The sequence below is a fragment of the Lycium ferocissimum genome, chromosome 5 (assembly GCF_029784015.1).
Source record: "Lycium ferocissimum isolate CSIRO_LF1 chromosome 5, AGI_CSIRO_Lferr_CH_V1, whole genome shotgun sequence".
NCBI classification, from domain to species: domain Eukaryota; kingdom Viridiplantae; phylum Streptophyta; class Magnoliopsida; order Solanales; family Solanaceae; genus Lycium; species Lycium ferocissimum.
In genome coordinates, this window is record NC_081346.1 from 37,144,949 (window position 1) to 37,217,037 (window position 72,089).

The following is a 72,089-nucleotide window of genomic DNA, read 5'->3' on the forward strand; positions in this document are numbered from 1 at the left end:
GTTTTGTCCTTAACTTGTCATAATTAATCCGGATTGTTCCAATGTACAAAAATACAGGTTCTAACACGTTTGGCCTTCATCATCTCTCTCATCTGAGTCAGAGGGATATAAATAACCGGGCAACTCCTGGTTTACCGACGGCCAGGATACAGGGCTAGAGTAATCCGTAACACTCACCGGGGAGGCTGGTCTGACGTAGTGCTCTGCCATAGGAGCAGCTGGTGCGGCCTCGGGAATTTCCTCCTCCGGTGTCCCAGACGAATACTCGGACGGAACTGTGTCATAACTGTCGTCTGGGGGGCCTCCTCCTCGGGAGTCAAAAACTCGGAGGAATCGTGCCGCCGGTCATCCGAAGGATCAGTCTCAATAGAATAACTGAGGCTCCTTCTGCTCGGTCCTGGATCTGTTCGGGGAGCCTTCTTAGCACCCCCACTATCCGAGGCTGATCTCTTCATCTTTCATCAGTCTGCACTTATCTACAGGAAAAAGGATCAGAAGCGATCTTTCCTAGACTCTGGCTCTATCGCACGATCTAAGACAGAAGGAAAGGTCAATGATTCCTAAATGCCCTGCAGCCTCCCGTTTATAAGTGTGGCCGGCTTCACACCCATAAACAGGACTCTACCGGACACGGTCTGTAGATAATCCCTAGGACGAACTGCTCTGATACCACTTTGTCACGACCCAAATCGATGGGCCGTAACAAGTGCCCGACCACTACTGGCCAAACACTCATGTGCTTGCATTTACTTCTCACTGACTGTCCTGGGCCCATATACAATCTATAACTGAGCTATACTGTCTCTCGAACAATCAACACAAAAGACACCGAACCCGAAACTCACAGCCAATGCATACATAGAAACATAAACACTGAGAGTAACAGCACAAGCCGATTTGGCTGCTACCCATATATACTGTACAACAAAATAAACGCCGAAGAGGCTGCATAACATCACGACTACATATAACTGTCTACAGACCTTTATGGAGTACAAACTGCAGAAATGACAGGACAAGGCCCTGCCGTACCCATATGTACGCAACTGAATAGCATACCAAAAGGGATGTAGCTCTGGATCAATGAAGCGTACTGACTGCTGCTGAGAGGAGGTCCTACTGCGATGGATCATCCGACTGGCTACCTGATCCTGCGGGCATGAACGCAGCGTCCACAAGAAGGGACGTCAATACGAGTAATGTACCGAGTATGTAAGGTATGAATAATAACATAGTAAGGTATGTAAAGTATGAATAATAACATAATGGAAATATATAGCGTATCGTAAGATAAAAGAGTAACCTCTACATATGAGTGCCTCTTAGGGTGGATGCCATGCATGCTTAGCTTTATTTGAAAATATTTCTTGTTCATGTATACTTAAAATAGAACAAATCATGTTGCCGAGGCGTCGGCTCCGATCCATTTAACCACATATGTCCCGCGTCCGGCATCCAACGTCCGGGATGATATCATGTCATATTATACCAACTGATCAGGTGTGCCATGCGTCTATAGCGCCTCGCCCTTTTTCCCATATTCCCTATATATATATATATATATATATATATATATATATATATATATATATATATATATATAAAGTAGCATGCAGGAGAGCCCAAAGAAAGCTATAACTCTATCAGAGTGACGTAAGGTCAGTAACCTTCGATTATATTATGGAATAATCATCATCGCTTTGTCTCACCTTGAAGGAGCAATTATTATAAGGCGAGACCAACAACAATGAATAAAATTAAGAAAGGTCAAAAGATAGCTCAATATTCTCATATCGTCATTGAAATCATAAACTTGGAACCTTTAAACATAAAACCGTTCTCATCATAGTCATCATAATAATATTCTCATTTTTGACATCATCGTTGTCGTTGAAAAACATATCCATCGTTGTTATCATAAGAGCTCCCATAATCACAACCTTTGGTTTGGAAAATACGAGCATTTTGAAAAACATTTATGAATTATTAGGAAAAGAATTATGACTTGGAGTCATAAACATCTAACTTTTGAAAATAAAGAAGATATGGAAACATTTATGAAGTCATAACATAGGAATCATGCCTCTCAAAGAAAGGGACGAGCCTTAACATACTTGTTCGACCTCCTATTAGCTACGCTTATTCGTCCGAGCTCGCAAGTCTACATTTAAGAGTATTTACACTAACGTTAGCCTCTTTATCACACACTTGTTTCAAGTTTCAAATCAAACTATTTTATATCCTGCCGAAAATCGGACAGCATTTTCCCTGTTTATATGCCTAGCCCGAATTCTCAATTCAACAACCAACAACAACAATAACAATACCAACATCCATAACATCATTTCCAACACCAAAGTATTCCATAGAACAACCCACACGCTGTTTTCCAACTTCCATAACTAATCAACCCATTATACAATTATTTAGCGACTTTATCTCCGTAAATAAGCCTTAAATAATACCTAAAGAGAAAGATTCATACCTTTTTTCTTGTTAAGACAGCAATATCCTCAACATCCACACTAAAATCTACCACAAAATAATACTAGAATCACAACCATGCGTTACCCGGACCTAAACTACTACTCCGCTACTTGAAAATTGCTCACTTTTTGTTTCCCTCTCTCTCTCTCTTCAATTTCTGGAAATTTCTAGCAAAATCTGATGGAAAAAGGGGGTTATTACCCTTTATATAAGGGTCAAATTCGGGTCGGGTTCACTGTAGCATTTTATCGTAGCAAGATCGTAGCACGCGTTTTTTTACTTCCGTGTGAACTTTTAACGTCCATAATTCTCTACTCCGATCTCCTATCGACGAGCGGTTTGTTGCGTTGAAAACCAAACTCGACGAACTTCATTTTAGGCTTTTGTTTCACCTTAAAACACTTCATATGCTAAGAGATATTCGTCCCCCAAGTTGGACCAAAATTTTCACGCAAAACATTTCCCATCCTTTCTCCAAAGTCGTACTACTTCATTTCTTCCACTCATTTCCTTATAAAACCTTCCGGTATACCTTATATACATCCTTCATTCATTAAATATATTTAATAATGCTTGCTCCTTATATTTCAAAGTGGTTTTACTTAACCCTAACTCAACGTACTTATGTTTCAAATTTGATAAGTGCTCTTCGAAGATACGGGGTGTAACAAATATCATGAGAATATGAATGGATATGTGTACACCATCCAAAATGCATAATAACAAGTCAATGTCGAGTATATTTATATCTTTTTCATAGTTTAGACGAGATGTGAAGTGATGAATACAAATCAAGTCATTATTCGCAATTATTCAACCAATGGTGGCAATCATAGCCCAAATATAAAACAATCATACCAACCTAAATGGATTTACCCACCATTCCTCATGGCTTGAAGGATAAACACATAGTCTCCATCACAAGTCATATTAGTTGATGTTTTAGTTACCAATATAGAAACACCGGTACCCCCACAAGTGCTCGTCACCTCATGAGTACGGGACCCCCAATTACCTATTACGCCCCTTTATTACATTAACCAACATATACACAACATAAAGGGTCTAGTAAGTCTCAACTTTCCTAAATCCGAAGTCGAAGAGTCACTGTTCAGCCTTCCCCTTCCTCTGAGCTTCTGAACGAGCCCAAGCTGTTCAATTATGATATCTACATGAGAATACGAGGCTAACGATACCCATTAAGCCATATGAGAATTTCGGGTCCAAAAAGTCAACCTAAAACCCCGTCCTAAACCTCGAAGGTTAAAACGGTAATTCATTATAAAATTTGGTTCAATTTGGTAAAATTAGTAACCAACACGGTCATACGGATCCAATAACACCCATATTACTATATTTAAGAGAAACCCAAAATAGACCTAAAAAGGTAACCCCGGCCCCACAAGGGTAAAACTGGAATTTAAGGATAGAATCCTCTTTACCATAGTCTAGATAGTTCATATCCTAAAAATGATCAAGTTCTAATCCAATTGGACCTTCAATTTCCTATAATTCATCAAACCCATTGCCATGGAAAACCCTCAATTTATCATTAGAAATTAAGTGGAATCATGAACTAATGGAAGAAATCAATGGAAATCACTCAGATTAAGTTTTAGATCTTACACCGATAAAGAAACTTGAACTTTGCACTTGAAATCTCTTAATTTCGAGCTCTATAGCTTCTAAAATGGGTGAATGAAGAATGAAAGTCGAATTACAGTTTTTATTAACTGCCCAGGTCAATACCCGTGGCGAATGCGGCCCAAACACGTGAACGCAACCTCACCCGTCCCAGACGTATCGCGATGGCGACAGGCCTATCGCAAACATGATGGGCCAGCCAACTCGACCCAGACCAAAATCATTAAACGCGAACGCTAGCCCCACCTCGCGAACGTGATCCTTCTAGTCCCCACTGCCTCGCGGACGCGAGGCCTTCTTTGCGAACATGAAGAAGAAAACTAGATTAAGTTGAAACCAGAAAATCTGGTTTCTCCAATTTCCGATCCAACACCCGAAACTCACCCAGAATCTCCCAGACACAAACACTATATGCATTTCTATCATAAAACACGCTACGAACTCGCTTGCACCCTTGAAATTTTCAAAAGAGGTCGTCTTGACCCGGGGTTGACCAAGGTCAACTCTAAAACATCAAAAACTCAACTTCCCAACCAAAGACCCAAATCACACCCGAAAGCCTCGGGACCCGAACCAAAGGCTCTCGACTAAGTCAAAAATCACATTCCGGACCTAACAGAATCGACAAAACTTCAAAAAAAAAATATACTTACCCCCGATGTTGACTTTGGTCGAACCTCTTTATTTCATTAACTTAGAAAACTCTAATTCCATCAAAGACAAACCAAAACCTCCCCGATCACCTCGGGAATCGTACCACTCATCCCGCAAGTCACAAATACTGATATGAAACTAAGGGAAAGGTATATTGGGGGAAACAAAGCAAAAAACTCAAAACGACTAAGTGAGTCGTTACTTCAGATACCACTTAAAATAGTGTTCGTCCTCGAATGGTAGAAGATAGAAAGATACTTGGACCCTCAAATAGCTAGTTATATCTAGATAGCACATCAGACTCGGTCTCCCCAGTCGCCTCCTCGACTGGACGATGCCTCCTTTGTACTTTTAATGAAGCTATTGCTTTCGTTCTCAACTTCCGAACCTGTCTGTCCAAGATGATTATTTGCTCTTCCTCAAAAGTCAGATTCAGATCAAGAAACTTCGAATCCCACTGAATTACATGAGAACCATCTGTTTGGTACTTCCTTAGCTTCGAATCATGAAAAACTTAGTGAGTGCCCAAAAGACTCAGAGGCAAAGCCAACTCATATGCTACCTCTCCAATATGCTAAATAGTCTCAACTGAACTAATAAACCTTGAACTCAACTTTCTTTTCTTCCCAAATCTCATCACACCCTTCATGGGTGAAACCTTTAATAGGAATCATTCCCTAACCATGAACTCCAAATCACAAACCTTCCGGTCCGCAACCGTGAGAAGTCTATCATGAATTAACTTTTTACTTTAGCTAAGGATTCTCTCAACAAATCTGTACCCAAAGGTCTAACCTCAAAAGCATCAAACCAACTAATAGGAGAACGACACCTCCTACCATACAATGCCTCGAACAGTGCCATCTTAATCCTCGAATGGTAACTGCTGTTATAAGCAAACTCCATCAAAGGTAGAAACTGACCAATGACAACTAAAATCAATCACACATGCTTGCAACATATCCTCGAGAACCTGAATAGTCCGCCAGACTAATTGTCAGTCTGAGGGTGAAAAGTTATATTAAGCTCCACTTTAGTACCCAACTCCTTCTGCATAGACCTCAAGAAATGTGATGTAAACTGAGTACCTCAGTCCGAAATGATATAAATGAGCACCCCATGCAATCGAACTATCTCTCGAATATAGATCTTGGCCAAGCTGTCTGAATTATAAGTAGTCTGAACTGGAATGAAATGGGCAGACTTGGTCAATATGTCCACAATGACCCATATTGTATCAAACTTTCCCAAAGTACGTGGCAATTCTACCACAAAGCCCATAGCAACCAGCTCCCACTTCTATCTGATATGGGCATCCTCTGAATCACACCACCAGGCTTCTGGTGCTCATACTTCACTTGCTGACAATTCAAATACCGAGACACAAATTCCACTATGTCTCTCTTCATTCAACACCACCAATATTGTTGCTTCAAATCACGATACATCTTTATAGCTCCTGAATGAATAGAATATTTCGAACAATGAGCCTCTTCCATGATCAATCGAGTCAAATCTCCCACCGACCGTTAATCCTCAAAACACCTTTACCATCAAGAATTGCTTCCTTAGCCTCATCTTGTAACACTTTGTCCCGAATCTTGCACAACTTCACATCATCAAATTGTTGAGCCCGAATCTGCTCCAACAAGGAAGACCGTGCCTCCACAAAAGTTAGAACTCTACCAGGCTTTAAAATATCAAGTCTCGTTTAGCCAAGGACTGAACATGTATCACCAACAGACGCTCTCCCACACGCAACAAAGCCAAACTAACCATACTCACCGCTTTTCTACTCAAGGCATCTGCCACCACATTAGCCTTGCCCCGATGATAAAGAATGGTCATGGCATAATCCTTGAGCAACTCTAACCACCTACGTTATCTCAAATTGAGGTCCTTCTGATTGAAAATGTACTAAGGCTACGATGATCCGTGAATACCTCACAATGCACCCCATAAAGATAATGCCTCCAAATCTTCAAAACGAACACTACCGCTGCCAACTCCAAGTCATGAGTGGGGTAGTTCTTCTCATGCGTCTTTAACTTCATTGAAGCATAAGCTATCACCTTTCCTTTCTGCATCAACACACACCCCAGACCCACTCGACAAAAATCACAATAGATCGTAAAGCTCTCCCGCTCGATAGGTAAAGTCAAAATTAGAGCGGTTGTCAACAAAGTCTTGAGATTTTGAAAGCTCACCTCACGTACCAATGAATGTATGAAAACCGCTCAACAAAACGATAAGAATAACCCGCAATACCAATAAAACTTTGAACCTCGGTGACCGAAGTAGATCTGATCCAATCACGAACTGCCTCAATCTTCTTAGATCAACCATGATACCATCCTTAGTCACTACATGACCCAAGAATGCCACCGAATTGAGCCAAAACTCATACTTCCAAAACTTGGCATAAAGCTTCTTTTCTTTAAAAACCCCAAGCACAATCCTCAAATGCTACTCATGCTCCTCTCTACTACGGGAGTAAATTAAGATATCATCAATGAATACAATCACAAAGCAATCCAAGTAGGGTCTGAATACCCCATTCATCAAATTCATAAAGGCTGCGAGGACAGTAGTCAACCAAAATGAAATCACCAAAACTCATAATGCTCATAACGCGTCCAGAAAGCTGTCTTAGGGACATCCTCAGCCATAATCTTCGATTGGTGGTAACCGGATCTCAGATTAATCTTATAAAACACAGAAGCACTCTAAAGTTGGTCGAACAAATCATTAATGGGAGGAATCAGATATATGTTCTTGATGGTCACTTTGTTCAACTAACGATAGTCAATACACATATGCATGAATCCACCCTTCTTCTTCACAAACAACATGGGAGCAGCCCACGGTGAAACACTAGGCCGAATGAATCCTTTTCTCAAGAAGTCTTGCAATTACTCCTTCAACTACTTCAACTCAGTCGGTGCCATTCGATACAGCGGAATAGAAATGGGCTTAGTTCCCCGCTCCAAGTCAATACAGAAATCAATATCACGGTTAGGAGGAATGCCTGGAAGATCCGTTAGAAACACCTCTGGAAACTCTCTCACCACCGAAACTGACTCAAATTGAGGAGTCTCTGAACTTGTATCACGAATATATGAAAAATAGGAGAGACACCCTTTCTCCACCATCCTTTAAGCCTTAAGAAAAGATATGACCCTCTTCAGATACTGATTAAGAGCACTCTTCCACTCCAATCTAGGAACACTTGTCATGGCTAAATTAGTTGTCTTGGCATGAAAATCTAAGTTCGCATAGTACAAAGATAACCAATCCATCCCAAGAATAGCTTCAAAATCCATCATATCCAAGACTTTCAAATCTACCTGGGTATTGTACCCCATTAAAGTAACTACAGAATATCTATATACTCGATCTACCACTACGGAATCCCCAGCAGGTGTGGAAAAATACATAGGCAAATCTAGCGAATCGCACGTCAAATCCAAACTCAAAGCTAAGTATGCAAACACAAAAGAGTAGGTAGAGAATGGATCAAATAATACTGTAGGGGAACGATGGAAAACCAAAAGAATAGCTGTGATAACTGCATCGGAGGCCTCTGCCTTAGGTCTGTCTGGAAAAGCATAAAAGTGGGAACGATTACTCGAAGTCTGAGTACCACCACAACCACCACCTCGGCTGGTCTGAGTGCCACCCCTACCTACCTGAGAACCACCTCTACTGCCATGAGAACCACCTCTAGCCAACTGTACGTTATCCTAGGCACGAGAACCTAAGAACTCTAAGGCTGACCACCACGCCTAACTCTGGGACAATCCCTCTTTAAGCCAAGGTCACCATACTGAAAATAACCTCTAGGAACTGTGGCTCGTGGAGAAAAAGAACCCACACCCGAATGTCCACCATGACCAGATAGTCTATAAGTACTCGGAGTCAACTGCCCTGAGCCATAAGAAGTATACGATTATTGACCCCTCTCAGAAACTGGCATACTGCATAAACTAGCCTGTTGGACGGGCGGTAATGACCACTACCATGATGTTCTCTACCTCCAGATGAGGTGCCAACACTAGGGGAAAAGCCGAGCCTCTCGACCACCTGCTCCGTATAGCCCTCACGCCTAATAAACTCAGCCTCTCGAACTGCATCCATAATTTACTAAAAAAAGAACATGTGGTAGCCATCTGTACAATAATCAAACGAAGTGGACAAATCATTAGTTAACCTCCTCACCCTCTCAGCCTCGTCAAGAAGAATCATCAAAGCATGGCTAGATAAGACGTGAAACTGGGTCTCATACTCTGTCACAGACATACGCCCTGGCGTAACCCCTTGAACTGGGCCCTCCCCCTCTCTCTCATACTGCGAGGTATAAACTTCTCCAAGAAGACCTGACTGAAAGAATCCCAAATGAACGGAGGGGACCCTACTAATCTAGTCTCAACAAATGACCTCCACCACTTCTTGGCGGGACCAACCATCTGGAAAGTAGTGTTGTCCACACCACGAGACTTTACTAACCTGAGTTTATGAAACCTAGCATGACAATTGATCAGAAACTCATATGCGTGATCCTCGAGGTCTCCATCATACTTGGGAGGATCCATCTTCCTAAAACGCTCAAACTCCTACTCATCCATAGAAATCGTGGGCTGAGTGGCTGAAGGTGAAGCAAAGCCAAGCACTAGCATACCTATGAATCGGGGAGCCATAGCAGGTGCTAGCCTAGTACCTGGACTCTGAAATCTGGGAGCAGTCATAAGATCAAGACTCTATTCTCCAACCCTAGTCTGTGAGCCATTAAAAGTAGTCGGTAGAACACCCGCCTGAGCCATACTCTCTAGGAAACCCAACAAACGAACCAAAGTGTCCTGAAGCATAGGAGTAGCAATGAAACTCGAAGGTACCTGTCTTGGTCCAACCTCCTTAGCATGGACTGGCTCATCCTCCTCGATCACCTCTTGCTTAAGAGATGCTGCTCTAGAACGACCCTGAGGTGCCGCTGGTGTTTGGCCTCGAGTTAGTACGGCTACTCGAACCCTACTTCTGCCTCGCCCCCTACCCCTGCCCCAAACAGCAACCCTAGCAACAGGCTTAAGTACAGGTATGGGTTCCTGCTCTCTCATCGTCGTCGATCTAGTCCTCACTATCTGTGAGAAAGAGTGAAACAAGAAACTCAGTATTCAATAAAGTCAAGAGCGCACGATAAAAATGAAAGAAGTGAAATTTCCTAAAAGCCCTGTAACCTCTCGAAGATAAGTAAGGACGACATCATATTGATCCGCAAGACTTTAATAGACACTGCTCATGTACTTGTGAGACGATTGAACCTAGAGCTCTGATACCAAATTTGTCACGACCCAAAATATGGCTAAGTCGTGGCACAGAAATAAGTTGCGGAATTAAGAAAAGAAAATCATGATAAGTCTCATAATAAGTACACCTCCCCAAAACCTGGAAGTCATAGTATATGAGCAACTAATCTGAATACAAGTCTTGAAATACTACATAAACTCTCTGAAATGAAGAAAGATAAAAAATAAATAGAAGAGTGAAGTCCGGTGTTGTGGGACCCTCATCTGCTCACCCCAGACTCCAAGAACGCACTCCAATAAGATATACAAGCCTTCACTTGAACTAGTATCCGTACCTGCACACAAAAGGTGCAGCAAGTGTGGAGTGAGTATAGGAAGCACATGTACCCAGCAACATAGTTGACCGATCGTAAACTATAGTGATAACGAGGGTTGGTACTTTTGATACTCCTCTTCTAGCTTAGTTAGTTTCGAAATCATAGTTTATAAGCATACAATAAGTAGATAAGAGTCTCACATTACAATCGAATCATAAAGTTCATTCCTTTCGAGAATAATCATGAAGGTTTGACCTTTCCATTGTTTAAAGCAAGAGTAAGTGTAAAGATTCCATCTTTATACCAATTATATCAAGTATAAGCATAAAGATCCCATCTTTATATCCTTAAACACACATATAGAATAGAATCAAGTCAGACAAACATAAGTAGTCTGAGATGTAAAGAATTCGTGAAATGCGAGTGAATAATATGCAATGCAATGGCCATATGCACTAGTATACACACACTCTTGCAGTAGGTTTCACGTGACCTATGGGGGACTCATAAGGTTCATATACCCACCCGGAATACAAGATCTCCCAGATCTCATCATGTCTCAGCCCTTCAGCTACAATATCATCATTGTCACTCTCGAAGATAAGTAAGGACGTCATCATATTGATCCGCAAGACTTTAATAGACACCGCTCATGTACTTGTGAGACGATTGAACCTAGAGCTCTGATACCAAATTTGTCACGACCCAAAATATGGCTAAGTCGTGGCACAGAAATAAGTTGCGGAATTAAGAAAAGAAAATCATGATAAGTCTCATAATAAGTACACCTCCCCAAAACCTGAAAATCATAGTACATGAGCAATTAATCCAAATACAAGTCTTGAAATACGGCATAAACTCTCTGAAATGAAGGAAGATAAAAAATAAATAGAAGGTGAAGTCCGGTCTTTATGGGACCCTCATCTCGCTCACCCTAGACTCCAAGAACGCACTCCAATAAGATATACAAGCCTTCACTTGAACTAGTATCCGTACCCGCACACAAAAGGTGCAGCAAGTGTAGAGCGAGTACGGATAGCACATATACCCAACAGCATCGTTGACCGATCTTAAACTATAGTGGTGACGAGGGTTAGTACTTCCAATACTCATCTTCTTACTTATTTTCGAAATCATAGTTTATAAGCATACACTAAGTAAATAAGAGTCTCACATTACAATCGAATCATAAAGTTCATTCCTTTCGAGAATAATTATGGAGGTTCGACCTTTCCATCATTTAAAGCAAGAGTAAGTGTAAAGATCCCATCTTTATACCAATTATATCAAGTATGAGCATAATGATCCCATCTTTATATCCTTAAACATACATATAGCATGGAATCAAGTCAGACAAATATAAGTAGTATGAGATGTAAAGAATGCATGAAATACGAGTGAATACTATGCAATGCAATGGCCATATGCACTAGTATACACACACTCTTGCAGTAGGTTTCACGTGACCTATGGGGGACTCATAAGGTTCATATACCCACCCGGAATACAAGATCTCCCAGATCTCATCATGTCTCAGCCCTTCGGCTACAATATCATCATTGTCACTCCATCCATGTACCATATCCAATATCTAGCCTCCCACGCCCCAGTCTTGTATATTCATCAATGATATGCTAATAATATCATGAAAGTATGAATGGATATGCATACACCATACAAAATGCATAATAACAAGTCAATGTTGAGTATATTTATGTCATTTTCATAGGTTAGACGTGATGTTGAGTGAATCTATAGTCAAAGAGTCATTCATACCTATTATTCCCCTTTATTACATTAACCAACACATACATTACATAAAGGGTCTAGTAAGTCTCAAATTACTTGAATCTGAAGTCGGGGAGTCACTCTGCGACCTTCCCCTTCCTCTTAGCATCCGAACGAACCCAATTTGTTCAATTACAATATCTACATGAGAATATGAGTCTAACGATACTCATAGAGCTATATAAGAATTTCGGGTCCAAAAATTCAACCTAAAATCCCGTCATAAACCTCGAAGGTTGAAACAGTAATTTATCTCAAAATCAGGTTCAAGATAGTCAAATTAATAACCTACATGGTTATACAGATCCAACAACACCTATGTTGTTATATTTAAGTATGAAACCAAAACTAGACCTAACCGGGCACCACAAGGGTAAAATTGAAATTTAAGTATAGAATCCGCTTACCCATAGTCCAGGTAGTTCATATCCTAAAAATCATCAAGTTCTAATCCCAATTGAACCTTCAATTTCATAAAACTGATCAAACCCGTTTCCATGGAAAAGCCTCAATTTATAACTTAGAAATTAAGAATAGAATCATGAACAAATGGAAAAATCAGTGGAAATCACTTAGATTAAGGTTTAGATCATGCCCCAATGAAGAAACTTGAACTTCGCACTTGAAATCTCTTAATTTCGAGCTCTAGCTTCCAAAATGGGTGAATGAAGAATGAAAGTGGAATTGGGGTTTTTATTTACTGCCCAAGTCAATACCCTTCTCGAACGCGGCCCAGAACCGCGAACGCGACCTCACCAAACCCAGACGCATTGCTATCGCGGTAGGCCTATTACGAACGTGAAGGGCCACCCAACCAGGCCCTGACCTAAATAATTATACGCGAACGCGAGCCCCAACTAGCGAATGCAACCCCTCTAGTCCCCACTATCTCGTGAAAGGGAGGCTTTCTTCGTGAACGTGAAGGGCCAACCAACCAGGCCCTGACCCAAATAATTATATGCGAACGCGAGCCCCAACTAGCGAATGCAACCCCTCTAGTCCCCACTACCTTGTGAAAGGGAGGCTTTCTTCGTGAATGTGAAGAAGGAAACTAGATTCAGCTGAAACCAGAAAATCCGATTTCTCCAATTCCAAATCCCAACACCTGGAACTCACCCGTAATCCCCTGGACACAAACCAAATATGCATTTCTATCATAAAACACGCTACGAACTCGTTCGCGTCCTCGAAATTTCCAAAAGAGGTCTTCATGACCCAGGGTTGACTAAAGTCAACTCCAAAACATCAAAAACTCAATTTCCCAACCAAAGACCCAAATCACACTCGAACGCCTCGGGGCCCAAACCAGGCTCAACTAAGTAAAAAATCGCATTCTGGAACTAACAGAATCGACGAAACTTCCAAAAAGATGCACTTACCCCCGATGTTGACTTTGGTCAAGCATCTCCATTTTATTAACCTAAAACTCTAATTCCATGAAAACCAAACAAAAACCTTCCCAGTCACCTCAGGAACAGTGCCTCCCATCCCCGCAAGTCACAAATACCGATATAAAACTAGGGAAAAGTATTTTGGGGAAACAAAGCAAAAAGGTCAAAACAACTAAACGAGTTGTTGCAACGGGTTCGTTGGTGCGCTTGATATTTTGAGGTTAGCAAAGAAAGGGACCATTTTGGACTGCTTATTGATTCTATGATATCCGCGACAATTGCTTTTGTGCAAGGATGATAGGTGATACTAGCATGGAATCTTTCAAAGGTTATGGTGTCATAAGTGGGATGAATTCATTAAATAGTCATGGAACGAGGCTACTCTATTCATGAAGTGAATGTTGTAGGAATACAAAATGGTCGGTATGTTTCACGATGTCGTAAGCTACTAGGAGAACAACGATCGACTAATGGAGATGACTCTAGCGATGGACAAGTGTGAAAATTTACTACATAAGGAGTTATTGGCGGTTGCATCTAATGTTGGTGAAGGGATGTGGGCATTGTACCTGTTGCTTAGGATTCAGTAAGTTTCTACAATTACTGGTGGTATGTCTCTGTGGAGTTAACAAAATGGGAAGGATAATTGCATCATTATTGGAGGCATTCAGGTTTGGTAAAACAACGAAATAGGTGGTTCTTCTTGGGCAAGCATCGTTTAAGGACCCTTGAGCAAGGTATCAATCAATAAGGACATTTAAAGTGGTAAATCAATGGTAGATATTAACTAACTCAAAGAAGTGCATTTCAAAAATTTAAGCGAGGATCAGTAATACCGTTAAAACCAAGAGAAGTGTATTCAATATGTACTTTTGGGTATTGATATTGGGTTGGTGGACTTGTAAGCCTAGACAAAAGAATGATTCTTCAGTTAAGGGATTTTTGGCAAGGATACTGGTATGATATCGTATGAGAATGTTAGTAATAGTGTGCGAACGGTAAGTAAGAATCAACCTACAGATTATTAACTAGTGCGGTAGTGGTTTGGAATATTACGTCGATGATAATAAAGTGACTTGGTTTGAATAGCAGAGGTTGGTTGGTACTTTCTGGTGGAAAGGCTTCATGAAGGATTGTGCATATGATGCGCTCGATTTAAAAAAGTATCAAGATTTGAGATTCGAGTGAGACTAGGAAACCTTTCAGTTGTTCGAGTTGTGGATTACTACTATCTCCAGGATTGGCTCAACTATTTTGCAAGATTTATGATATTTCGAAACACTCTTGAGTGAGTTTGACTGATTTTCGGTCAAGCGATAAATGTGATTGCAAATGGAGTATGGACACTAAAGAATTAACAGAAAGGCATGTGTGATCTCGAATTGGAAGGATTAAGGTACATCTTCAGAAAAGAAAAGGAGTTGGATTGGAAGCAACAGGATTACTTGAGTCAGGCATCGATTATGGTAGCGTTAGTTGTATCACTTATATGGGGAGTAATTGTTCAGTATGCTTGTAACAACCCGATCGGTCGTTTTGAGAACCGGTGCTCTAGTTTGCGTTTCATCCATTCCAGATGCTCCATTATAATTATTTTGACCTGCTATCCAAATTTGAAGTCAAACGAATATCATTTAGTTCACTTCGAGAGAAGGTTTCACTTTGAAAATTTTGGCATTTAATTATTTGGATAAATTATTACTTTGGGAAAACGTGCTCTGTTTGTCAATCTGAAGATTTCGTTAGATTTGAAATATTAGTTGTGATCTGTGGAAATTGACAAGGCTAATTTTAGAGTTCGTCTGGTTGGTTTTGACAATTAAGTCGGTGAATGTTTAATATGCCTATTTATGGTGAAAAGATGGTCACAGGAAGAAATTAGACCTGGGTTCGAGATTTGTTGTTTCTGTTAGCTTTGTTGTAATGTTTATGACTTGTGGGGATAGGTGACTCCATTCTCGAGGTGATCGGATGAGAATTGAAGAAGAAAATCTAAGTTTTGGAATTTTGAAGGCTTAAGTTGGAGAAGTTTGATCAAAAGTTGACTTTTGGGTAAATGTGCCCATAATCGAATTCCGACAGTTTCATTAGGTCCAGAATGTCATTTATGACTTACTCGAGTCGTTGGTTCGATTCCCGAGAGGTTCTGGTATGATATGGGTGGTTGGTTGAGAAACTAGCTTTTGGTATGATTTAGAGTTGACCACGGCCAACATCGGGTCAAGACGGTCCCGTTTAGATGTTTTGAAAGTTCGTGCAGGTTCGTATGATGATTTAGGACTTGTCCACAAATTTTGGTTAGATTCGGATGAGTTTCGAATGTGTTTGAGTTGTATGGTGTTTGTTTTTTGTTTCGACGCCGTTTTGAGCAAAAAGGGTACCATAATGAGCAAACGAGCTTCGATTTGTGTTTCAAGTGAACCGTTAGATCCGTATCGTAATTTCAAAACTATAGAAACAAGAATTGTCGCGTTTCGCCATCGTATGAGGGAGATATGGGCATTTTATTAAAATTTTGCTGTGTAGATTTTTTGGTGTGATTTTTGCTAAAAATTATGAAATTGCCACTGAGATCGTGTTTTAAATTTTTCGCTTCTTCCAAAAATTGAAGCCACCATATCTCACTCATTTTAAGGCCAAATGAGGTGATTCAAAAGCCTAACTTGAGTGAAATTTCGCAAAGAATCAATTTGAGATATTAAAAGTGAGCTTTAGGATCATTCTAGCACCATATATGGGTCGGACAGCTGGGCATTTTCGTTCTATTATTTGCTTGGGGCTTCTCACAATCTTAGAAACTCGATTTTGGGACACTTGAAGAGACTCTTTCAAGAATTATCATTTGGGTAAGATTCCAAACACCTTTTTATGATTATTCCATCGTTTAGTAGGATTTTTCATGATAAGATTCTTGAATTAAGGGAGGTAAATTGGGGATTTGACACCCTAGGCTTGAACTTGATTGTTCTTTAATTAAACATGAGTTACTGGATGGATTTCACTCATTTTTGGTATATAGGCTCCATAAGTAATGGATAAAATGATTTTGAACTAAATTTCTTATTTCGCCCTTCGTGGCTCGGATTCCTATTTTTGGAGACTTTTTGGGTTCAAATTTAAAGTATGTCAATATGGGTACCATTAGCTTCGTTGACTTCCTAGATTAATAATTTGACCTTATTGAACCCGATTTTCTTGTGAAATGACCATTTTGCAACTTGAGGTTGGGAATGGGTTTTTGAACTAACTTTTTTATCCGAAATTCTTCTAAGACTATTATGGGTATCCTTCAAATTCCCTCATTTTCCTCATTCTATGAGTTGGGGTTTGGGACTTGATTAGGAACATGGTTATTTGGGTATTTTCTTCTTGATTCGAATTGCATATTCTGATAGGATTAGACTTTCATTATCACGAAGAAAAAGGAAGGGCAAGACCAAGGTTTGACTGTTGGAGATTTGTTGTTCGACTTTTCAGGTAGGTTACGGTTTAGCCTATGGTGAGACTTCAATTAGCGAAGCATATCTTTAGACAATATTGTCAGATAATGCATGTAAACCTTCGGGTGTGAAGTTAGGTTGGATATTGCCTTAGGTTGGGCCTTGTTGTATGATTTGGAGCTAGCCACCCTGTTGTATTGTGACTTATCTTGTTCCATTTGTTGTTGGCTCGTTGCCACGTGGAGATAGTAGATATTGGTGACTAGTGATATAAATTTGATGATGATATTGTGGCACCTTACTTGTTGCTATTTTGAGACGAGGATTGTGAATCTATTGTGGCTTATTGTGTAGTCTTTTTATTGATATTGTTGGTGTGCCCATGTGTGGTACTGTTGAGATTGATTTGATTATTGATATTGAACTCATACATTGCACACATTCTCATCCTTCATGATATACTGTTGATACATTAACTCGATACTCGAAATTCTTATCCGACACACAACATATGACTTGCTTTCCTTAACAACTTTCTTTCCTTATCTTAAATGCCTTTGAAATGTTAGAACCCGTATTTTTGTACATTGGAATAATCCGGATTAATTATGGTAAGTTAAGGACAAAACTATTTCGGGATACAAAGTCGGGATTCTTGACCTTTGATTTTATTTTGAGATATAAGTTGTGCATGAATTTATTGGTATGGAACAATTAGGAAAATTTGGGACCAAAAGTGATAAAATTGGAAGTGGAAAATCATCCACTTTTTCCATGTGGCCGTGTATAGTGGAGTGTGGTGCCCACACAATTTTGTGTCATCTTTTAAGTGGAACAACTCATTAATGTGGGCCAAGGGATATTGTACACTCTTTATATTAGATAAAAGATGACTTCTAGTCATTATTTTTCATTCACCCACACTTAGAAAAAAAAAGAGCAAGCTGAAAACCTCCATTTGAAGGCTCTCGGCCAGCCATGGTGAAAACCAACCTCCATTTTTAGCTCTCCCAAAATTATTTCGTTGATGTAAACCCACTATATTGAGGTCCCTAAGTAGCGTGGAAGCATCGTTGGAGCGATCAATCCATTGTTTTTCATCTTTTGGAAACCCTAGGCTATTGGAAGTTGAAGAGAAAAAGGTAAGATTTGATCTTGTTTTTGTGTTATGAAGGTTGTATACATGTTGTAGTATGTTAATATGGTTGAACATCATGAAATATGAAATGTTGGAGGTGAGTTGTGTATGTGGAGCTTGAGCCGTGTAAATGGGTGTTGTTGTGTTGTGATTGAAATCATGAATTAATGCCTAGTTAGTTGATTATGATCATTGTAAGGTGAAGAACAATTGAGAATCATCCATATATGTATATGTGTAGTGTTGATCGAAATGGGTCACATTATATGACAATGAACGAATGAATATCGCTTAATGTTTTAATCGTCGTCGCTATGAATTTTATGTTGGAAATGAATGTTCATTGATTCAAATTGATGTTGTAAATGTTGCGGACTGATTTGGAGGCTATTGTATATTTAATGTAATTGGTATATGGATGAGATAGCATGGTTAGAATAAATTGTGGATACAAATCATGATTTGAAAATGAAGAAAAAAAAATTAATTAAAGGGGCGCTCTCGGTTTATTAAATGTTTTGTGAGAATTGAGAAAAATTTGGATTGTTGGAAATGCTGTATGAATTGCTTAGAATGTCTTGAAATGTTGTTGGTATGGGTTCGGGTTAGTATGTGAATATATGAGCGTCGATTTTGGCTTGAAGGTATGTCGTCGAATTGAATTTATGTAAGTTGTTGAATAATGGAAAAGAAAGCTATTATTGTTGTTTTGTCTTTCGGATTGGTTGTTGATGTTGTTAGGTTGGTTGTTGTTGTTGTTGATTGATATGGCCGATTTAAATTCTCGGGGTAGCCTATTTACAGGGGAAATGCTGCCCAAATTTCTGTAGAATTAAGGGTGAATTTGGAATTTAAGGCCTAAAAGTCATTAGCTAATGTTTGGCATTTTATGGCTTGTTTATAGATCGTGGGCAGCCCGAATCATAGGTGGGATTTAGCTTGAGTTTGGATCATTTTGGAGAGCGTTTGAGGTATGTAAAGTAACCTTTCTTTTTGGCATGCCTTAGCTAAAGTAGGCTATGATACGAGTCTCTAGGAAACTCTATTCTCGCAAATCCGAGCTTGTCTATGATTCGCATTTGTTTCCTTGATATTCTTGTGCTCATATGCCATAACATTGATCCTTATATCCTTGGAATTCATAATTTGTAAAGATGTCATGAAAGCTGATTTTTGGTTTTAAAAGCTTATTCTTTAGCGATTCCAAAAGTTCAAACGCCCATAACTTTCTCAGGAAAAGCTCGGATTGCTTTGAAACTTTCGTAGGAGTTTGTATGATATAGAATGAGTATGTTTTTCATAGGCGGGCTCGGCCGGGTCTATACTCGTCCGTGGTCCCGCGACGCCCTTTTATGTGAATTCAATAACTTTGAAACAAAAAGTAATAATTATTATTCCGATTTTGAATATGACTATTTTACTTATCTTTTGGATTTATGATAATGATTTTATGCATATGATTACTCACTACTCCGCTCGTGCCTACTATGATATCGTTGGTCGCCTGCCTCATGTGCCTACGTGTCGTCGCATTGCGCATTATGACATCTTGTTATGTCGTGTTTATGGTTCACCGAGTTCCTCTCTCGAGGGCCGGTTCCACTCATATTTGGTGTGATGTGTATGGCGATATCTTGTGTATGATATGTGACGAGATTCGGAGATTTGAAACTTTCGGTGTTATCTTTGTGTTATGGCGCCATCGACGGGCGGCGACCATATTTCTGTCTCTATGCATGATTTATATTTTGAAGTAACATTTTGATATTTTGGAAATGCATTTTACTTTAATTACCCCTATTTCGATTTGATCTCGCATTTTTATTATATTTCGCTTTATTACTCAAGACATATTTCGCATCGACCCCCCTCCTTTGGGGTCGCGTTTCTCATGCCCGTGTGTGCATTTTACGCTTTTGCAGGATCCACCCGTTTAGGATTACCCTCTTCTCGCTATTCGGGAGTGCTCCCCGTCCTTAGAGTTTATATTTTGTATATATATTCGTCTCTGTTGTATCAGTATATATTTGTCTAGCGGGGCGGGCCTCTGTCCCGTATCCGATTCTCTGTCATTCTTGTTTAGGAGGTCTGTGATGCTGGTCGTGCTTACTCCCGCATTTGGCCAGGTTTGTATTCGTTGTGTTCGGGCGATCCATTGCCACGCGCGCGCCCGTCCGTACACGTATATATGTCAGAGAAAGCCCTGCGTGGTCTTGCTCGGTATTTCCGTGCCAGGTTATTTTGGATAGTCCGTAAACAAAGGAAACTCACAAATTTTTCGAAATTATCTAAATTTGAAATATAGCCTAGCTTCCGCTTCTCGTTATATACTGACGTTGGATTGATAACCCGTGATAGCCGCTGATAGCGTGGCCTGGGTGCCTGTGTCTGGGGCACCAGCCACCGCCCACGGGTTGGGTCGTGACATGAAACCTCGTTTAGGGTCATCAAATGCTCATTCTTACTTATCAAAACACCGTATACGTAATGCCCTTCGTGGGCCTATTCACTATACGCTAACGGAATTTTCAAGGTGTAACATTCTTCCTTTGGGAACATCGTCTCTCAACGTTAAGTCATCGGGAATTCCTATAAATTTTTCGCAGTTTCCCCATAATACGGGTACTACCATCCTGTCACAACAACCCATAATAACATTGCCTCACAGGGCCACAACACAATAGCAATATAAATTGGCCACACACTACCCAAAAACATAAAAAGAAAACATATATACCTTGAAATCTTAACATCATCACGGATCTCTTCCAATCGAAATAAATTCGAGCATGTGGACTTCATCTTCTCTTCCGCCTCCCCAAGTCATCTATTTTCGATTGTTATTTCGCCAGACCTTAATCGAGGCCACTTCTTTGTTTCAAGTCTTCGTACTTTTCCCCGTTCAAGATGGCAATGGGTACTTCTTCATAAACTAGCTTTTTGTCACCTGAACGTCATCTATTGGCACAATCTTCGGTAGGATCTCCAACACACTTTGTTACAGCATCAGAGAGATGAAAACCGGATGGACTAATTCAAGTTCGGAAGGAAAGTCTAATTCATAAGCTACTTGACCCACTTTACGGATGATCTTATAGGGTCCAATGTGGCGGGGACTCAATTTTCCTTTCTTGCCAAATCTCATCACACCTTTCATTGGCGACACCTTTAAGAATATCCAATCTTTAACTTGAAATTCTAAGTCTCGCTGTTGTCCGCATAAGATTTCTCGGCGACTCTTTAGGGTCGTCAACAACCGATCTCGGATCACCTTGACCTTTTCTACTGCTTGTTGAATCAACTCAGGGCCTATTAGTTGTACTTGTCCTATTTCGAACCATCCAATTGGAGACCTGCAATTCCTTCTATATAAAGCTTCATACGGAGCCATTTGGATACTGGAATGGTAGCTATTGTTGTATGCAAACTCAATAAGGGGTAAGTGTTCATCCCAACTACCACCAAAATCTAGAACACATGCTCGTAGCATATCCTCTAAGGTCTAAATAGTACGGTCGGCCTGCCCATCAGTCTGCGGATGAAATGTCGTGCTAAATTTTACTTGAGTACCCAAACCTTTTTGGAAGGATTTCCAAAACTTAGCTGTAAATTGTGCTCCTCTGTCTGTAATAATAGATGTCGGAATACCATGGAGTCGAACAATCTCCTTAAGATACAATCTTGCATAATCTTCGCCGAGTACGTGGTTCGAACGGGAAGAAAATGAGCCGTTTTCGTGAGTTTGTCCACGATCAACCATATGTAATCATGCTTGCCTAGAACGAGGTAATCCCACAATAAAACCATATCGATCACTTCCCATTTCCATGTAGGAATTTCCATCGCTGCAATAATCCTCCCGGCTTTTTGATGTTTGATCTTTACTTGCGTCGGCACTGAGATTGAGCCGCAAATTTCGCTATGTCTCTTTTCATACCATCCCACCAATATATCATCTTGAGATCATGATACATCTTTGTTGCTCCCGGATGAATAATACCGAGAATAATGGCTTCTTCTAGAATCCGACGACGCAATTTTGCAACATTCGAACACATAGCTTCCGCCTAGATCTAAGAATTCCATTATAGAGGTTTCAAATAAAGACTTTTTTTTTTCATGAGAGGCGTCTCTATAATAGCTCAGCCGAGGATCTTCATGTTGTCGCTCTTTTACTTCCATGTTCAAGGACGAAACTGTGGGATTATGAACACTAATTCCTGCTCCACCTGAATCAATTAGACGTACTCCAAGATTAGCTAGTTAGTGGATTTCATGAATCATTTCTTTCTTCTCCGAAGGAACTTCACATAGACTGCCTATTGATCGCGGCGGAAGCGCATCGGCTACAAGATTTGCCTTTCCGGGTGGCATAAGATATTCACATCATAATCCTTCAATAATCCTAACCACCGCCTTGCAACAGCATTCAACTCCTTTGTTTGAAAATATATTGGATACTTGTGGTATGTATAGATATCAACATGCACACCATACAAGTAATGTCTCCACATTTTTAATGCATTTAACAATCTATTATCCAATTCAAGATCATGTGTTGGGTAGTTCTTTTCATGTTTCCGCAGTTGCCTCGAAGCATAAGCGATGACTTTACCATGCTGCATCAATACACATCCTAACCCAACACCCGAAGCATCACAGTACACAACATAACCATCTGGCCCTTCTGGGAGTGTTAAGACTGGGGCTGAGGTTAATCTGTCCTTCAACTCTTGGAAGCTACGCTCATAAGCATCATTCCACTGAAATTTAGCTGACGTCTGGGTTAGCTTCGTCAATGGGGATGAAATAGATGAAAATCCCTTTACGAATCTTCTATAATAACCTGCCAATCTTAGAAAACTACGAACTTCTGTAGGCGTCGTAGGCCTTGGCCAAGTCTTCACGGCAATTTTCCGAGTGTCAACTCGAATGCCATCATCCGAAATAACATGACCCAAGAATGTCACTTTCAACAAAACTCGCACTTCGAAAATTTTGCATACAATTCTCGAGTTCTAAGAATTCCAACTCTAAACGGTCTGCCATGTTCGATTCTCAGGCGAGAGTACACTGCATATCAAGAATACTATTACGAACAAGTCCGAGAGAGACCTGAACACATTATTCATCAGATTCATGAACACGGCCGGAGCATTAGTTAATCCAAATGACATTACCCGAAATTCATAATCGCCATATCTCATTCTGAAAGCTGTTTTAGGAATACCTTCTTCTCTAACTCTTACTTGATGATAACCCAACCTCAAGTCTATTTTGGAGAACCACTTGGCGCCTTGTAATTGATCAAATAAATCATCAATTTTTGGAAGAGGATATTTGTTCTTTATCGTCACATTATTCAACGTTCGTAATCGACGCACATTCGTGTGTTCCGTCTTTCTCTCTTACAAATAAAATCGGTGCTCCCCACAAGGATGAACCGGGTCTAATAAACCCCTTCTCGAGCAAATCTTTTCAATCGTGCTTTTAACTCTTTCAACTCTACCGAGCCATACGATAGGAGGAATAGAAATAGGCTTATCCCAAACACATCAATACCGAAATCAATTTCTTTCGGAGGAAGGCCTGGAAGTTTATCTGAAAATACATCCGGAATTCATTCACTACCTAACGGATTGGTAAATTGGTGACTTTGCTTCAAGTCATGAACTCGGACTAAGTGATAAATATAGCCTTAGCTATCATCTTTCTTGCCTTAAGGTAGGAAATAAACCTACCTTCTTGAGATGCTATACACCTTTCCATTCAAGCACGGGCTCTCCCGAAAATTGAAATCTAACTACTTTCATCCGGCAATCAACATTAGCATAGCATGAGGCCAACCAATCCATACCATAATCACATCAAAATCTAACATTTGCAGCTCAACTAAATCAGCTTTAGTTTGGTGGTCACATATCACAATTATACAATCTTTGTACACTTGTCTAGCTATCACTGATCACCAACCGAGAGAGACCTTAAAAGGTTTAATTGGCTCAGGTTTTACCCCAATACGATCAGCAACATATGGAGTAATATAAGATAATGTAGAATCCGAATCTATCAACGCATACACATCACGAGAAAATACGGACAATGTACCTGTAACCACATCTGGAGAAGACCCAAGATCCGTCGTCCCGGCTAAAACATACAAATGGGCCGAGTAGTACCGAAGTAGATGCTCCCCTAGGCCTCTACCTTAGCCTACCGGAACTGGGAAGTCCGCCCCATCGGACGCACCGAAGAAGAACCGCCCGCTCGATCCGTGGGCCGGACCCCAATCCCACCACTCACCGATGGCAATCTCGCATCATATGCCCAACCCGGCCATAGGTATAGCAAGCATCCGAACCCCGGTGACACCGTCCTAATGTAATCTACCGCACCGGCCGCATCGCGGCACCGGAGGTCTCTCCTCGCATAATCTCCCCCAAACTGTGAACTTGAGCCTCTCGAACCCTGATCCTGTCCTGAACGGAAGGAGCGATCAAATCTCCTACCTGCAAATTGGGGAGGTGCACTCGTCACCGACTGACTTGAGTGTCTAGAATATGCCTGCCTTGATCCCCCTCTATAATCACTGCATGTGCCTATAGATCTGGCCCTCTTGCTCTGCCCTCTATCAATATCACGATCACCCCTCTGCGGAGGTTGTTGTCCTTCTAAATTCTGGGCATGGGCTTGAATGCGGGAAATATCCATCCCATCTTACAACGAAGTCGTCAAACAGTCCTTGAACAATTATGGCCCTAAGCCACTCACAAATCTATGTACCCGATCTCCCATGTCGGCCACCATAGTCGGGACATATCTAGCCAAAGAGTTAAATTGAAGGCTATACTCCCGGGCACTCATATTTCCTTGCTTCAAATTTAAAAATCTATCCGCTCTAGCTCGGCAAACCTCGGGTAGCAAATAATGGCGAATGAAAGCATCTGCAAATTCTTGCCAAACGGGAGGAGGTGCATTCTCATTTCTCGATGCTATCCAATTATTATACCATAAGACCGCCATATCTCGAAGTCTATAAGATGCCAACTCCACCGATTCAGTTTCGGAGGCATGAATAATCTTTAATGTCCTCAACATCTCATCAATAAAGCCTTGCGGATCTTCATCCGCCTTGACCCGAAAAACTCCGAAGATTCAAACTCATAAAATCGTGGGCTCGGTACTAGCCGACCGATCACTTGGCCCCCGCATTCGCCGCCGTGCCCGGCGGCAACTAACCGCATCGCAGAGATGAATAGCTTCGGTCACTTGTTGACCCGAAGTTGCCGTGAGGAACCGGAGGCATGGAGCCGGAGTCGAAGCCCTTTCTTGCTTTTCGGCAAAGTGGAGCGGAAGAAGCATTAGATGGAGCCTCATTATGTGATTCACCCTCATCTACATTCATTGGCGGCACTCTTTCTGCCCACCTTTTCATCGTAGTCTTGCCCTTCTGGGCGGCTTTAGCTTTTCCCTTTGGCGACATTTCTGAAATCATAGCAAACTATTAAGGAGGATAAAATCTTATACACGGCTCTATCGCACGATCTCTTAAGATGAAAGATGGTCATTTTTCCTAAATGCCCTGTAGCCTCCTGTTTATTAGCGTAGCGTGCAACACACCATAAACAAGACTCTACTAGATACGGCTCGTAGACACTTCCTAGGACCGAATCGGCTCGATACCACTTTTGTCACGACCCGATTTGAAAATACGACGGCACCCGTGGCTAACCACCGAGCACCACTCATTCTATTAATCATCTGCTTTAATTCATATAGCTTATACTCATGATCATAGAAAAACTATTTCATTTGAACAAGTTCACTTTATAAACATAAGCCTTTTCGGTTGTCAAAATAATATATATATACATATACATTTACATATGATGAGAAACCGTAAGACCATACTACCCACAATCGCGCATCTACGAGCCTCTACTGTAGTACTAGACATACGGACGACAGACCCCGTCATGCCCAATATAATATATACATATGTATACCAAAAGAATAATCAATGGCACCTCCGAAAAAGTGGAGTGCTCTCAAATCGCTAATAGCTCCTACGAGTTCCGATCACCTCCCCGTTCACCGTGGGCACGAACAAATATTCAAAGAAAAACGGACGTCGCACGAATATTGTACCGAGTATGCGAGACATCAATAATAATAATATCAATGAAACGAGGAGGCATCAAACGAGAAGCAATCAGAATCGACTATGAATCATAAAAGAAATAATGCATGTCAAGCCATCGTCATAATCATCATCATATCATGTATGCATAAATATATGAGTCGCCCGACCATATAGGTACTGGGCGTGATAATCAATAGCATTAGCCTGCGTCTGTCCCTCGCGCGTCCCGGGTACCATCTCATGCCGCCCACTAGTGGTGTCCGCCACGCCTTCCGGCCATGGTGTATACGTTGCCCGCCTTAGCGGTGACTGCCCGGCCATAGGCGCGGTGTAATGTCATCATCATATGCTCATCATAATGTACTCATCATAATATAGTCATCATAATGTGCTCATCATAATATACTCATCATAATGCATGCATGGAAACTCAAAGACAACTATACTTTATCGGGGTGACATAAGGTCGTGAACCCTCGATTCCATTATGGAGCATTTACATGCATTCTGCCTCACCTTGAAGGAATTAGCATATAAGGTGAGTGTATATAATGATCAGCATCAATAGATTATAAATAGCATCGTTAGCTTTATAGGAACATCATATCATGGACTCTAGAATCTTTAGACTTAAGCTTATCATTATCATTATCGTACTCATTGTACATCTCTTATCTCATATGGCTATTCATGAACAAGGACTCTTAGTTTTCTTGAAGATAGAAGATTCATGAAGAAGGAGGAAATTCATGCCATAAGATTCATGCCTTGGAAAGAAAGTACTAGCCTCACATACCTTTGTCGTTTAACTAATCTATCGCTTGCTTGTTCTCCTTTAATGCACACGTTCTACTTTCAAGAGAATTCCTATCAACATTAGCTAAATAATTATAATAACGTGCTTACTAAAGCTAGAGAAAATTGGGCAGTATTTCCTTTGTTTATATGACTTCCTCCATATTCCATGGAAACTCCCAAACATTCGTAATAACAATCAAAATATCATAAACAACAATCATCACTTAATTGCATTATTCTCATCTCACAATTTCACTCCAAATTCTCCATAATCATGACCAAAGTTCACTATCGTGTTCTTTCTCATACAATACTTATCCCATGTTCTAAATGTCATTTATAACGTATTTATAATCTCAACATATCAATATCCACAACTCAAACCAAACTCCTACTCAACAATGACACTATTGCCATATCTATGACCCATTTCCTATTTCCTTCTATAATCCAAGTGTTTCAACTTTTCAATACTTCAAACAACATGAGAAGATCATGAAACTTACCTTGGATAGTGTAGAAACAAGCCTTGAGTGGAAGTATCCTTCTTGCACCAAAACCCTAGTTCACTTCTCTTGGGATTTCTTGGCTTGGATGACTTTAATGGGTTTTACACTCTTGATTCTTGTTGGTTTGATGAAGTTGATCATCAATTTCCTTTGAATTCTTGTGGATGAAGTGTGGAGAAGGTTCTAGAGAATTCTTGAGTTGTGGAGATGAAAAATGAAATGAATTAAAAAGAGAGAGAGGTCCCTTATATTAATTCAAAATCTATCCCGACCAGAACATACGGACCAACATACGGTCCGTATATTTTTTACTGACCGTATGTCTGGACCGTATGTTTGGTCCGTAGAAGTGTACCATTCTCGGATGAACCACGGCTGGACATACGGTCCGTGTATTTTATACGGCCGCATGTCCGGGCCGTATAATGCCCAGCTATCCGAGACTTGTTCTCGTCGACTCGTTTGATCTCCGATCCTTATGGAACCTTCTTAACACTTATTTAACACCTCAATACCAATCTAAGGGACGTCATAACTCTTTTCCAAAGCATCATTAGAATGTCATTAACTCGATACTCAAAATTCTTATCCGACACACAACATATGACTTGCTTTCCTTAACAACTTTCTTTCCTTATCTTAAATGCCTTTGAAATCTAGTTTAGGGTCATCAAATGCTATTTCTTACTTATCAAAGCACCGTATATGTATTGCCCTTCGTGGGCCTATTCACTGTACGCTAACGGGGAATTTCCAAGGTGTAACAATACCGAACATGAAAAATAACATAATGAAAAATATAGAGCATAACATGAGATAAGGGAATAACCTGTACATCTGATTGCCTCTTAAGGCGGATACCATGCTTGCTTAGCTTTTTATAAAATCTTTCTCATACATATGTATCATAATAGTATTGCGGAACGTGCAGCCCTATATATATATATATATATATATATAATGTTGTTGTGGAACATGCAGCCCGATCCATAAGTATATAATAGTGTCGAGGAACGAACGGCCCGATCCATTTAACCAATATCGCGCGTCTGGGACGATATCATAATATACCAACTGATAAGGTGGCTATGCGTATATAACGCCTCGCCCTTTTCCATAGCCCCATATATACATATATATACATAATAGTATAAGTAGCATGCAAGAGATCCCAAATAAAGCTATAACCCTATCGGAGTGACGTAAGGTCGGTAACCTCCGATTATATTATGGAATAATCATCATTGCTCCATCTCACCTTGAAGGAACAATTATTATAAGGTGAGATCAACAACAATGAAGAAAATCATGAAATAACTCAACATTCTCATAATAACATGGAAATCATAAAATTGGAGCCTTTAAACATAAAATCATCATTATCATTGTAATCATCCTCATCTTTAACATTACGAGAAGCTTTAAGAATCATGAAATTCTAGATTTTGAAAACAAGGAGGTTATGGAAACATTTATGGAATCATAACATAGGATTCATGCCTTTGAAAGAAAGGGGCGAGCCTTAACACACCTTTTTGGTCGCCTTAACTTTAACTACTCAACGCTTGTCCTCCCAAGCTTGTAAATCTATATTCAAGAAAACTTATACTATTGTTAGACTCACCTTTATACGCTTGTCTTAATCCTTCAAATAAATCTTTCTAGAGTCTACCGAAATTTCGGCAGCATCTCCCCTGTTTATATGCGTAGCCCGAATTCATAATTCAACAACCAACAACAACATCATCAATACCAACAATACTAACACCATTTCTAACACCAATATGTACCATGAAATATCCTACACGACGTTTTCCCAATTTCTCAACCAACCATAACAACATCCATAATACCAAAATCAAAGAATTATATTCAATTTATTCTCAAATTAATCCAAAATTCTCTTTCAAACTCACCTCATGGCCATCAACTTCAATTCAACTCTTTATGATTTTTCTCCTATGGTTCTTTCCTCTCTAAGAATTGCTAAACCTTTACATCATCTTAATCATGTAAATAATAGGAAGAACATACCTTATAGGAGAGGAACTTCACTTTATTCACTCCTTTCCAAGATCAAGTTCATTGCCACCTTGAAGAGAAACAAGAACAATTACCTTCCATGGATTTTCTTTGAAGTTTTGATGTTAATATTCTCTCTTGATGATATAGAAAGGTTACGGAAGATTATGGAAGGTTATGGAGGATTATGGAGGATTATGTAATATTATGGAAGATTATGGAGTATTATGGAAGATTAGGGAAAATTATAGAAAGTTATGGAGAGTTATGGAAAATTATAGAACTCTCAAGAGTTCTTCAAGAATTCTTTAGAAGTGTAGAGGATGTGAAAATGGTGAAAATTGATGAAAATTAATGGGTTAGAGGGGTATTTATAGGTGTGTGTTGGGTCGGGTACTGTAGCACCCGGTTACTGTAGCAGCTTTTTTTTTTTTTGCTCCATCCGTCTAACTTGTAACGTTCATAATTCTCTACTCCGATATCGTATCGACGAGCGGTTTGTTGCATTGGAAACTAGATTCGATGAGATTCATTTTAGGCTTTTGAAACACCTTAAAACTCCTATTATACTAGGAAATATACCCCTCCAAAGTTGACTTAAAAATCTGCCCAAAATTCTGCTAACTTTTTTTTCAAGTTTTCAACAAATTTATTTTCTTCGATTTGCTTGATCCCGGATCCTTTAGATACTTGCTTAACACTTGTTAAGAGTATTCATTAGCCTTATAAGGGTTCCATGACCTCTCCGAGCTTACGTTTTTTTACGTACAATGCAAACGGCACACAAAAAAATTCGAGGTGTAACAAAGATCTTCCCGGAGTTGCTCCTGACAGGGAGATTAACTTTGGAATTGATCTACCTCCCGACACTCGGTCGATATATATTTCGCCAAACATAATGGCTCCAAAGAGAGTTAAAAGCCCAGTTGAAAGCTATGCTTGATAAGGGATTTATTAGGCCCAGTGTTTCACTTTGGGGTGCGCCAGTTTTGTTTGTCCGAAAGAAGGATGGTTCCTTACGCATGTGCATTGACTGCCGCCAGTTGAACAAAGTCACCATTAAGAACAGGTACCCTCTTCCCAAAATAGATGACTTATTTGACCAACTTCAGGGTGCCTAATGTTATTTCAAGATTGACCTCAGAACAGGCTATCATCAGTTAAAGGTTAAGCAAGTTGATATTCTGAAGACCGCTTTTAGAACCCGTTATGGCCATTTTGAATTTCTTGTTATGTCATTTGGGTTGACAAATGCGCCTGCTGCTTTCATGAATCTTATGAACAGGGTCTTCAATCCTTATCTCGATTTATTCATCATTGTCTACATTGATGATATTTTGGTGTATTCCCGTAATGAGGCTGATCATGCAGAACATCTTAGAATAGTGTTGTAGACTTTTACAGATCACGAACTTGTTGCAAAATTCTCAAAGTGTGAGTTTTGGCTTAAGTCAGTGGCGTTCCTAGGCCATGTGATCTCAGGTGAAGGTGTTAAAATTGATTCTCAGAAGATTGATGCCGTAAGGAGTTGGGCCAGACCCACCTTAGTTTCTGATATAAGAAGTTTCTTGGGTCTGGCAGGCTATTATAGACGTTTTATAGAAGGATTTTCTCTATTTCTGCTCCGTTGACTAAGTTGACTCAGAAAAAGGTTAAGTTTCAATGGTCAGATGCTTGTGAGAGAAGCTTTGAAGAGTTGAAGAAGAGACTAACTTCTGCTCCAGTTTTGACGCTACCAGAAGGAGCCGAAGGGTTTGTGGTTTATTGTGATGCTTTGGGAGTTGGTCTCGGATGTGTCTTAATGTAGCATTGTATGGCTGTAGTTTATGCATCTCGTCAGCTCAAGGTTCATGAAAAGAATTATCTGACTCATGACCTAGTGTTGGAAGCTGTAGTTTTTGCACTTAAGATATGGCGTCATTGTTTGTATGGAGTGCATGTCGATATATTCATAGATAATAAAAGCCTGCAGTATATCTTCAAGCAAAGGGAGCTGAATCCTAGGTAGCAGAGATGGCTAGAATTGCTTAAGGATTATGATGTGGATATTCTCTATCATCCAGGGAAAGCGAATGTTATAGTCGATGCTCTTAGTTGGCGTTTCATAGGGAGTTTAGCCCACGTTGATGCATATAAGAGGGTTATGACCAAGGAAGTTCACCGTTTGGCCAGTCTAGGAGTTCGACTTTTGGACTTCGAGGACGGTGGTATGGTTGTTCAGAATTGTTATATCCCGTATTTTTGAACGTCGGATTATTTGTAAGTTGAGGTGGGGCCCACACGTTAAGATTTTTTTGGAACATGTGACAAGTTATATGAATCACATATGTAAAGTTAAACACAACTCATGAAGGACCCTTGGGCCAAATCAAAGTGGAAGCCCTCCAAACGAATATTTTTAAGTAACATTTTCAGGTGACCTGACTTCGAGGGCAAAACGGTATTATAAGTTTGGAATTTGGAAAAATACCAAGAAATAGAAGTTGTAGATAATTGAATTAGCTTTCCAACCATAGGTTGTGAGTTTCCAGGTGACGTCGGTACAAGGAGATATGGATGTTTTAAGGTCGAAAGGTCAGTGGGCTAGGCCCAACTCGGGCCCAACCGGGTTAGGCCCATGACCCATGTTATTTAAGTGATATTTCATCCCTTCCCTCCTCATTTTAAGACCTGGAACAACCGGAAAATTCTGGAGAGATAGAGAAAAAAGGCCTTGGAGAAGAAAAACCAATTTTGACCAAAATCCGAGCGCCGAATCCCGAAGCCCATGAAGGGAAAAGTGTTGTACGTCGCGTTGTCTTCAATTTGAGCTAAAATCAACTAAGGAGGAGAGTGATAACATGGTGGCTGCCTACTTAAGGTAATATGAAGGTTCCTTTTCATTGTTAACAAGTTTATTTAAAGATTTAACGGATTAGACGGAAGAAATAGCGATATAAATTCGTTTGTCGGTGTTGATGTGGTAGCCGTATAGGGGGCTGTTTTGGTGGGGTATGATGAGCTAATTTTATTTAGTATTTTGATTGTTGTTGTGTTGTGGATTTCATGTTGTTAAATGAAGATTTAATGGCTTGAAATAAAGTTGTAATCGTTTGATTATGGAAGAAGTTAATATGACATTAGTATGGTTTCTTATAATTGTAGGAATAATGTTGCTAATATGTAGAATGTTGGTGTAGTTTATGAACTTGGAAGACGGAAACGTGTTATGAATAAGTATGCTAAAGATTAGAAGCTTTGGATGAATTATGGCTTTGATGGGAAGTTTGTATATTTTGTATATCTTGTGAATATTTTATGGAAATGATATGAAATGATTTAGAATTGTATTGGAATGATCTTGATTAGTAAATGAATATGAGAATGTTGGTATTGAGTTGGAAATATGAAGTTAGAATGGAAGCTATTGCACTATGTTGGAAAGAAGACTAGTTATGCCATATTGTGTTTCCTAATGATTGTTTGTGTTGTTGGGTTGTTGTTGTTGATATATTGGGCCGAGCTAAGTCTCGGGGATGCTATATGTATAGGGGAAATGCTGCCGAAATTTCGGTAGAAAAACATGAATTTAAGTTGAACTCTTGGAAGCTACAACTCACAATTGGTAAACATGACCATTTGTAGATTTTGGAGAAAACGGGATTCGAATTTGGAGAAGCTTAAGAAGCGGAAAAGGTATGTAAGGCTTACCCTTTCTTTCTCTTGGCATGTCCAGATATACTAGGCTTGAATTTGGACCTCGGGGACAACTCACTCTTCTAATCCACGTCCGAAATTGCCCCTTTTCTTTCGGGAATCTGAACCAATTATGTTGCTAAGGGTTGGAAAAGTTGTCTAAATACCTAGAGCTTGAACAAATGGGACCCGACTATCTTAAAACTATCATGAATGATATTATGAAGTGTAAAATACGTAAATTGTGTACGCCACCTCATTTGACCCGAGGTGGGCCCACAATCCCCGAGACCTAATTGTAACGTTCTATTTGCCTTATTTCCGTAAGATAATTAAGGACTTTTGACTATTGTTCCGAATTTGATATAAGTATCTGGTAACTCAGATATGAGCATTCCGGTTCGACCATTCTGATATAAATGCTTCGGTACGGACGATCTGATTTGAATAATTTGGTATAAGCATTCCGATGTAAATACTCTGATTTAAGTATTCTGATATAAGTATTCAAAATAAATATTCTGATGTATATGTTCTGACATCTGTATTCCGATCTAGGTATTTTGGTATAAGCATTCTGATATGATAACTCCGATATGAGTACTCTGGTGTGAGCGTCTGATATAAGTATTCTGCTATGTGTATTTGGATATGAGTCGTCTGATCCGAGTATTCTAACATGAGTATGCTCTATAAGCGTTAATGTTCTTCATGTACGATCTCGGATCGCTTAAACAGTCCGAAGAGGTTTCTGTATTCCAAACGCTCATAACTTTCCGATACTAACTCGGAAGAACCCGAAACTCGTTTCCGAGCCTTTGAATGTTGGTAAGTGTACGTATTCATCGAGTCTGGATTTATGTGCATATGGTTTCTCACGACTCTGCTCGTGCATGGCTCAATGTATCTTTCACTGAGTCCCGGGCCAGGGCATGTTATGTTCTCGTGCGTACTCTACATGATTCGATTCACGAGTCCGGGCCGGGACATGTTCTCGTGCGCATTCCACCGCATTGTTCACCGAGTCCCTCGTACTTACGGGCCGACACGTTATCCGCATGTATTTATGATTTGATGGTACGGGGATGGCGGCCGTGATGGCACATGATGATTATTCACCGAGACCCGCAGTAGAGGGCCGGGACACGTTATGTATATTTGGTACATGATTCTGACATGCATGATTCCATATTACCGAGTCCCTTAACAAAGGGCCGGGACACGTTATTTGCATATATGACATATGATTCGTATACATGATCCTATTCACCGAGTCCCATCGTAGGGGCGGACACGTTATATGCATATGTGACCTATGATTTTGACACGCATTGATGAGTCTATCCACCGAGTCCCTCACAGAGGGCCGGACACGTTACACGCATATAAGATATGTTACTTTGGCATATGGCGATTCTCCGTTCGCCGCGTCCCTCTCGTAAAGGGGCGGGTTCAGATCCGTGTAAATTCTATATGGTTTTGATATTCATAACCTAATACCGTGTCCGAAAAGTAAGCATTCGGAATTCGTACGCTCGGTATTCCGTCCGCTATATGACCTCATCTGAATATTCTATACGTTCTGTATTCTGTCCGGTATAAGAAGTCGTCTGAGCATTCTGTGCGTTCGGTATTCCGTCCAATACATAATCTTATCTGAACAATCTGTACGTTCTGTACTCCATCTGACATGTGACATCTCGTGCATTCGTATTATTTCGCACCTTTCGGACATGTGATCCGTAAATCGTAAAATAAGCATTTTAGTACTGCGTCGACTTATTTACCTTCTCGTACTCCTTCGGGTATATGGGACGTGGTATGTCCGGTTTGTGTCCGAGAAATAGGCGTCCGGCATTTTGACTAATGTACTTATCTTTTAGTCCCGATTGTTTCGGATTATGGTTCGTTTTCCGTATTGCATGCCTTACATGCTCGCACATTTTCCGTGACCCCCCGTCTTCGGGGGCGCGTTTCATGCCACGCAGTACTCCCGGATGAGCCGAAGTTATTATAGAAGATGTTCCGGAGATGGCAAGCTCCATTCTCTCGAGGGTCGCCAAGTCGAGTTTGTTTGTTATGATTTCCGGATGTATGTTAGAGACTTTTCGACGGCGTCGTGGGTGTTGGTTGTTGTCGATCCAGTAAGCGGCTTCGTCGGTATATGTCGGTCCGTGTTATGCATTGAATTTTGTATGATTATAAATTTGTTCGATTTGAAGGCTACGAGAAAGAATATTTCTGAAAAATTTTGCTATGTATTTTACCCTATTTGTTTTAAAAAGTCTGGAGTGATTTTGTGTGCAGTAAGAGTCTGAGGGTTCGCTCGGCCCTAGGTAAGGGTCGGGTGCCCATCACACCCTAATAAGGTTAGGGTGTGACAAGAATAAAGCCCTTTCCTCTTTAGTCATTGAAGTTAAGGAGAAACAGTTCAGTGATCCCTATTTGTTGCAGCTGAAGGAGGGGATTCACAAGCATAAGACGATAGCTTTTGAACAAGGGGGAGATGATGGTACCTTGAGGTACCGAGGCAGATTATGTGTTCCAGATGTAGATGGGCTCAGAAAGAGAATCATGTCAGAAGCTCACAACTCTAGGTATTCCATTCACCCAAGTTCCACTAGGATGTACCATGATATTAAAGAGATTTATTGGTGGAATGACATGAAGAAGAACGCAGCAGATTTCGTAGTTAAGTATCCGAATTGTCAGCAAGTGAAAGACGGACACCAGAGGCTTGGTGGCTTGGCTCAGAATATTGATATTCCTGTCTGGAAATGGGAAATAATCAATATGGACTTTGTATCAGGTCTACCTCATTCAGCTAGGAGGCATGACTCTATTTGGGTAATCGTTGACCGAAAGTTGGTGCACTTTTTGCCAGTCAAGATGACAGATTCAGCAGAAGATTATGCCAAGTTGTATGTTAATGAAATTATCAGATTGCATAGGACCCCAGTGTCTACTATTTCAGATCGTAGTGCTCAGTTCACAACGAACTTCTAGAAATCCTTATAGAAAGGATTGGGTACCAAGGTAAACCTCAACACAACTTTTCATCCACAGACAGATGGTCAGGCAGAGCGCACTATTCAGACTCTTAAGGACATGTTGAGAGCATGTGTCCTAGATTTCAAAGGTAATTGGGATTATCACTTACCCCTCATTGAGTTTTCTTATAATAACGGTTATCATGCTAGCATTGGGATGGTACCGTTTGAAGCTCTGTATGGGCGAAGGTGTAAGTCACCGATTGGTTGGTTTAAAGTTGGTGAAGCAGAATTGTTAGGGCCAGATTTGGTTTATCAGGCTATGGAGAAAGTCAAGTTAATTCAAGAGCATTTGAAAATAGCCTAGAGTCACCAGAAGTCTTACATAGATGTGAGGCGAAGGGACTTAGAATTTTCAGTTGATAATTGCGTGTTTCTTAAAGTCTCACCCATGAAGGGTGTTATGAGATTTGGCAAGAAAGGAAAACTCAGTCCTAGATATATTGGACCTTACAGAATTCTGTGAAAGGTCGGTCTAGTAGCTTATGAACTTGAGTTGCCATATGAGTTGGCTGTTGTAGATCAGTGTTTTATGTGTCCATGTTGAGGTAGTGTGTAGGAGACCCGTCGTTGGTTGTTCTTGCTGATACTATAACAGTTAAGGATTACTTAACCTATGAGGAGATCCCCGTAGCCAGTCTTGATCGTCAGGTTCGCAAGTTGAGAACTAAGGAGGTGGCCTTAGTGAAAGTGTTATAGAGAAGTCAAAAAGTTGAGGAAGCTACATGGGAAGCCGAGGAAGATATGAAATCCAAGTACTCATTTTTGTTTGAAGAGCAAGCAGAGAACTCTCAAGGTAACTTTCCATAGTCCATGTCATGTCTCATGTTTCACATTCATGTCATGTATTCAGCGCTCATGTGTCATGTCTCATGCTTCAGTATTCATGTTTTAATGTAGTCACGTCATTTTATGTCCCATGTTTCATGTCATGTTTCCTTCATGTTCGTGTATTCAAGCCATGTCTAGTCCTAATCTTAACCACGACCCATCATTTTAGGTTGAATGAGCCCAAGGGGGAGATATTGTAATACCTCGTAAAATTCATACTAAACCATATTCATGACTTAGGAAGTTAGAAACCCAAGAAGGAGAGTGTTGGAATCAAAAATACGTTTGAATTTCTGAAAACCCAGCATTACGCCACAAGGGCCGGACCGTCACATGTGTTACGGACCGTCGTTCATACCGTAATGGGTATAGTTTGAGAAATCATCATCTCATAACTTGGACCAAAGGATGGTTCATCATTACGGACCGTAACACGTGTTACGGCCCGTAACGGGTGTCCGTAACTTAACCTCAAAACTTAGAAGGTCACTGGAATTTTTACACAAGTTACGGTCTAGTGTTACAGACCATAACTTGTGTTACGGACCGTAACATGGTCCGTAACGGTGCCGCGGCCGAGACAATTCAAAGACGGGAATTTCAGCTTTATTTCATAAGTCTCATTCCTCTCAAGCCTTAATACGAAGGTTTTCTCTTCTCAACCTCTCCAATCATCAAGGTAAGATCCATAAGACCATCCTAAGTGAATTTCATCAATTTCCCAAGAAACCTAAGTAGAAATTTCATGTTCTTAACGTAGGGTTTTCAAGAAAACCCACCTAAAGGAATCCAAGGCCAAGGATTAGAATTCTCCTTCCAAGAACAGATTTTTAATACAAGTTTGGAGCATTACCAGGTATGCAGAGTTTCTATCTACGTGTGGAAACATCATTGTTATTCCCCACGCCCTTCTTCTATAAATTATGAAGTTATACAAAAACTAGGGTTTTGACTATGAGAAGCCTAGGTCCATGTCCCATGATTATAATATGTATGAAATTATTAATAATTCCTCATTGAAGTTCTTGATAATTTCTTATGGTTATTGAGAATCTGTCCTAATCTATGAAAAACCCATGCTTTGCATCCTATGGGTTCCTACATGCAAGTTATGACTGTTATGATATTTTCAAGAAATATAGTACATGTTTTACAAGTTTTCATGCAATTATGTTATATAATTACTCTCATGCCATAATACAAGATACATACATGCTAAATACAAGTCATGCTTTCATGAAACCATGTTTACAAGTTATGTCACGAAAATCAAAGGCTTCTTAGCCAACTATATCATGTTCATGTTTTTGGTAGTTGCTAGTCCGGCGAGGTACCAGACTCCACGTACCCACGTGGTGATATCATGTTATCGATTTATGAAATGCTCTCCCTACTTACCATGTTTTACTCATGTTATATATATATATATATATATATATATATATATATATATATATGTATGTATGTATGTATGTATTCATGCTTACGTTCATGTTCAGATTTTCAGTTTCACTTCTTATCATGTTATTCCATGCCCTATGTTATTTCCTTCAGTTTCTTTACATACCAGTACATTCAATGTGTTGACGTCCCCTTTTTATTGCCCGAGGGCTTGCATTTCACGATGCAGGTACTGATTTACAAGATGACGCATATGCTTAGTAGGACTTCGCACTTATCAGCTTTTGAGTGAGCCCCATCTCTTCCGGGGTTTAGATATTTATTACTTATTTATTTTCATGATAAGATGTGCATTTAAAGGTATGTTGGGGGCCTTGTGTCATGCCCTAAATCTGGAGTGGCGTGTCCGGCACTCGATGCCAAACTAAGCCCGAGTGAACCACTCTAAATCTAAAACTTTGAGGAGTAACCCCCGACTTAAACCAGCAAGGCCTACCTGCACACAAATAACACCAACAAGCCGACAAGGCCGCAATTTGGATACATAACTGGGCATACACACCTAAAATATATATACACATAACTGAGCAAGCTAAAGGGGCTGCTATGATCGTACAAAACCAACAGTATCCAACAGACATACATAAACCGACAAGGCTATCACACAAACACACTATATACAGGACTTGTCTACAAGCCTCTAGCGAGATGGGTGACTGTACCATACAATCTGGAATAAAAAAGGAAAGGCTCCAAAGGACCTGGCAACTCCGAACAAAGAAGGAGCTCACCAATCAGCTGGTGTTAGATCCTGTCTACTGTGGAGGTCTATCAATCTGTCGGTCTATACCTGCAAGCATGAATGCAGCGCCCCCGACAAAAGGGACGCCAGTACAAAATAATGTACCGAGTATGTATGGAAATGATAACTAAAACTAAACTAAAATAATACAATCCGGAGGCCAAAGAATGCCCTGAATACCTCTCTAGACCTATCTCATATGAAATGCAATATAATACTATTATATATATGTATATATATATCTCACTGACCAAATGGCCAGGCAACTGTAAAATCTCACTTGCCAAGTAGCCAGGCAATATGTCTCACTGACCCGTCGGTCAGACAATCTGTCTCACTGACCCGTAGGCCAGGCATATCTGTCTCACTGACCCGTAAGCCAGGCAAAATAAAAATGTCTCATTGACCAAGTGGCTAGGCTAAAGAAAAATATATATGTATATCAAAGCGATATTATGCATATGCTGAAAACACTGATACTGTAACATGTCTCTTCTGTCTCTCTATAAACTCGAGGACATAGGGAGGGGATATGGCCACTCAGAAAGAACAATATAACACTCGAAAGCTATCCTACAATATGACAAGCTCTATTTGACAAATCTCTAGTCATAAGGTTCTTTACGCTCCTACCATATATGGAATCATGCCAAGAAAAGAAGGGATAGCCTTAACATACCTGAAGCTTACATCCCGACTTTCCAACCTACTTCATGTCTCGTAATCTACACAGGATCAGCCATAGTCTCGTAATCTATATATAAAACCATTCATACTATTGTTAGACTCATCATCAAATGCTTGTCTTAAGCCTTCAATTTAAATTTTCGTATTTTCGTACGATGAATTATTCGTAAGCTAATCGACATAAGTCCAAGGACAAGATTATTTTTGAAAATGAGACAAGGAGTTTTAATCTCCGATATTAATATGGCACGACTTGTTTGCAATTTCCATTAGTGTAGAGATATTAATGGAGATTAGGGATTAATTAACCATGATTAAATTATTAAGTGGGGATTAGTGATTAATTATGATTAATTAGCCTAATTAGACCACAAAGTGGGCCCCACAACATATGGATGAATATGATTGGTTCATGGAGGATAATGGGACACATGTCAAGGGTTGGACATGTGTCACCACTATGGAGGGCATATATAAAAGCCCAAAAGATGACTAATGAATCATTTTCATCCACAAAAATGAAAGTCAAGAGAGAGAGCTCGACCATGGCGGCTACGGCCATGGATGGCCTTGAAAAGAGGATAATTTCCATGGAAAATCAAGCCCTAAAGTGTTCTACATAATTGCCTTCAAGTTTCAATTGAAAGAGAAACCACAAACATGCCATGAATGCTCTTGTAGGCTCTCGGCCATGGTTGATTTTTGGCAAGCTTCCAACCTTGATCCAAATTGATTTTTCAAGGTGTTCTAACTGAATTGGAAGGGCAGATTGTGACGTGAAAGCAGTCCATAGGGCAGCAAGAACAAGTATTAATTCAATCACAAATTCTAGCCAAGTTGAGAAGTCAAGTTTCCAAGGTAAGGGCTGATCATGTTCTACATGTTTTAGTAAGGATTTGGGCTTGTTGTAACTTAGTAAAAATGAATTGAAATCTATGAAAAATTATGTATGTTGATGGTGGAATGTTGTTGAGCCGTAGGGGCTGTTTTATGTAGAAATAGTGGACTGATTTGAATTAATATTTTGGTTGTTGTTGTTATGGATTTTATGATGAGAATGAAGGATTTAATGGTTCAAGTTGGAGTTGTAATTGTTTGTGGGCTGTTGTAGAAGTTAGTATGGTGTTAGTATAGTTTCTTGCATCTAAATGGATAATGTTGTTAACGTGTGGTTGTTGGTATAGTTCATGAATTTGAATGAAAAGAATGTGTTGTTGTTGTTCTTGTTGAGCTTGGAAGATTAATGGTAATTAAGATTATATGTTGTGTTGTGTGTTGGTTGTTGTAAGGTTGTTTAGATGAAAATGTTACATTATGAATCATTAAGAGTAATTTGAATATGTAATAGTCGTATGTGGATTGTTATCGAATATTATGAATATGGGCTATTTGGAATATTGTACGGGCTGTCCGAAGTGTTCTCGAGTCTTGTTTGAATAGTCTCGGGTTGGTACTTGAACGTATGGTTATTGATGTTGGCTTGGTTGTATGTGGTTGGTTTGAATATAAGGGAAACGTCGTCTAATTATCTAGAAAGGAGTTACTAACGTTAGAATACGTTTTGAATTTTCCCGTAGCTTAACCGTAGTTCTTGACATCTTAATATAGGTTAAGGTACTATTGGGCAGCGTATACGTGTTGTGTTGCGAGTAAACGCTAAAGGTATGTAAAGCCTATCCCTTCTTTCTTTTGGCATGTCCTAGATGTAAGTAAGATAAGATATGAGCTTTGGGGTAACTCTATTCATAAGTTCCGAGCATGTTTATGATTCTTATTCACTTCTTGATATTAAAATTCTTAATGTAGTCGAGCTATTGCCCTCGAGTCTTTTATATGATTGGATAGTAAATGATGCATAAAGAGTTCCTATTCTTGAAAGATTCTATAATGAATAATGTCCATAACTTTCATAAGTTGTCTCGTATTGGTTTGATACATGACTATGACCCCGAGACTTTATTTTGATATAGTTCATAATGATATTCAAGAGAACTTAATATGGCTATCATCCCGATACTCGAGCGTTGGTTAGTCTACTTATCTATTGAGTCTCAAAAGATGATTTATATGCATATGGTTACTCACTACTCGCTCGTGCATCTTTGTTATTACATCTTTCACCGAGTCCCTCACTAGAGGGCCGGTACGGTATATATATATATATATTTATGGTGTTATCTTGTGTTATGGTGTTATCTTTGTGTTATGGTGCTTATCTTTGTGATACGGAGCTATGTTGTGATACGGAGTTATCTTGTGATACGGAGTTATACCGTGATACGGTTTATGCGTTTCGGGAGTATCTTGTGTTATGGCGCCAAAGACGGGGTGGCGACCATGTTCACCGAGTCCTATAATGGGCCGGATATGATATATGATATTGACATGCATGATTTGTGTTTCAAAAGCAAGCATTTTGGTATTCTCGTTATTGTACTCGTTTTACGTACTTCTTATTTCGGTTATAATCTTTTCTTGTATTTCATGCTTTATATACTCGGTACATATTTCGTACCGACCCCTTTCTTCGGGGGCTGCGTTTCATGCCCGCGGTACGGATTCTTGCTTTGGTGATCCGCCGGCTTAGGATTTCCTTTCGACTCAGGCGACTTGGAGTGCTCCATTGTCCGGAGCCTAGCTTTTGGGTATAGATCCCTTATTGTATATATGTGTTTATCCGGGGGTACGGCGGGGCCCCGTCCCGTCATATGTTGTTGTTGATACTCTTAGAGGTCGTAGACATATGTGTGGGTTGTATATAGTTGTTTGTTCGTTGTGTGTATATATATGACTTATGTTTTGGGGCGTTCCCATTCGTAGTGGCAGCCTTGTCGGCTTGCGTATATATATATATATATATATATATATATATATATATATATGGTAGCCTTGTTTGGTATATATATATATATATATATATATATATATATATATGGGGAACGTTCCCTATATGTATGATAGCCTTGTCGGCCTTATGTGTGATATTATCTATATGAAAGTTGTAACTCCTCGGAGATATATTATATATGATATATATATATATGCGATATATTGAGACGACGTCATGCCTTTATATATATAAGTTCTTTATTATGCTAGTTGTGGACGATTATAGTTATCGAGTGTATACGAGTGTCCAGCTCGGGCACTAGTCACGGCCTACGGGGTTGGGTCGTGACAAAAGTGGTATCGAGAGCGGTCATCCTCGGAGTGTCTACGGACCGTGTCTAGTAGAGTCTTGTTTATCGGTGTGTTGTGCACCACATCTATAAACAGGAAGCTACAGGACATTTAGGATGTTACCTTTCTTTCATATCTAAGATCGTGCGATAGAGCCAAGCCATAGGAAATGAGATTCCTTATACTAACCTTTGATTTCAGCAGAAGAACGACATCGACAGAAGAAAGCGACTGATGATATTGGAAGTTACAAAGCACGCAGGTAAGTAAAGGTACGAAAGATATATGTCGGGTAAGGTATTTGAAAGTATGATTGAAATGTAAAGTTGAAGATTGAAAGGAAAGTAAACGGAAAGTGTAACGGTGCGGTTTGAGTTGAACAAGAACACACGAGGTAAGTTCATCATTTTCATACTTGTTGTTGATATTGGGAGCCCCGTGTGTGGCATGTGATATATATGATATATATATATATATATATATATATATATATATATATATATTGGCCCCGTGAGGCATTGTTGGTATTTCTCGCGTGCGAGTTTTGAGATAGTAAGAAATACGAGAGGAAACTCGCCAAAATTTTCCTAGAAATAAAAAGAGAATGAGATATAGGTTTGTAATATGTCTTGAAAGGTCGTGTTAATAGTAATGATAGGATTTGACTAAGTACGAGTATGGTTGACCTCGAGAAATAAGTTAACTATTTGAATTGATGGTAATAGTAATTAGGAGGTCGATGTCGATATGGTAAAAAGAATTTGGAAAGGGCTTGTGATACTAAGAGATGATTGAAAAAAAAGGGGCTGGCAAACCTTGATAGAGTGTTATATTAAGGTACTGACTGAATTGATAAGCAGGGATAAATTATGACGAGTTTATAGTTAAAAGAAGTAATAGTATGATTGCGACAAGAGTATAGAGGAAAAAGAATTGTGACGGATATGAATGTATTGATAAGACAGCTAGTGAGATATTATTAAGGATAAGATGGACTGGAAAGGGCACAAGGTTAAGAAGTGTTACATTATAGGATTGATTACGACAGGATATAATGTGATTATAATGAGGATTGTCATGAAAATAAGTAAAGCCTAGTGAGGAAGTGACCAAAAGATATGACGTGATCTATGTGACTAGAGTATAAAGGCAAGTGTGAAACGAAAAAGCGAGCTATAGAACGAATAAGAAAGACTTATCAAGTTCTATAGGGAAAGTTTAGAATAAAGGTTATATGATAACGGAAATGATAGCGAGCACAAGAAAAGAAAGAGTTAATTGAAAGAAGGAAATAAGAAGAAAGCGAGATAACGAGTGTAACAATAGGCCATGACATGTGTAGCCGAGGATACGAGTACTATAAGTGACGGAACCGTGAAAGACCAAGTTATAGAAAGATGAGCAACGGGATAGAATGAGTGCTAGAAAATGATTGATATGGTAAGAACAAACAGGGATGAACAGAATATGTTTTGAAAATGAGAAAGGGATTATGCAGGAGTAGTGTTTTCCGAAGAATACAAAGGTAGTATAAGATTCCTCGTGCATAGAATAAAAGATGAATATAGACTAGAGAAATGGTAAGGGAATACTAAAGGAAGCACCCAAGATAGACGTGATTAATTGAGTACGAGTATAAAATAAAAAGGGAAATATATAGCTACGGACTTAAAGGTGTAGTACGACGACAAGGTGATAAGATAAGACTATCATTAAGATGAACTTGATATGATTTTGAGTAAGTTAGAAGTCGGTACTGAGCACACAACAAGGGAAAAGGTCATAAGGCACGAAGGAGTACTGTGTGTATACGACTTCACCTCGGGAATAGTGGAATCCTTAAAGGACAAAGACAGTAAGCTTGAGGAGCAAATGGTGTATTGTAAATTTATTAAAGGAAACAGATGATATAGGTCGGGATAAAGATAATATTACAAGAGAACCTGGACACTTATCGTCGAATATAAGTGCTATCTAATTGAGATTGGAACGACTACAAGTACTAATTAACTATTGATTGGAATGAGTGGAATGTGGCCTTGGATGAGTTGCTACATTGGTCGCATTACTCGAGTACGATTATCAAACGAAATTTTGTACTATATATATAGAAAGGTTCTCGTCGCTTCGTGATTTTGTTAAGGTTTCATACGTGGATAATCAAGTTATAGATTATAAGGAAAAGACATGGATATGGTACAGTATACCAAGTGAATTGGAAAAAGGATCAGATGAATTTGAAATTGGAAATAGGGACATAGAGCAGAATATAAACGGATAATGGTATAAGTACACCCTTAAGGGGGGAAGCGGGTGAGAGAAATGCAAGTGTGAGATGGAAACAATTGACACTGCAATATATTTGATATGGATGCTTGAGCTTCAAGTGAGATCCCTTGCTGAGACAAGTTAGTAAGATCTAAAAGCCAGCAATAAATGGATAGAAGTCAGGATGGTAATTGAGACAGTGCTGAGAATTATTTGTCGAGATCTTGAATGATATGACATTAAAAAGTGGGTGCTTATAAAAAGAAAGAGTACGATAAGAGAATGGTATCGAGTAACTTAAGAGATATTATAAAGGATAGCAATGCTATGCTGGATTAGAGGCTAAGATGTTAGCAATAGAGTTGTTTGCTAATGATATTGCAACTTATAAGTAGCAAAAGAAAAAGGAATAGAAAATCTCCCATAGTAGGAAGCGAGAAAGTCAAGGGTGAGTAAAGGAAGGGAAAGGAGTATGACAAGATAGGCTACGAGCGAATTTTAGTACGGAGAAGATATGTAAAGCAGAATGAACCAGGAGAATGAAAGACTATGACTAAGATTGGATATATTTTATACAAGTTGTACAAGAATAGTTATGCAACCTACGAATATTTGTATGCTAAGAATGAGACCAAGTGAGTGAATACTTGATAAGAGGAGTTTGGATTCAGTAATAACAATACGGTTACAATATTCTGGGTACATTAAGAAAAGATGTAAAGATGGTTTAAGCTAAGATACCGAGATAGAATTGGTACTGAGGGCAAATAGGACATAGCCATGGTTGAACCAAAGATCTATCCCGATACCGGTTGTAAGATAAGAGAGGAGAAGGCAAGGTAAAACACAAAGATTAGTGAAACGACGCCAAGGTATTTCTTGGGCTAATTCGAGCACCTTCGCATATTCTTGTAAAGATTGCAACATAATGTGTGACAGGAAAGTTAAGAGCAAAATCTGAGTAAAGGGGTAATAGAAGAGTTTGAATTAAAGATAAAGAAATGACACGAGATAATGTGCCTAGAGTGTTACAAGTTGGATTAAGGGAATTATAAAATGGTTTAAGCAAGACGATCGAAACTAGCTGGTTACTAAAAGATGGTGAACTTATATGTCAAATCTTTCGAAATTATACCGATTAATGATAGTTAAAGCACGGAAAGCGGCTATGTAAAGTTATTATATGGGGGAACTCATTGCTACTTGATAGCCAACTCTAAGGATTGAGATTAAGAGCTAAAAAGTAGAGTGACAGTTAAAGTCTTTTAAAGAATTCGAGAAGTAATACATGAGGCCGAGGATTCCATAATGTGGACTTCATTGCAGATTTACCTCGCACTCCACGGAAGTATGACTCTATATGGGTATTGTGGCTAGGCCAAATCGGCCCATTTTCTCCGATCGGGACTACCCATTTTAAGAAGAGGAGATAGTGAGACTTCATGGGGTTCCCACATCTATTATATCGGACAAAGGAGCCCAGTTTACAACTAACTTCTGGAGATCATTCCAGAAGGGATTGGGGACATAGGTGAGTCTTAGCACAGCATTTCACCCTCAGACTGACGGACAGGCCGAGCGTACTATTCAGACGCTAGAAGATATGTTGCGGGCCTGTGTTATTGACTTGGAGAGTAGTTGGGACGATCATTTGCCCACTTATTGAGTTTGCTTATAACAATAGCTACCATTCTAGTATACGGATGGCACCGTATGAGGCCTTGTATGGCGAAATGCAGGTCACCTATTGTTTGGTTTGATGTTGGTAAAACTAAGTTAATCGGCCCAGATATGATTCAGCAAGCTATTGATAAGGTGAAAACTTATTCGGGAAAGGTTATTAGCGACCCGAGTCGACAAGAGTCATATGCAGATAATCGACGTCGACACTTAGAGTTCCAAATTGGTGATTGGGTATTCTTGAAGGTGTCACCCATGAAGGGTGTAATGAGATTCGGTAAGAGAGGGAAGCTTAGCCCGAGGTATATTGGGCCTTATCGGATTATTCGTAAGGTAGGCAAGGTTGCCTATGAGTTGGACCTACCATCTGATTTGGAAGCAGTGCATCCGGTCTTTCACGTGTCGATGCTTCGCAAATGTATTGGTGACCCTTCTAGAGTATTCCCCGTAGATGATGTCTAGGTAATGGAGGAGCCGTATCTTACGAGAGAACCTGTAGGCTATCTTGATCGTCAAGTGAGAAAGTTGCGTACTAAGGATGTGGCTTCCGTTAAAGTATTGTGGCGAAATAATAATCGGGAAGAGATGACTTGGGAAGCTGAAGAATAAGTATCCTTACTTGTTCCCCATGCCTACAGGTAATCTAAACTCCTCAATTGATTATATTGATTGGTGGATGAAACTATATGTTATATCAATAAAAGAGACTCCCCCGAAGTCTTTATAAGACCTTATGAGACTAGTTTAACATTCGAGGACGAATGTTCTAAAGGAAGGAAGGATGTTATACCCCGTATTTTCGTACGATGAATTATTCGTAAGCTAATCGACATAAGTCCAAGGACAAGATTATTTTTGGAAATGAGACAAGGAGTTTTAATCTCCGATATTAATATGGCACGACTTGTTTGCAATTTCCATTAGTGTAGAGATATTAATGGAGATTAGGGATTAATTAACCATGATTAAATTATTAAGTGGGGATTAGTGATTAATTATGATTAATTAGCCTAATTAGACCACAAAGTGGGCCCCACAACATATGGATGAATATGATTGGTTCATGGAGGATAATGGGACACATGTCAAGGGTTGGACATGTGTCACCACTATGGAGGGCATATATAAGCCCAAAAGATGACTAGGCTACTCATTTTTCATTCACAAAAATGAAAGTCAAGAGAGAGGAGCTCAGCCATGGCAGCTCACGGCCATGGCTGGCCTTGAAAAGATGATAATTTCCATGGTAAATCAAGCCCTAAAGTGTTCTACATAATTGTCTTCAAGTTTCAATTGAAAGAGAAACCACAAACATGCCATGAATGCTCTTGTAGGCTCTCGGCCATGGCTGATTTTTGGCAAGCTTCCAACCTTGATCCAAATTGATTTTTCAAGGTGTTCTAACTGAATTGGAATGGCGATTGTGACGTGAAAGCGATCCATAGGGCGGCAAGAACAAGTATTAATTCAATCACAAATTCTAGTCAAGTTGAGAAGTCAAGTTGCCAAGGTAAGGGCTAATCATGTTCTACATGTTTTAGTAAGGATTTGGGCTTGTTGTAACTTAGTAAAAATGAATTGAGTCTATGAAAAATTATGTATGTTGATGGTGGAATGTTGTTGAGCCGTAGGGAAATTGTTTTATGTAGAAATAGTGGACTGATTTGAATTAATATTTTGGTTGTTGTTGTTATGGATTTTATGATGAGAATGAAGGATTTAATGGTTCAAGTTGGAGTTGTAATTGTTTGTGGGATGTTGTAGAAGTTAGAATGTTGTTAGTATAGTTCTTGTATTTTAATGAATAATGTTGTAACATGCGGTTGTTGGTATGATTTATGAAATTGGATGGAAGGAATGTGCTGTTGTTGTTCTTGTTGAGCTTGGAAGATTGCATGTTGTATTGTATGTTGGTTGGGCTGTTTGGAATATGGTGCGGGTTGTCCGAAGTGTTCTCGAGTCGTGTTTGAATAGTCGCGGGTTGATACTTGAATGTATGATTAGTGATGCGACTTGGTTATATGTGGTTGGTTTGAATATAAGGGAAACGTCGTCTAATAATCTAGAAAGGAGTTACTAACGTTAGAATACGTTTTGAATCTCCCCGTAACTTAACCGTAGTTCTTGATGTCTTAATATAGGTTGAGACACTATTTGTCACGACCCAATCCCGTAGGCCGCGACTAGTGCCTGATCTGGGCACCCGTACACACCCATTAACCCTAAATAGCGTACAAGTAGCTTATTCCGTGTGCAAATGACAAATATTTACAGAAGAGTGGAACGTCGCCCCAAATTTGTCACAAATGTACAGATATACATATCGTTATCATAATCCAACAGATAATATCACAAATAAGCCGATAAGGCTATCATAGTATAGGGGGACGTCCAAATCACAAATTACACAGACACGACTGAACAGTGAATACCCATAACCCACACATATATGTCTACAGACCTCTAAGAGTCATAACAGAATCATATGACGGGACAGGGCCCCGCCGTACCCGTGAATAAACATATACATATGCACAATGACGGAATCTGAATCAAAGTTTTGGCTCCAGAACAAGGGAGCGCTCCAAATCAGCTGAGCAGAAATCCTAAGGGCGGTGGATCCTCCAAATAGGTATCTGTACACCGCGGCATGAAATGCAGCCCCCGAAGAAAGGGGGTCAGTACGGAATATGTACTGAGTATGTAAAGCATGAAATATGGTAAACAAGATCATAGTCAAAACCAGAGGTACAGAAAGTAAATGCAATATTCAAAATATCAAATGCTTACTCATAAGAACACAAATCATGCATAGGCCCTTAGACGGTGGTCGCCCACTTTGTTGTTGGCGCCACGCCACATCATACTCCCGAAGATTTCATATCTCCGACACCCGACATATCATATCACATCATAATACCGTACCCCTATAACGCCAAATATACACGGTACCGGCCAAAGGGACTCGGCGTACGGAACACATCATACTCCGAATATATCATAGTGCGCACGAAACATAACCGGCCCGGATCCGATGAATGAGGTGATAACCATATGCACGAGCGAGTCGTGAGCAACAATATGCATAAAATCATAATCGTGACTCATTAAATAAATACGAAAACCATATGCGGAAGCCAAAGTGAAAATAGTGTTAAGTCTTTCCCAAAGGTTATTAAAAATAAGCATAGAGAAGCCGCGGGCCCCACGGACGGGTGCCAATCCCGTCCGAGCCCGACTGCAAGAGTTGAGGGAATGTTATGTCTTATGAAGTTACCTATTAGGTTTTGGGGCGATCCGAGCTCGTATGCGAAAGTTACGGACGTTTGAAGTTCGGGACCCTTTTTGTAGCAAAAGTTCTTTATAAGACCTTTGAAATTAAATCTTTGGAAACATAAGAACCTTAATTTGGTTACATTGAAGAGTAAGTCTTTAGGAACGGATAAAGTACGTATCTAAGCTCGGATCCTAAGAGTGAAATTATCCCGAAGCTCGGGTCATAGCCTATTTAACACAAAGACATGCCAAAGAAGAAAAGTTACACCTTACATACCTCGTCTGCTCTCAAGCTAAGTCAAGCCTTCAGTCTCGGGCGCTCCAAGATCTACATAACGCCAAATATACCGGACATTAACCATAAGTCTTTAGGCATCCAATTTCAAACGAACATTAAATTCTACGAAATTTCGGCAAGACATTTCCCCTGCAAATACAACACCTCAAGAATTCAACTCGGCTAAATTCAACAACAACCAAACCAACAACCATTCTAACGACATCAACAATTAATTCAAAAGGCATTCTAACGTCCATAACTCTTTTCTACATATTTCGACGACATTCCAATTACGTTCAAATTAACCATACACTTTCAAACTAACTCAAGGCACACATATTCAAGTACTAATCCGAAATCATTCAAACTAGATTCACGAACATTTCAACCAATCCACAAAGTGTTCAAACGGCCCAACCAATATACTACATAGCCCAAAGTCTTCCAAATTCAATCAAAACTACAACAATACACTTCTTCCTTCCAACTTCATAAATTACATCAACATTCCACACATTAACAACATCAACCACAATAATACAAAAACTATATTAAAAATTACATTATTTCTTCCAACAACCTACAAACAATTCCAACTTCTATTTAAATCATTAAATCATCATTTTCACCATAAAATCCTTACAACAACAACCAAAACATACTAAATAAAATTAATTCTTCATTCGTACATACCATACACATACACGGCCACATATCAACTTCCATGCTTCCATGAATTTCATCCATTTTCATTTACTACAACATGCACAACCCTTCATAACACAAGAAAAATGGATTAAAACTTACCTTTCTTCACCTAGTTCTTCACTTGGCCAAGGTTGAGAACTTGCATAAACCAAGGATTGGCTTGCCCTAACAATTGCTCCATGTTGTTTAGCACCTTCCAAAGAGTAAAAAAACATAGAAGAAAATAATTTTTTGTGGAGAATTTTCCATGGCCAATTTCGGCCAGCTCCCAACCGAACAGCCCCTCTCTCCCTTTTTTTTTTTTCTCCATGTTTCTTCATTTCTCTAGAATTGGAAAGATGACTAAATAATTTGCTAAGTCATCTTATTATATCCACATGTTATTAATCCAAGTGTACCATGGCCCACAAGTCATGTGCATGGCCAATGGTCATCTTTTTCATGAATTTAAGTTTCCAAAACTTCACCTTTGGCCCCAAATTTTCATGAAATGTTAGTTTCCATAATTCCACTTCTAACCCCAAATTTTTCTTATTCCAAATTTACCCTTAACATTCTATGCCAATGAAAGGATGAATATGCAACCCATGCATTAAAACAAAATCATGGTTAAAATTCTCAACCTCGCATTCCGGAATAGTCTTGTCCTTAACTTTTCATAGTTAACTCGAATTGTCCCGACGTACAAAATACGGGATATAACACTATTGGGAAGCGTATACGTGTTGTGTTGCGAGTAAACGCCAAAGGTATGTAAAGCCTATCCTTCTTTCTTTTGGCATGTCCTAGATGTAAGTAAGATACAATATGAGCTTTGGGTAACTCTATTCATAAGTTCCGAGCATGTTTATGATTCTTATTCACTTCTTGATGTTAGAATTCTTAATATAGTCGAGCTACGCCTCGAGTTTCTATATGATTGGATAGTAAACGATGCGTAAAAGTTCCTATTCTTGAAAGACTTCATAATGACTAATGACCATAACTTTCATAAGTTGTTTCGTATTAATTTGATACATGTCTATGATCCCTGAGGCTTTATTTTGATATAGTTCATAATGATATTCAAAGAGTGCGAGTATGACTATCGTCACGATACTCGAGCGTTGGTCGATCTACTTATCTATTGAGTCTCAAAAGATGATTTATATGCATATGGTTATTCACTACTCTGCTCGTGCATACTGTTATTACATCTTTCATCGAGTCCCTCACTAGAGGGCCCGGTACGGTATATATATATATATGGTGTTATGCTGTGTTATGGTGTTATGCTGTGTTATGGTGTTATGTTGTGTTATGGTGCTATGCTGTGATCCGGAGCTATGCTATGATATGGAGCTATGCTGTGATACGGAGTTATACCGTGATACGGAGTTATGTTGTGTTCTGGAGTATGCTGTGTTATGGCGCCAAAGACGGGGTAGCGACCATGTTCACCGAGTCCTATAATGGGCCGGATATGATATATGATATTAACATGCATGATTTGTGTTTTAAAAGCAAGCATTTTGGTATTCTGGTTATTGTACTCGTTTTCTGTACTTCTTATTTCGGTTACAATCCTGTTTACTATATTTCATGCTTTATATACTCAGTACATATTTCGTCATCTTCCCACACACACTTTCTTCGGGGGGTGCACGTTTCATGCCCGCGTGTACGGACACTCGCTTTGGTGATCCGCCGGCCTAGGATATCTATTACGCTATCTTGGAGTGCTCCCTTGTTCCGGAGCCTATATTTTTGGTTCGGATCCTCTTGTTGTATATATGTGTTTATCCGAGTGCTACGGGGCTGTCCGTCGAATGATATCATTGTTGTTACTCTTAGCGGTCGTAGACATATGTGTGGGTTGTATATAGTTCTTGTTCGGTTGTGTACGTATGACTTATGCTTTGGGGCGTTCCCATTCGTAATAGCGGCCTTGTCGGCTTGCGTAGATATATATATATATATATATATATATATATATATATATATATATATATATGTTTTGGAAGCCGTGTGTTATGGTAGCCTTGTTGGCTCGTGTATTCTTTGGAACGTTCCCTATTATATTATGACGACTTGCCGGCTTATGTGTGATATTATACGTTGAAAGTTGTAACTCCTCGGGAGACGGTTGTTGTGATATGTATATATATGCGACGATTTTGAGACGACATCATGCCTTTCCATATATAAGTTCTTTATTATGCTAGTTGTGGACGATTATAGTTATCAGGTGTATACGAGTGTCCAGCTCGGGCACTAGTCACGGCCTACGGTGTTGGGTCGTGATAATTTCGGGAGGTATATTTTCTATTGTATAAGGAATTATAGAATGCATAACCTATCTAAATTCAAGTTCATAGAGTCCGCTTTCCAATGCAACTGACAATTCGCACATCCGAGAAGTACGGTGCCATGTACTGTCCATAAAAAAATGTTTGGACCGTATAAGGTGGGCGTACAACCTAGGTGGTGGCCGACCTTTGGATGTTTTAAATTCATTTTTTGGGTCATTTTTCATTATTTCTCAACAAAACTTCATCCACCAGATCCTAAGAACTCTCTCTACTAATTTGTGAAGGTCCTAAAGCAAAACTATATAATTTCATCCTAATCCCAAACCAAGATTAGCCTAAGAGGGAGATTACTTCTTGGGTGGTGTTGTATTGAGGTTAAGAATGGATGTGAGCTAGGAGAATCTTAGGTATTGAGTTGTGGAAACTGTATAAGGTAATAATAATGTGTTCTTTCTTGTGCTTATGATGATTTTGATGCTGCGGTTGAAATAAGCATGAACTAGAAAGTAGGGATGCTATTTGAGGATTGTTGAGTTTTAGGCTATTTGATTGTTACTTTTGGATGGTATAAGGCTGGAATCTTTGATTAACGAATTTATTATCAAGTTATAAGTAATGTTAAGTTAAAGCAATAAGTCCATGAGGGCTGAAATTGGGTATATGGGTTCAAATCCGAGCTTGTCGCTCGTCGTGAAATGTTTATGACTTGTTCTTATGTAGTGTCTTGTAATTGATGTTTATACTTGTTGGATTGCTCTGGTTGTTGTTGTTATTATATGGAATTGGAGGAAGTTAAGATTATAGGGGAGATGTTGCCAATTTCGTATAGACAAGTTGCTAATGTGAAGAGTTGACTAAGTTTCTGAACGATAATAATTGTATGCCATATTGTAGTTGTGTAGATTAAGCACTATTGTATGCTGCGTCTGGAGTATTATAGCATTGATGAGATTGAGGTATGTTAAGTCTAACCTTCTTCCTTTTGGCATGATCTATATGAACGATACGCTATGCCGTAATGACTCCGCTCTTAGTAGCTAGAATTGTCCTTGTTGATTCATATTCTAATAATATTATTCTCAATAAGTCTATCGTCATGATTATTATGCTCCATAGAGTCATGTGTTGATAATGATGTTAGTTTTATAATGTTGTTTGGAGGTGTAACGACCTTACGTCACTCCGACGACTCGGATTATACTCTTATCATACTTAGGCATATATATATATATATATATATATATATATATATATATATATATATATATATATATATATATATATATATATATGATACTATGATAATGATGCTCATAGAGGCCGATGGCGCTATACACACACACACACACATATCTATATATGCACGACGATGTTATATACGTACCAACGATCAGTTGGCCATGATGATGATGCCCATGGAGGCTTTATATACGTATATATATGTATGAACGACATTATATACACATATATACAGTACTTATGTATATAATGGCCCCCAGAGGCATTCTAGATGTCCAGGTTTATCCTTTTTTTTGTCTCATATTACTTTTATGTCTTTCCTATGTTACTTTCCTGCCTTACATACTCAGTACTTTATTCGTACTGACGTCTCTTTGTCTGGGGACGCTGCTTTTCATGCTCGCAGACCCTGATATATAGGTTGACGGTCCTCCCAGTAGGTTACCAGCTCAACAAACAGTGTCATCGCACTCCACTTGCTCTGGATTTGCCTTTTGGGTCAGTATGGATATGTATATATATTATGGGTATAGTGAGCACTGTTTCGACCCTTTGACGATTATGTACTCCTTAGAGGCGTGTAAATAGATGCTATGTATATAGATGTTTTGTATGGCCATGTTGGCCTATAGTTTGACAAACGGATGTTCATGTCGGTGTGGTAGGCCCGTATATCTTATGTATATCATGTTGAGGTCATTTCTTATCGAGTATTCCTTATGTTCTATTCATATTGTCTCATGGCGGCCCCCCTGGCCCACTTATGTATGTTAGTGTTATGTCCTGTATTTTTATACGACGGATTATTCGTAAGCTAATCGACATAAGTCCAAGGACAAGGTTATTTTTGGATATGAGACAAGGACTTTTAATCCCCGATATTAATATGGCACGACTTGCTTGCACATTTCTATTAGTGTAGAAATATTAGTGGAGATTGGGGATTAATTAACCATGATTAGATTATTAAGTGGGGATTAGTGATTAATTATGATTAATTAGCCTAATTAGAGCACTAAGTGGGCCCATAAGAGGTGGCTGAATTTGATTGGCTCTTAATTGAGTGGGACACATGTCAAGTGGGCTGGACACTTGTCAACCATATGGACAGCATATATATATTGAAATGATGACCAAGCATATTCATTTTCATCTTCAACAAAGTGAATTAAAGAGAAAGAGTCAAGAACAGCCATGGCTGCTACACTCATTTCACGAGCTCCAAGCCCTTTAAAAAAAAAAAAACTTTATAAATCCCTAAAGTGTTCTAAATGTTCCAAGGAGGCGTGACATGGGATTTAAGTTGAAGAAGATATGGTGGGTGCAAGTCATTATGGAATCTGCCCAAGTTGAATTTGAGGTAAGGTTTCTTCTTTTGTTATGGAATTGAAGTTAATGATGTTGTAATGGGAAGATTAAATTGTATTGAGTGGAATTGGAAGTAAGAAAATTGCATGATTTCGTTGGAGTTGTAAATTGGACAGAATTGGAGTTGTTCAAATTAGGTTGGGCTTGATTGTTGTTGTTGTTATTATTGTTATGGATTATATGTTAAAAGTGAAGGAATTGTGTATGTTGATGTTGAAGTGTTGTTGAAGCCATGTAGGGGGCTGTTTTAGTTGGAATTGGTGAATTAATTTTAAGTAGTATTTTTGTTGTTGTAGTAGAATTTAATGTGATGTTAATGTAATTTTCTTGCATATGAATGGATGATGTTGTTGTCGTATGATTGCTTGTATGGTTCATGAATTTGGATGAAAAGAGTGTATTAAGTAATGTATAATGAGCGTAGATGGTTTGTTTGGCATGTTCGTAGGTGTTCGTGAGATTATCGGGCATCTCTTTACGTTGTTAGTTAGGGGCTGTTTTGGATATGTCGTTGTTGTTCTTGTTGAGCTTGGAAGGTTAAGTATGATTAAGGTTATACATTATGTTATTATATTGGTTGGGCTGCTATAGGGTCGTTTAGACGAAAATATTATGACTATGGATCATTAAGAATAACTTGAATATGTCGTAGTCGTATGTGGATTATTATCGAATGTTGTAAATGTGGGCTGTTTGGAATGTTGTGCGGGCTGTTCGGGGTGCTCTCGAATCTTGTCTTGAATAGTCCCAACATAGTACTTGTACGTGTGGTTGTTGATGTTGACTTGGCTATTGTGTAGTTGGTTGAATATAAAGGAAACGTCGTCTAACTTTCTAGAAACGCGCTGCTAACGTTGGAATATGTTTTAAACCTTTCCGTAGCTTAACTATAGTTCTTAACGTCTTAATATAGGTTGAGACACTTCGGGCAGCGTATACGTACGGTGTCTCGGATAAGCATTAAAGGTATGTAAAGCTATCCCTTCTTTCTTTTGGCATGTCTTAGATATAAGCGATGTATGAAATGAGCTTTGGGGTAATTCCATTCATAAGTTCCGAGTATGATTCATGATTCTTATTCAATTCTTGATGTTAAAACTCTTAAAGTAGTTGAGCTACTGCCCTCGAGCCTTCAATATGTTGGATAATAGTTGGATGTATAAGCTCCTATTCCTAAAGACTCTACGATGACAAATGTCTCTGATTCCATAAGCTATTTCGCATTATCTTGATACATGTCTATGATTCCTGAGGCTCTATTTGATATAGTTCATAGTGACATTCAAGAGTACTTATGACTATCGCCTTGATACTCAAGTACAAGTTTATTCTACTTATTCTATTGAGTCTCAGATGATGATTTAATTTGCATATGGTTGCTCACTACTCTCTTTCGTGCATCTTGTTATTACATCTTTCACTGAGTCCCGGGCCGGGTATGTATTCGTGCACAGTTTCATTGCATTGTTCACCGAGTCCCTCACTAGAGGGCCGGGTACGGTATATATATATGATGATATGATGATGTGATGATGGCGCCGAGCCCCATGATGGGCCGAGTATGATATACATATATATGACAGATTCACCGAGTCCATAATGGGCCGGATATGATATATGATATGGTCATGCATGATTTTATTTCATAAGGTACAGGTACAGTGATTCCTTGATTATCATACTTGTCTCCGAAATCTCTACTTCGATTATGATTTTCCTTAATGTATTTCATGCTTTATATACTCGGTACATATTTAAATGCGACCCCTTTCTTCGAAATGCGTTTCATGCCCGCGGTACGGATACTCGATTTGGTGATCCTCCGGCTTAGGGCTTCTACTCATTTGTCTTGGAGTGCTCCGTTGTTCCGGAGCCTAGACTTTTGGCGCAGATCTTCTGATATATGTATATGTTTATTCAGGGGTACGGCGGGGCCCTGTCCCGTCATATGTCACGGTTGATACTCTTAGAGGTCTGTAGACATATGTGTGGGTTGTATATAGATGTTGTCCAGCTGTGTTAGCATGACTTATGTTTTGGGACGTTCCCATTCGTAGTGGCAGCCTTGTCGGCTTGCGTATCTGTATGTTTTGGGATGTTGTATGTAGTGGCAGCCTTGTCGGCTTGCGTATATATAGTTGGGACGTTTCCATATGCTATGACAGCCTTGTCGGCTTATGTACTGTTTATCTGTTGATGGTTGTGACTCCTCAGGAGACAGGTTGCGTTGATATATATATATGTGACAGTTCTGAGATGACATTCTGTTTCTTTAAGTCCCATATTATGTTTAGTTGTGGATTGATTATAGCTAACAGGTGTGTATACGAGTGTCCAACTCGGGCACTAGTCACGGCCTACGGGGTTGGGTCGTGACAAAAGTGGTATCAGAGCAATTCATCCTCGGAGTGTCTACGGACAATGTCTAGTAGAGTCTTGTTTATCGGTGTGTTGTGCACCATATCTATAAACGGGAGGCTACGGGGCATTTAGGATGTTACCTTTATTTCATATCTAAGATCGTGCGATAGAGCCGAAGCCATAGGAAATGAGATTCCTTATACTAACCCTTGATTTCGACGAGAAGAATGGTATTGACAGAAGAAGGCGATGATATCTGAAGTTACAAGAGTACGCAGGTAAGAAAGATGTATGTCGAGTAAGGTATTTGGAAGTACGATTGAAATGTAAAGTCGAAGATTGAAAGGGAAAGTAAACAGGAAAGTGTAACAGGTGCAGTTTGAGTTGGACATACGAGGTAAGTTCATTATTTTCATACTGTTGTTAATATTGGGAGCCACAATGGCTGATATGATATGATATATATATATATATATATATATATATATATATATATATATATATATATATGTTATGTTGGCCGCGTGAGGCATTGTTGGTATTTCTGCGTGCGAGTTTTGAGATAGTAAGAAATACGAAGAAACTGCGCAAAATTTTCCTAGAAATAAGAAGAGAATGAGATATAGGTTTGTAATATGTCTTGAAAGGTCATGCCAATAGTAATGATAGGATTTAACTAAGTTGCGAGTACGGCTGACCTTGAGAAATAAGTTAGCTTTTGAATTGATGGTGATAGTAATTAGGAGATCAATATTGATATGGTAAAAAGAATTTGGAAAGGACTTGTGATACTAAGAGATGATTTAGAAAAGACTGGTAGATCTTGATAGAGTGATATATTAAGGCACCGACTGAATTGATAAGCAGGGATAAATTGTGACGAGTTTATAGTTAAAAGAAGTAATAGTGTTATTAAGATAAGAGTACAGAGGAAAAAGAATTGTGACGGATATGAATGTATTAATAAGACAGCTTGTGAGATATTAAGGATAAGATTGACTAGGAAGGGAAAAAGGTTAAGTACGCTTACTCCACCGGGTGTAATTAACCCATAGTAAGAATTGTGAATAAGGTTAAGAAGTGTTACACTACGGGATTGAATATGAACAGGATATAATGTGAATATAATGAGGATCGCTATGGAAATAAGTAAAGCCTACTGAGAAAGTGGCCAAAGATATGACGTGGTCCGTATGACTAGAATATAAAGGTAAGTATGAAACGGAAAAGCGAGCTATAGAACAAATAAAAGACTTATCAAAGTTACGTATAGGGAAAGTTTAGAATAAGGTTATATGATAACGGAAATGATAGCGAGCACCCGAGAGAAAGAAGGAGTTAATTGAAAGAAGAAAATAAGAAGAAAGCGAGATAACGGTGTAGTAATAGATCATGACATGTGTAGGCCAAGGACACGAGTACTATAAGTGACGGAATTGTGAAAGACCAAGTTGTAGAAAGATGAGTAACGAGGTAGAATGAATGCTAGAAAATGACTAATATGATACGAATAAACATGGAGTGAACGAAATACGTTTCGAAAATGAGAAAAGGATTATGCGGAAGTAATGTGTTCCGAATGATACGGAAGGTAGCGTAAGATTCCTCATGTGCGGAATAAAAGATAGACATAGACGGGAGAAATGTTAAGGGAATTCTAACGGAGGCACCGAATGATAGTATAATTAATTGAGTACGAGTATGGAACGAAAGGGGAATATATAGTTATGAACTTAAAGGTGTAATACGACGACATGGTGATAAGATAAGACCATTATTAAGACGAACTTGATATGTTTTTGAGTAAGCTAGAAGCCAGTGTTGGGTACACAATAAGGGTAAAAAGGCATAAGGCATAAAGGGGTACTGCGTGCACACGACTTCACCTCGAAAATAGTGGAATCCTTAAGGGACAAAGACGGTAGGCTTGAGGAACAAATGGTATATTATAAATTCATCAAAGGAGAGAGAGAGAGAGACAGATATAGGTTGGGATAAAGATAATATTTCAAGAGAACTTTGGACACTTATCGTCGGAATATAAGTGCTGCCTAATTGAGATTGGAACGACTACAAGTACTAATTAACTATTGATTGGGACGAGTGGAATGTGGCCTTGGATGAGTTGTTACATTGGTCGCATTAATCGAGTACAGATTATCAGATGAAATTTTGCGCTTTATATGGAAAGGTTCTCGTTGCTTCGTGATTTAGTCAAGGTTTCGTATGTGGATAATCAAGTTATAAATTATAAAGAAAGATATGGATATGGTACAGTACCAAGTGGATTGGAAAAAGGGATTGGATGAATTTGAGATTGGAAATAGGAACATAGAGCAGAATATAGGCGGATAATAGCATAAGCACACCCTTAAGGGGGAAGCTGGTAAGAGAAATGCAAGTATGAGATGGAAACAATTGACACTGCAATATATCTGATATGGATGTTGGAGCTTCAAGTGAGATCCCTTGCTGAAACAAGTTAGTAAGATCTGAAAGCCAGCAATAAATGGATAGAAGTCAGGATGGTATTTGAGGCAGTGTTAAGAAGTTTTTGTAGAGACCTTGAATGACATGACGTTAGAAAGTGGGTGTGTATAAAAAAGAAAGAGTATGACCGAGAGAATGGCTTCGAATAACTTAAGAGATATTATAAAGGATAACGATGCTATCTTTGGATTAAAGGCCAAGATGTTGGCTATAGAGTTGTTCGCTAATGATATTGCGACTTATAAGTAACAAAGGAGAAGGAATAGAAAATCTCCTATGGTAGGAAATAAAAAAAAAATCAAAGAGTGAATAAAGGAAGTACAAGTAGCTTATACGTGTGCAAATTACAAATATTTACAGAAAAGTGGAACGTCGCCCCAAAGCTGTCACAAATGTACAGATATACATATCGTTATCAGAACCCAACAGATAATATCACAAATAAGCCGATAAGGCTATCATAGTATAGGGGGACGTCCAAATCACAAATTACACAGACACGACTGAACAGTGAATACCCATAACCCACACATATATGTCTACAGACCTCTAAGAGTCATAACAAAATCATATGACGGGACAGGGGGCCCGCCGTACCCGTGAATAAACATATATATATATATATGTACAATAACAAAAGCGAATCGAAGTATAGGCTCCGAACAAGGAGCGCTCCAAATCGGTGAACGATGGAATCCTAAGCTGGTGGATCATCCAAATAAGTATCTGTACCTGCGCGGCATGAAACGCAGCCCCCGAAGAAAGGGGGTCAGTACGGAATATGTACTGAGTATGCAAAGCATGAAATATAGTAAACAAGATCATAGTCAAAACCAGAAGTACGGAAAGTAAATGCAATATTCAAAATATCAAAATGCTTACTTATAAAAAAATACAAATCATGCATAGGGCTCTTAGAACGGTGGTCGCCCGCCTGTCGTTGGCGCCACGCCACAGCATCACACCAGAAGGTTCATATCTCCGTACCCGACATATCCCCATAACACATCATAGCCTACCATAACGCCACAACACGATAACACCAATATAAACGGAACCCGGCCCTCTAGCGAGGAGCTCGGTGAACCGTAACACGCATCACACCGGAATATAACATAGTGCGCACGATACATAACCGGCCGGGATCCGGTGAAAGAAATACTAACCATATGCACGAGCGGAGTCGTGAGTGACAATAATATGCATAAAATCATAATCAAAACTCATTAAATAAGTGAGAAATCCATATGCGGAAGTCAAAGTGAAAATAGTATCAAATTTTTCTCGAAGGTCATTAAGGACAAACATAGAAAAGCCGCGGGCCCCACGGACGGGTGCCGACCCCCATCCGAGCCCGATTACGAGAGTTGGGGGAAAGTTATGTCTTATGAAGTTACCTATTATGTTTCGGGGCGATCCGAGCTCGTATGCAAAAGTTACGAGCGTTCGAAGTTCGGGACCTTTTGATAGCAAAATTCTTTATAAAACTTTTGAAATTCAATCAAATGAAAAACATAAGAACCCAAGTTAGGTTTCATTAAAAAAAAGAGTGAACCTTGAGAAGCAAATAAAATACATATATGAGCTCGGATCTCGAGAGTGGAGTTATCCCGAGGCTCGTGTCATAGCCTAATTAACACTAGGACATGCCAAAAGAAAGAAGGGTTAAGCTTCACATACCTCGTCCGCTTCCTAAATCAATCCAAAATTACGTCACGACTTCTCCAAAATCTACAATAATATCATTTGGTACCAAACATTAGCCATAGATTCTTAAAACTTCAATTTCGACTAGCACTTAATTTTTACAAAAATTTGGGCAGCATTTCCCCTGTAAATTCAACATCCCCGAGATTACAACTCGGCTAAATCTTCAACAACACTACCAACAACCATTCTAGCAACATCAACAATTAATTCAAAAGGCATTCTAACGTCAATAACTCTTTTCTACATATTTCGACGACATTCCAATTACGTTCAAATTAACCATATACTTTCAAACCAACACAAGGCACACATATTCAAGTACTAATCCGAAATCCTTCAAACTAGATTCAAGAATATTTCAACCAATCCACAAAGTGTTCAAACGGCCCAACCAATATACTACATAGCCCAAAGTCTTCCAAATTCAATCAAAACTACAACACTATATTTCTTCCTTCCAAATTCATAAATTACACCAACATTCCACACATTAACGACATCAACCACAATAATACAAAAACTATATTAAAAATTACATTATTTCTTCCAACAACCTACAAACAATTCCAACTTCCATTTAAATCATTAAATCATCATTTTCACTATAAAATCCCTACAACAACAACCAAAGCATACTAAATAAAATTAATCTTTCATTCCTACATACCATACACATACACGGCCACATCTCAACTTCCATGCTTCCATGAATTTCATCCACTTTCACTTACTACAACATGCACAACCCTTCATAACACATGAAAAATGGATTAAAACTTACCTTTCTTCACCTAGTTCTTCACTTGGCCAAGGTTGAGAACTTGCATAAACCAAGGATTGGCTTGCCCTAACAATTGCTCCATGTTGTTTAGCACCTTCCAAAGAGTAGAAAACATAGAAGAAAATAATTTTTCTTCACCAAAATCCCATGGCCAAATTCGGCCATGGCTGGCCGTTTCTCTCCTCTCCTTTTGTTCTTCATATTTCTTGAAGTTTCTTGGTAGAACATAATAAAGATGACTAATAATTCATCTTTATAACCCAAGTCATGCTTCCATGTGGCCCATGGCCCACAAGTCATGTGCATGGCTCATGGCTTTTTAATTTCATGAACACTAAATTTCCATATTTTCATGAAATTTTTTTATAACTTCCACTAATTCACTTTTGTCCCCAAGTCTTCCATAATATTCCAAGTCAATGAAATTGCAAGCAACTTATGTCTTAAAAATAAAATCGAAGGTCAAAAATCTCAACCTCGCATCCGGACTAGTCTTGTCCTTAACTTTTCACAGTTAGCTCGGAATATACTAATGTACAAAAATGCGGGATATAACATCCTCCCCCCCTTTAAAACATTCGTCCTCGAATGTTAAATTAGTCGTATAGGGTCTTATAAGTGCTTCGGGGGAGGGTCCCCTTTTTATAGCTATCACGTATAGTTCATTCATCAATCAGCATGACCTGTCTGGGATTTGAATTATTTGAAGACATAGGAAACAAGCAGGAATCCGTATTCTTCAGCTCTTTCCTGATATTGTTCTGCCACCATATCTTAACGGAAACCACATCCTTAATACATAACATCCTCGCTTGCTGATCCAGTATAATCATGGGTTGTTTCTCGTAAAACGATCTTTCTATCGCTTGGATATCATCTATAGGAGATATTTTGGAGGGGTCGTCTATACTTTTACGAAACCTTAGTATGTGGGGGACTGGACACGCGTCTCTAATTCGGGTGGTAGGTCTGACTCATAGGCAACCTTGCCCACTTCACAAACGATCTAATAAGATCCAACATACCTCGGACTGAGCTCTTCCTTTTTGCTAAATCTCACAACACTCTTCAAGGGTGACACTTCCAAAGATACCCAATCGTCGACCTGGAACTCTAGGTGTCGACGTCGAGTATCTGCGTATGACTTCTGCTACCTCCGAGCTGCTGACGACCGCTGTCGAATGGGTTCCACTTGTCGACTACTTACCGAGCTATCTCTATGTTTCGCCCACATCGAATCAGCCCATTTGTGACCTGCTCCTTCTGCCGTACAAACCCTCACGTGGTTACCTGGACGCTCGAATGGTAGCTATTTTTACAAGTGAACTCAACACGTGGCATACGATCGCCTTAGCTATACCTGAAATCAATCACGCAGACTAGTGACATATTCCTTCGCGTTTAAATAGTGCGCTCGATCTGTCCGTTAATCTGAGGGTGACATATGGCATCGAGACTCGTTCATGATTTCCCTTCCTCTGAGGTGAGCTTCAGGAGCTAACTGTAAACTGAAATTTTATGTTTGAAATCATAGATGTGAGAGCGTTACGAAGCCTCCCCGTATGGTTGCGCATGGTCTTTGACTGAATAAATGGTCTCGGATATGCTATTATACTGGCCCCTGGAGGTTCAGTGGTTGGCGTCGTTAGTCCTTATGTCCTTGTCACCATTTTCTTCACATTCCAATCACTTGCTTAACATGATTTTTGTCGCTAATGAGTCTACTGGTTACGTCTATACGAAATGGTCCTATACCCTTCGCTATCCTTCGCAGTTCTGCTATACTCATGGCAACTCGTAATTCGAGTTTAAACTGAATCCTCGGGCTCTTGCCACAACTTTTCCTTTAGCTTCTCACCCTCAAATCTCACAAGATAACCCAAAAGCGTATGGTCGCTGCGAAATACTCCTTTACAAGTCTCTCATAATACAAGTATATGTGTTTCCGATTCCCTTGTATTGGTAATCATTCCGAACTCTAGCTCCAGACTAATAAATTTGCCCTTCAGGGCCGTACGGACGCCATAATCTCTTTCAAGTCTAGTATGTTCTCCCCCCCCCCCCCTTTTATCAGGGAGGTCCTAATGCACCAATATGTTCTCCACCGTCCTCGGCGCTTATCTTTCGAGAATTGGGAACTTCTTAGCACCGTTGCACGGCCTAATCTTTCCTTTACTTCTCATTTTTCGTTGTGGGCCATTATTCTTTCGCTCCTCTTATCAAAGTCTATCCTACAATTCTACACAATCCACTTTGGTTCCATACCACCACATTCCATCGTCCCCACACGCTTACTCTCACCTTTTTATCTAAATCGCGCCGTGCTTCACTCTTTTGCTTTTTCTGACATTTCGGTCACCCTTACCTACCGTCTACTTATTTTCTTCCTTTCCCAAATATCATTATCTTGGAACTTCCCAAGCTCAATCCGTAGCGAAAACAGCACCGGCTTGCCTTATAACATTGTGCCATTATTATTTTCTTTCACTTGAATCTTCTTATCCTGTCTGGTAAATGTCTTCCAATACGCCACACATCAATTGCTGGAGCTTGCCATAGCCATATAAGGGATATCATATACGTACGTACACATAAATGCTACCATCTTATTCACCAAAATTTTTCCAACACTATTCAACTTACCCTGTTTCTGAAGCTGTAATGCCACTTCCTCCGTTTTCACTGATTCAGTCTGTCTTGATCTACATGACCTCTTAAGGTTTTTGGCCACTCTGCAAACTCTAATAGTTCCTTAGGCTAACCTAACCTCTCATTTGCTTCTTACGACTGAGTTTGTAAAACTTCCCGAAAACTTCCCAGGGGGTCACCCATCCTAAAATTGCTCTCACCCCAGCACGCTTAACTTTGAGACTCTGCTGAAATGCGACGTTCTAATGTTAATATAATTGCGTCAACCCCGTCGCAAGACCCCCAAACACATAATCTGGAGTAAGTTGAAGTCTTGACAGATTCCGAAACGCCTTCACGACACATCCTCGGCCGAATTAAAAAGGGTCTCTCACTTCGACCCAATAATAGTTTAATACGCGCAGTTGTTGCAAATTCTCCGTTAGGTGGCATTTATATTCCCACGGTAAGTGTCCAAAATTCTCTTGGAATAATATTTTTATCTCAACCTGCACGATCCGCTTCTTTTGGTGAAATTATATAGTGCCACCGGTTCTTTAAACCTACCGTCTTTGTCGCCTAAGGGTTCCATTATTATTATTTTTTTGAAGTGAAGTCTTGTGCACGTAATACCCCCTTGTTCTCTACGCCTTTTACGCTTACTGCATGCCCAACATAGACTTCTAACCCACTCACAAACATTCCAAATTCATCTCACTACTAGCCTTACCTTATTACCGTGTCGTCGCACTACACCTTTATGCTCATAACTATGTATTCCTTTTTGTTCCATATTCACCCTTATTTAATTGTGCCTATCCCGGGTGCTTCCTTTAGCATCCCCTTACCATATTTCTCCAACTTATATTCATCCCTCTTTCCTTGCACACGAGGAATTTTATACTACCTTTATATCTATTCGGGAAAATATTACTCTTACATAATCCCTTTCTTACTTTCAAGTCATATTCCGTTCACCCCTACTTTCCTTTACGTCCTTATTATGCCAGTCATTTTCTATCACTCCCTCTACTTCGTTGTTCATCTCTCCATAATCTGATCTTTCGCAGAATCGCCGATAACCCTCCTACTCACGGCTACACATGTCATCACCTATTCTTTGCGCTGTTATCTTACCCGCGTTTCATCTTTTTGTCTCTTTCCTTACAATTAATCCCTTCTCTCTTTGTGCTTACTATTGTTTCCGTTATCTCGTAGTCCCTATTCTGTATTTTCCCCCGAAGAAAATTTCTTGAGTTCTTCCTCCTTTTCCCTTTTTTTGTTTTTGTTTTGATCATTAGCTCACTTTCATACTTTAGTTACACAAATCACGTCGTATTCTTAGTCGCTTCCTCGCCAAACTGTACGCATTTTCATAATGATCTCTATTATATTCACGCAATATCCTGTTCGCAACCAATCTTATAGCGTCACACTTTTTAACTTTTGCCCTTTCTGGTCAATCTTACTTTTAATATCGTACAAGCCGTTTTGTCAGTACGTGCATATTCGTCACATTTTTTTGTACTCTGGCCTCAATCATATCACTTTTCTTTTAACTATAAACTCGTCGTAATTAATCCCCGCTTATCAATTCAGTTGGTACCTTAATATAATACTCTATCGAGATTTACCAACCTCTTTTAACTCATCTCCTAATGTCACAAACCCTTTTCCTAAATTCTTTTTACCCTATCAGTATCGACCTCCTAATTATCATTACCGCCAATTCCGTAGTTAACTTATTTTTCGAGGTCCACCGTACTTGCAACTTAGACAAATTCTGTCTTTACCATTAACACAACCTTTCAAGGCATATTACAAATCCATACCTCATTCTTGTTTTATCCCTGGAAAAATTTCGGCAGAGTTTCCTCTATATTTCTTATTATCACAAAACCTGTACGCAGGAAATACCAACAATGCCTCACAGGGCCAACATATTTATATATATACATATCGTATCAAGCCACACAGGGCTCCCAGCATCGACAATAGCATGAAAATGGGGAAACTTTACCTCGTATGTCCATCTTGGACTGCACCTGTTACGCTTTTCTGCTTACTTTTCCTTTCTAAAATTTTGACTTTACATTTCGATACCTTATTCGACATATACCTCTCGTGCCATTACTTACCTGCGCACTTGTAACCTTCAGTATCGTCGTTCGCTTCCTTCTGTCGATGTCACTCTTCTGCAGAAATCAAGGGTTAGTGCGAGGAATCTCATTTCCTATGACTTGGCTCTATCGCACGATCTAAGACAGAAAAAGGGTCACTGATTCCTAAATGCCCCGTAGCCTCCTGTTTATGAGTGTGGCCGGCTTCACACCATAAACAAGACTCTACCGGACACGGTCTGTAGACAATCCGAGGACGAACCGCTCTGATACCACTTTTGTCACGACCCAACCCCGTAGGCCGCGACTAGTGCCCGATCCGGGCACCCGTACACACCCATTAACCCGGACTAGCGTACAAGTAGCTTATACCGTGTGAAAATTACAAATATTTACAGAAAAGTGGAACGTCGCCCCGAAGATGTCACAAATGTACAGATATACATATCGTTATCATAACCCAACGGATAATATCACAAATAAGCCGATAAGGCTATCATAGTATAGGGGGACGTCCAAATCACAAATTACACGTACACGACCGAACAAAGGAATACCCATAACCCACACATATATGTCTACAGACCTCTAAGAGTCATAACAGAATCATATGACGGGACAGGGCCCCGCCGTACCCGTGAACAAACATATGCATATATATATGTACAATAACAAAAGCTGGATCAAGTATAGGCTCCAGAACAAGGGAGCGCTTCCAGTCAGCTGAATAGGGATCCTAAGCTGGTGGGTCATCCAAATAAGTACCTGTACCTGCGCGGCATGAAACGCAGCCCCCGAAGAAAGGGGGTCAGTACGGAATATGTACTGAGTATGCAAAGCATGAAATATAGTAAACAAGATCATAGTCAAAACCAAAAGTACGGAAAGTAAATGCAATATTCAAAATATCAAAATGCTTACTTATAAAAAAAATACAAATCATGCATAGGGCTCTTAGAACGGTGGTCGCACGCCTGTCGTTGGCGCCACGCCACAGCATCACACCAGAAGGTTCATATCTCCGTACCCGACATATCCCCATAACACATCATAGCCTACCATAACGCCATAACACAGCATAACACCAATATAAACGGAACCCGGCCCTCTAGCGAGGAGCTCGGTGAACCGTAACACAGCATCACACCGGAAAATAACATAGTGCGCACGATACATAACCGGCCCGGGATCCGGTGAAAGAAATACTAACCATATGCACGAGCGGAGTCGTGAGTGACAATAATATGCATAAAATCATAATCAAAACTCATTAAATAAGTGAGAAATCCATATGCGGAAGTCAAAGTGAAAATAGTATCAAATTTTTCTCGAAGGTCATTAAGGACAAACATAGAAAAGCCGCGGGCCCCACGGACGGGTGCCGACCCCCATCCGAGCCCGACTACCAGAGTTGGGGGAAAGTTATGTCTTATGAAGTTACCTATTATGTTTCGGGGCGATCCGAGCTCGTATGCAAAAGTTACGAGCGTTCGAAGTTCGGGACCTTTTGATAGCAAAATTCTTTATAAAACTTTTGAAATTCAATCAAATGAAAAACATAAGAACCCAAGTTAGGTTTCATTAAAAAAAAAAGAGTGAACCTTGAGAAGCAAATAAAATACATATATGAGCTCGGATCTCGAGAGTGGAGTTATCCCGAGGCTCGTGTCATAGCCTAATTAACACTAGGACATGCCAAAAGAAAGAAGGGTTAAGCTTCACATACCTCGTCCGCTTCCTAAATCAATCCAAAATTACGTCACGACTTCTCCAAAATCTACAATAATATCATTTGGTACCAAACATTAGCCATAGATTCTTAAAACTTCAATTTCGACTAGCACTTAATTTTTACAAAAATTTGGGCAGCATTTCCCCCGTAAATTCAACATCCCCGAGATTACAACTCGGCTAAATCTTCAACAACACTACCAACAACCATTCTAGCAACATCAACAATTAATTCAAAAGGCATTCTAACGTCAATAACTCTTTTCTACATATTTCGACGACATTCCAATTACGTTCAAATTAACCATATACTTTCAAACCAACACAAGGCACACATATTCAAGTACTAATCCGAAATCCTTCAAACTAGATTCAAGAATATTTCAACCAATCCACAAAGTGTTCAAACGGCCCAACCAATATACTACATAGCCCAAAGTCTTCCAAATTCAATCAAAACTACAACACTATATTTCTTCCTTCCAAATTCATAAATTACACCAACATTCCACACATTAACGACATCAACCACAATAATACAAAAACTATATTAAAAATTACATTATTTCTTCCAACAACCTACAAACAATTCCAACTTCCATTTAAATCATTAAATCATCATTTTCACTATAAAATCCCTACAACAACAACCAAAGCATACTAAATAAAATTAATCTTTCATTCCTACATACCATACACATACACGGCCACATCTCAACTTCCATGCTTCCATGAATTTCATCCACTTTCACTTACTACAACATGCACAACCCTTCATAACACATGAAAAATGGATTAAAACTTACCTTTCTTCACCTAGTTCTTCACTTGGCCAAGGTTGAGAACTTGCATAAACCAAGGATTGGCTTGCCCTAACAATTGCTCCATGTTGTTTAGCACCTTCCAAAGAGTAGAAAAATAGAAGAAAATAATTTTTCTTCACCAAAATCCCATGGCCAAATTCGGCCATGGCTGGCCGTTTCTCTCCTCCTCCTTTTGTTCTTCATATTTCTTGAAGTTTCTTGGTAGAACATAATAAAGATGACTAATAATTCATCTTTATAACCCAAGTCATGCTTCCATGTGGCCCATGGCCCACAAGTCATGTGCATGGCTCATGGCTTTTTAATTTCATGAACACTAAATTTCCATATTTTCATGAAAAAATTTTATAACTTCCACTAATTCACTTTTGTCCCCAAGTCTTCCATAATATTCCAAGTCAATGAAATTGCAAGCAACTTATGTCTTAAAAATAAAATCGAAGGTCAAAAATCTCAACCTCGCATCCGGGACTAGTCTTGTCTTTAACTTTTCACAGTTAGCTCGGAATATACTAATGTACAAAAATGCGGGATATAACAGAACCGTCTCCCTGTCTACCTGCGGGCATGAACACAGTGTCTACAACAAAAGGATATCAGTACGAATAATGTACTGAGTATGTAAGGCATGATAAACAACATAATAAAGATATAGAAGTAACATGAGATAAGAGAAATAACATGTACATCTGAATGCCTCTTAAGGCGGATGACATGCATGCTTTCCTTTTTGAAAAAAACATTTCATACATATATAAAAGTCATATCATCATAATACTGTACCCGGCCATAATAGGCTCGGTGTTATCCGTACCTAGCCATAACTGGCTCGGTGTTATCCGTACCCAACTGCAGTGGTGTGCACAATAGGTGTCGTACCCGGCCAACTATAGCGCGGCTTGGTGTCAGAAAATAGCTACATATATATATATATATAAAGCATGCATGAGAGCTCCAAGAAACGTTACAACTCTATCGGAGAGATGTAAGGTCGGTATACCTCCGATTACTATTATGGAGCTAACATCTTCAACATATCTCACCTTGAAGGAATAAAAACCATAATATGAGATCAAC